The sequence below is a fragment of the Asterias amurensis genome, chromosome 10 (genome assembly GCF_032118995.1).
Source record: "Asterias amurensis chromosome 10, ASM3211899v1".
NCBI lineage: Eukaryota > Metazoa > Echinodermata > Asteroidea > Forcipulatida > Asteriidae > Asterias > Asterias amurensis.
The window spans coordinates 20,202,135-20,274,223 of NC_092657.1; the positions used below are offsets into that span (position 1 = coordinate 20,202,135).

Below are 72,089 nucleotides of genomic sequence, written 5' to 3' on the forward strand. Positions count from 1 at the left end.
ATGGTTTACCAAACTGGTTATTTAAAACATGGTTACCAAACTGGCTATTTAGCACAGTTTACTAAAATGTTATGATTTTTCATGGTTTATTACCAAACTGGTTATTTATCATGGTTTACCAAACTGGTTATTTACCAACAAGGTTTACCATGGTTATCTTCCAATATGGTTTAATAAACCGGTTATTTACCAATATTATGGTTTACCAAACTAGTTATTTAACATGGTTTACCATGGTTATCTACAAACATGGTTTAATTAACTGGTTAATTAACAACATGGTTTACCAAGCCGGTTTTTATTTAAAATATGGTTTACCAAATTGGTTGTTTAACATTGATTTGTGAAACTGGTTTTTCTGTTCAAAGTTTTACAAGGAAGACAACAAGATGTTATTGTTAAGTTACAACTTATAAAGTTCTATTTTACTCTGTGTTTTAGTATATAAAATATGGATAGTATCTACAGTGAATGTGCCTACTTATTATCAAAGCTAATTTATTAAAGTAAAAAGGAAAGAATTCCGTAACATTGCTTCTGATCTTGCAGTTTGTTATTCTTATTAAGGGATTTGGTTACTTTTTGTAACACAACACAATGTCCACAGATTTACATTAAACTTACACCGTTTGAAGATAATGATAGTAGAAAGCATACCTATTGGTAATTGTCAAAGACTAGCCTTTACAGTTGGTGTATCTCAATAATATAACAAACCTGTGAAAATTTGAGCTCAATCGGTCATCAAAGTTGCAATATAATAATGAAAGAAGAAAACACCCTTGTCACACAAAGTTGTGTGCGTTTAGATGGTTGATTTCGAGACCTCAATTGTTCTAAACTTGAGGTCTCGAAATCAAATTCGTGGAAAGTTACTTCTTTCTCCAAAACTATGGCACTTCAGAGGGAGCTGTTTCTCACAATGTTTTATACCACCAACCTATCCCAATTACTTGTCACCAAAAAGGTTTTATGCTAATAATTATTTTGAGTTATTACCAATAGTGTCCACTGCCTTTCAAATAATAGTTGCTGAGCTACTGTAATTTTTGAGAAATGAGTAAAACAATGTCATGAAAATACGTGTTTAGATGCTAAAATAGTTTTCGTCTCATGATCACTGAGACAAAAATTATTTTAATGACATTGTTTTACTCATTTCTCAAAAACTACAGCACCTCGGCATCTACCATCATTATCCTCAAACTGTGTAAGTTTAATGTAAATCTGTGGACATTTGTGTTGTTTTTGTCCTACAAAAAGTACATATAGACCAAAGGGACATGTTGCCTTGGATCGGACGAGTTGGTCTATAAAAAGCGTTTTTTATCATAAAATGCATATGGTTGGAAAGATGTTTTAAAAGTAGAATACAATGATCTACACAAATTTGCCTCGAAATTGCGTGGTTTTCCTTTTACTTTGCGAACTAACACGGTCGGCCAATGGGAGTCACAATATTGACTCCCATAAATGGCCGACCGTGTTAAACGACGAGGTAAAAGGAAAACCGTGCAATTTGGAGACATGTTTGTGTGGATCATTTTATTCTACTTTCTACCCATATGCATTTTATAACAAACGGTTACAACTTTTCAAAGACCAACTTGACCGATCCAAGGCAACGTGTTCCTTTAAAATTTGCATGGTGGAATTCATAATACAGTAAAGTTTGAAGTAACGCAGTACTACAACTATTGGAGAATGAAGTGCATAAGTGTCATTTTAGCAAGCATTATTTTAGCAATGAGCATGGTCGTTATCCTGCAATGGACCTATACCAGCAAAAGACTTGCTAAGCACACACAAATACTGCTTAACAGAAACTGGTAACCAGCCAATCTATATTGGAACTAGTGCCCCACTCATTTTACGAAGCAGTTTTTTTTGGGTTAAATAGCTTTTATATGAAATTGCTTGCCGTCGTTTCTTGCTGAAACTTCATTCTGTGCTAGACTTGATTGCGGGTAGCCTTGATTTTTGTATTAGTCACCGGTAGAGGGCGCTACATTGACAGTTTTGGAGGCTGTTACTCTGAAAGACTGGGTAAGTTCAAATCTCCAGATGTGGTTGCGATACAAATGTCTCTACTCCAGTAATTCGTGTTGCGGACAGTAACTAGTTACTATTGACCCCTTGCACGCGCGTCACACGCGCCGACTGATGCCACGCTTACCATGTTGGTGGTCAATAGGTTTACGTATAAACGCTGCGTCGCTTAAAATGTGCACTTCTCTGAATAACACATGTTGGCATTGAGCACCAAAATGGCGCATCCAAGATTATTCTGATGATGATGTCAAGTGAACTGGGTCAATGTAGCCCTTCCACTATCCTGTGGCAGCCACATGCCTAGAACCGCAGGATGTGTTCGATAAGCTTCGCTGGGTCGACCCCGTACTGCTCACTTGGGTGAGCCCCTTACAAGAGCTAATCAAACGAGCACACTCGCCAAGTTGTGGTGACGGCATGCATCTTAGGTCACCCCAAGTGACCCACTCCACAAGCAGGACACTGGGTGCTGATCCGGGTGAGCCCCGTCAATGCTATTCGAACGACCGGGATAGACTGGGTCCGACCCAGGGAAGCTAAACGAACGCACTCTATACAGACAACATTGAGGCATGGAAAGGTGAAGCAATGCCTTTGAGTGAAGCGATGCTTTTATACCCTAACCTATCATGGACAGACAAACAAGTTCTACCTCCATGGTTTAGTCTGTCAAAAACTTGCCATTCGAGGCCTAGTTACTTTTTTAACCAGTCGTGATACTCACTTAAAAATTCAAAAATTAGTTCTGCCCCAATTTGAGCACCCCCTCCCGCGGCCAAAAGTAGCACGCGGCGTGGACAAGTTTGCGACAAAGAATGTCGTCTGCTCAATTTTTGTCTCAGGATTTCGACTGGGATCCGGCTACACAAAGTCGTAATTACAAACGGCTCATTGGAACCTGTGAACGGATGTTGAACACAGCGGTGGAACTTTGGACATTGGGTGTATCGTTTAGCTTCCCCGGGTCGACCCCGGTGTGTGGCGTTTTTTTTTTCCAGGACGAACGTGGGTAATTATCTGCACACGTTCGTCCTGGAAAAGAAAACGCCACACACCGGGGTTGACCCGGGGAAGCTAATCGAACGCACCCATTATTTTCTAGAGGGAGTGCTGGAGAAAAACAGGTAATTTGTAGTCCTATAATTCTTTATTTTCTGTATTTATTGTTTGTAACGTGTGCTGGGGGTGCGTAGCGGCTTTGGGAAACAATTACGTGACAAAACGGCTGGCGTGGTAGTGTTTTTAAAACGTGTTTTTTTTTTTGGCAGTCAACCTCAGCGAACACGTGTTTTTTGTTTAAAGGCATTGGACACTATTGGTTATTACTCAAAATAATTCTTATCATAAAACCTTACTTGGTAATGAGTAACGGGGAGAGGGTGATAGTATAAAACATTAAGAGAAACGGCTCCCTCTGAAGTGACGTAGTTTTCGAGAAAGAAGTAATTTTCCGCGAGTTTGATTTCGAGACCTCAGATTTAGAATTTGAGGTCTCGAAATCAAGCATCTGAACTTCGTGTGACAAGGTGTTTTTTCTTTCATTATTATCCAAGGGCGTCGATCGTACCCATACCATTACCTTTACGTTTAGATTCTGTGTTACACGTCTTCCCTATTTTTTGTTTGACAAGGAGGCGAGTTTAACAGGGGGTGATAATTAACAATAACATCATCCGATGGAGTTTGGGAATGGGTTTCCCTCATGTAAAACCGAGATTCTATCAAATACAAACATCGTATGCACAGTCTTTTTTAATTGTAACAACATGGCGAAAAATTACTGGGTAAAATTTCGAGAATTCTTTATGTTTTTGTTTCCTTTCTTTTTCTTTTATTTTAAGATATTTTACCTTCAAACTTACTACATTTTTTTTACCGCGTGTGTATCAGCTGACCTGAGCCGAAATTCCCATCCAGCGCAATGGCTCAACGCAACCCTTCTCTTTCACACCATTTTAAAACATTTAGATTTATAGGGCCTATGTATTTGCTAAACTGTTTTTGTGAACGTTATTGTCTTTGAGTCTTGGCCGAATAATAGTATTAATAATAATAATAAAAATGATCTTTAGAAGAGCTGACCGTGCAGTATGTTGTTCTTCTCGAAGTTTGGAGTAGCCTTGCTCAAGGCAGTCGAATTATTCACTCCGAAAAAAGACCGCCGCTGTATAAAAACCCACCCGTATTCACTGTGCGTAAAACCCACCCGTATTCACTGTGCGTAACATCGCACGTACACTATCCGCATGCGGAGGCCGTCAGGCCGACAGCCTTGTAGGGTCTGTGTTGAAGCCACTGACCCTATTACTATAATAAGCGAAGAGTTCCCACGGTCAGCTCATTACCATAATGCCCGCGAAAGACGAGACATGTCTACATCATCACACACCACCACCACGGACGCTCAGCGAGCATGATAGGCGTGTGTGATTGGACGTCAAAATGAATAATTCATTTGCCTCACATTCTGTGTTGTCTGATAGGTCTGACGAACGATATACATATTCATGAGCTGCATACTAGCATATCCTAGAGCCCCCCCAATTTCGTCCACTATTGGAATTTTTTCAATACAACACATTAAAACGGGAAGATACAGACCCGACAAGGCTGTCGGCCTGACGGCCTCCGCATGCGGTTAGTGGTGTACGAGTGCGATGACTTGTGTGAACAGTAATCGTGCGATGTGACAGTGTGTATACGGGTGGGTCATTCGGTGTGATCGCACACACCATGCACAGGGTATACGGCGGGTGGGTTTACAGCTGCGTCTTTTCGGAGCGAATAATGCGACTGCCTTGAGCAAGGCTAAGTTTGGAGTCGAGTTTTGAACATTGATATCAGGTTGGCTTCTTCAATATTTAAGATTTTCAGAAGCAAGGTTGTGATTGGACACTCATGTTGTCTAAAAATCCGTGCTCTTTTTCTTGCGTAATCCCTTTGACACAAAAGCTTCATCTGAACAGTGGGCAAGCCGAGTAAGACTTTGCGGAGTAGTACTAGCGGTTGGTTGATATCCATTTTGCTTCTTTGACAACTGAGCCCTAATTGCTCGGAGCTGCTCCTAATGATTTTACTGAATAATGTGCCTTGTGTGATTGTAAAATAAAGGTAAAACATTCTGCACGCGCGTGCACACACAAACTTCCGGATGCATCGTGTACCGAAACTATATTGTCTTTGACAATTACCAATAGTGTCCACTGCCTTTAAAGAAACGGAAATAGGCCCTAAATACCATTCTGAGCGTGGCCCATCAGAACCATGATGATCAGAATAAAGATGAAACTGAAGAAGACATTTCACCGTTTGTCCGCAACTCTTTTATTTGAACAAACGTTGTAATAATATCAAGAAAATTATGTAGACATTTTATACTTTGTTGCATATTTTCTAATGACAGTTAATCAAAAAGTGTGTTTGTGTGTGGGGGGGGGGGGGGGGGGGGGAGGGGGCATCTTATATGCTGTCCCCCCAGTCTGAAAAGGGGGGGGGAGGGGGCATGTCCCCCCGTCCCCCACCCATCAACGCCCTTGTTATTATCTCGCAACTTTGACGACCGATTCAGCTTAAACTTTCACTGGTTTGTTATTTTATGCATATGTTGAGATACACCAAGTGATGAGTTGACAATTATTACCAATAGTGTCCAGAGCCTTTAAACATGTAAACAAGCATGACAGTATGCATTCAGTCAAAAACAGTTCAGTTCAGTCTAAGTCGTTGAGGTATTCAGTTATGTTTAATTCCTTAATATTTTTTTCCCCCTGAAACACTTTGCAAATTTGACAACATTCATTCACCTTTTAAAGGAAAGTTTTTCGAAATTAGTTGCGATAATCGTAACTAGCAGTGCCGACTACACGATTGAGGCGTTTTCGGTCATCTGCCGTTGTGTTGCCATACCAGACAGTGATGGAGAGTGTCAAGATTCTCTCAACAACTGCCCGTTAGGTAAGCATTTAAGAGTCAGTTCAGGTAAATAATTGACTTAGTTGCTCACGGTAAAAAAAATGATTTGTTTTTATACTTTGTGGGTGGAAGGGCCTTGGGGAGCAAGTAAACAAAATTGCATTTTTAATTCCATATATAGCCAGTTGCCATGGTTACGGCTCATTTTTGTGCCATTTTAGGCCGATTTTAGGGTTTAAAAAAAATGGTTTTTATCTCATATTTACAACTCCACCCCACCAAAATGCAACATTATTTAAAGAAAACCTTTTATATCACTACAAAGTATCATCCTTGGCCTTCCTTAAGAAATAAAATTATTGTTTTAAATATCACCCTTGCGCTATTTTTGCATCATGCATTACAGTATGTTTTTAGAACTTGCAAAATCGAAATTTTTACCCTATTTTTGGACCTCAAAATGTAAACTTGCCAGGGGTCTCAGAAAATTGTCCTAAAAATCAGTGTTTCAAACCCTAAAACCGGCCTAAAATGGCAAAAAAAACATTTAAAAAAATGAGCCGTTACCATGGCAACGGGCTATATATAGAATTGAAAAAGCAATTCTTTTACTTGCACCCCAAGGCCCTTCCACCCACAAAGTATAAAAAAAAAATCATTTTTTGACCGTGAGCAACTATGTAAACTATTTACCTGAACTGACTTTTAAATATTTCATGCCTGAGTGATGTCACTGCTCATCGTCTTCATTTTGCAAACGTCACAGCAGCCAGTCGACAATAGTATAGCTCTAAGCGGATAAAATCCGACGCTCAATTTAAATGGCCCTGCACTTTAAAAGATTTCAAACCCTAACCCTAACCCTAACCCTAACCCTAACCCTAACCCCAACCCTAACCCTAACACTAACTCTTACCCTAACCCTAACCCTAACCCTTACCGTAACCCTTACCCTAACCCTTACCCTAACCCTAACCCTAACCCTAACCCTAACCCTAACCCTAACCCTAACCCTAACCCTAACCCTAACCCTAACCTTAACCCTAACCTTAACCCTAACCCTAACCCTAACCCTAACCCTAACCCCAACCCCAACCCCAACCCCAACCCCAACCCCAACCCCAACCCCAACCCCAACCCCAACCCCAAACCTAACCCCAACCCCAACCCCAACCCCAACCCTAACCCTAACCCTAACCCTAACCCCAACCCCAACCCCAACCCCAACCCCAACCCTAACCCTAACCCTAACCCTAACCCTAACCCTAACCCTAACCCTAACCCTAACCCTAACCCTAACCCTAACCCTAACCCTAACTCTAACCGTAACCCTAACCCTAACCCTAACCCCAACCCTAACCCTAACCCTAACCCTAACCCTAACCCTTACCCTAACCCTAACACTAATCCTAACCCTAACCCTTACCCTAAACGTTACCCTCACCCTAACCCTAACCCTCACCCTAACCCTAACCCTTACCCTAACGCTAGCCCTAACTCTTTACGGTGATCCTTTAGGTAAGAAGTTAAATAATTTCATGCCTGAGTGATGTCACTGCTCATCATCTTCATTTCGCAAACGTCACAGCAGCCAGCCGATAAAGCAGATAAAGTCCGACGCTCAGTGGCTGAAGATCATTTGCACATTTGAGAAGAGAACTGAATTGTAATCGAAATATTTGTGTTCATATCCCGAGTGAAAAATAAATAAAAGAAAAAAAAAACTTATAATTGTTGATCCCAAAATATCACATACAATGAGTAGTTGGTTTCTTTTAACCGTGGCTTTAGTATCAGCACTTTTTGGTTTGAGCCAATCCTTATGCTCACCATGCCCGTTCCAATGGATGGAGAATGGGAACTATTGCTACCGATATTTCCCTCAGAACCTCTCCTACGATGAAGCTGAGATGTTCTGTAAGCAGTTCAGCCACACTGGACATGTTGCCGAACTGGCCACAGTATCGACCCTTGAGGAACTCACATTCATCGTGGAGTACATGGACAAGGTCATCACTAGTCTGCCCTCGACCGATATACCGAGACGGGTCTGGTTGAAGAATACTACCACCGAGGAAGTTATTGGTAAGTGGAAATTGTTTGCCCATAACCGAAATTGTATCTGAATATTAGGTTTGCTAACAAACCAGTTGCTGGCATTGTAAGCACTTCATGTAATCCACCGTCTTCATAAAAATGTCAACTCTGTAAAATTTTGAGGTCGATCGGCAATCTGGGTCAAAATAGCGAAAAACAGACTACATTATTGGGTAGTGGAAATTGTTTGCCAATAATCGAAATTGTGTCTTAAAGGCCCTGGATACTATTGGTAATTGCTCAACATAGTTGTTAGCATAACAACTTATTTATTAAAGGGACACACCGGCCGAATTTGGCTATTTTGGCTACAAAATAGACTAAGATATGACTTCAACGGTCTTCCAGGAATGAAGAAGAACAGTCCTTTTAGCCGTTTTTGAGCATTTTAGGACAAAAACGCAGGTCGCGTGATTGTTCTAACCAAAAAGTGGTACAAACAATCACGTGACCTTCCGTGCTAGTTTTACTTCCAGCCGTCTAAAAGTAACTTACCAAACCAAATTTAAATCTTTTTTTTACAAAATTATTAACGAATAATTGGCGAAAAAGATCATGTATTCAAATTATCGCTACAAAATGTAAATAATGGTAAAAAATCTAACGTAAGATTCGCATTCAAAGAGTCCGTGTAACGGAAGCTTGTTATATGGCCCCACGGCGTGGAGCAATCAGAACGTAAGCCTTGGGGCATTGTACCATACCGCACATGCCGTGTCTCGTGGGGGGCTGGAGGTGTATAATCCAGGCGCTATGAACTCCAAGCGTGCGGGTCTCGCCGTTAGCTTGGTAGGGGTTGGGAGCCAGACATCAAACTACATGTTTGTCATCGTGGGTTTGTCAGTCGGTACACCTCCGTTATTTCTTATGATCGCACCATGCTCTGTTCTTATGATCGTATAATGCTCTGTTTGTTTCATGGCTCCTAGTTTCTTTTTGTTAGGAGTTTTCAGGTAATTAAAAAAGATTGATTATGTCAAAACGTAGGAATACCGCGTTTTGTTATATTGACAGTGTTATTGCGTGAGTAGCTTAAAAATGTTTTACAAAGAAGAAAAAAGGATAACAAAAAACGGAGCCCCGATCGTAAAAAAGGACAGGTGAATAAGAATTTTGTAAAAGGTTGAAACAAAAATTATGACAAAACAAAATTTCATCAAAGCATTATTTTGTCAATTTTTTTATAATTTTTTAATTCTGTGAATGAAGTGTTATTTTTGAGATTGTTGAGGTATTATTTGTTTCTGTTCCAAGCTACGCAGATACTCAGCTACGCTTACATTCCTTCAAGTTACGCTATAATATCAACATGTACGTTTTTTAAGCCTGAGTCAAGCTACGCTTGTGTTCCAAGATATGCTTATGTTCCAAAAGATAAGGTTACGTTCTAAGCTACACAGCTACTCAGCTACGCTTACATTCCAAGTTTTGCTTACGTTCCTTCAAGTTACGCTATAATAACAAAAGGTACGCTCTCAATCCTAAGTCAAGTTACGCTTACGTTCCATACGCAGCTACATTTACGTTCCAAAATACCCAGCTACGATCACGTTCCAAGATATGCTTACGTTCAAAAAAATATGGTTACGTTCCCAAAAATATGGTTACGTTCCAAGCTACACAGCTTCTCAGCTACGCTTAATCCAAGATATGTTTAGGTTCCAGTTACGCTATAATCAAAAGCTACGCTTTCAATCCCGAGTCAAGCTAGGCTTACGTTTCAAGATTTGCAGCTACGATAACGTTTCAAAATACATTCTCACAAGGACGCTTTTGAATCCCTCACGATGAACCCCCCCCAACGACCCTGCAAGGTTTTAAACGGACGTTTAAGGACTTTTTTAAGCGATAAGCAAACTATTGTGTCATCACCTTCTTCCTTTTTGCTGAAGCAAAGTGTGAGAAACGGCTCCTTCTGAAGTGGAGTACTATTCGAGAAAGAAGTAATTTTCCACAAACGCTATTTCGATACCTCAGGTTTAGAATTTGAGGTCTAGAAATCTAGCATCTAAAAGCACACACAAGTTTTGTTTCTTCTTTTTTCATTATTATCTCGCAACTTCGATGACTGATTTCGCTCAAATGTCCACAGGTTTGTTATTTTGTACATATATTTATTGAGACGCACCAAGTGAGAAGATTGGTCTTTGACAATTACCAATTGTGTCCAGTGTCTTTAATTCTGATAATGGAGCCAGCAAAGTGAAGACAATTACCACAACACTGCTGCAGATAATCTTTTAATGCGTTTACATGAAGGACGATAACTTTGAAATGAAGTCTTCCGTGACCAATATGAGCTTAAATATAAACTCCATTTTTAATTATTGATATCAAGTTGACTCAACCTGTTTAACCTTTTGTGATTAGTTAAAATAAATGCAGAAGCTGCACGCAAGGGTGCTTGAGATAAATTATTTAATATGCTGTTTTAAAGCCATTGGACCCTTTCGGTACAGAAAAAAAAAGGTTCACAGAATTACAAATAACTTACAGGGTTTACAGAAGGTAATGGTGAAAGACTTCTCTTGAAATAGACTTTACTTTTTGAGAAAACATTAAAACAATATCAATTCTCGATATCGATAATTACGGATTGAATTTAAACACAATCACGGCGAAACGTGCGGAAACAAGGGTGGGTTTTCCCGTTATTTTCTCTCCACTCCGATGACTGATTGAGCCTAACGTTTCACAGGTTTGTTATTTACATATCAGTTGTGATTCACGAAGTGTGGGCCTTGGAAATAATGTTTACCGAAAGTGTCCAATGGCTTTAATACTAAGCCAAGTATGACTGTCGGCCGTTACAAAATGGATTATGTGTTTTGCTCAAATGAGTCTATAACTTAAAAAAAGTGTGAAAAATGTTGTGTAGCTATTGATATATGGTACCTCTTCCGGTTGACCCGGAAGTTAAGGTTAAGAATGGGTCACGGTATCTTTAGGCTGATCTCCAATGCCAAGGTGTCTATAACTGAAAAAAAGTGTCAAAATCGGTTGTGTAGTTCCTGAGATATTGTAGTCCCACTTTCGGTTGACCCGGAAGTAGAGGTCATGGTGGCATGGTTAGTTTGTAACTATAAGCGCTCGTGTCTCATCGGTTCGATTCCCGGCCGGGGTCATGAGTTCAGTTGTGCGTTGATTCTCTGCTGTGCCACGAGGGTTTTCCAGACCATCCGGTTTTCCTCCCTCGGAAAAAAAAATCAACTTAAATCAACGAAATAAAATAAAAAATTGGTTGTACACTTCTTTATAAATGGTCCCTATTCCGGTTGACTTGGAAGTATAGGTCAACATGGGGTCACGGTATTTCAAAATTAATCTCCAATACCCAAGTAGCCTATAACTTAAACACAAATGAAAATTGGTTCTGTGGTTCTTGAGTACAGGTCAACATGGGGTAACGATTTTTCATAGGAGTCTATAACTGAAAACAAGTTTAAAAATCGGTTTTATGGTTCTTGAAATATTTTCAAACTTCCGGTTGACCCGGAAGTACAGGTCAACATGGGGTAACGATTTTTCATAGGAGTCTATAACTGAAAACAAGTTTGAAAATCGGTCGTATGGTTTTTGAGATATCGTTGATTCTCTGCTGTGCCACGAGGGTTTTCCAGACCATCCGGTTTTCCTCCCTCGGGGAAAAAAATCTAATACTTTCGATCTCTGGCTGACTGTGCTCCGTGGTCATAACTGGTTGATGTGCCTGGCAGCCAAGGGCGCCCTTGAATGCCAGCTTCTCAAAGAAGTGTAGCCGCGTCCTTCGCATTTCAGCTCTTAGCTGCGAGTATTGGATTATTCCCCCCCCCAATTATTTTTTTTAAATGGCGTCACAGTTTTCAAACTTAACATCTAATGCAAAGGAATCAATAACTGAACAAAGTTTTACAATCGATTGAATAGCTCTTGAGATATGGTCCCACTTCAGTTAACCCGGAAGTAGAGGTCAACGGGGTCACGGTTTTTCAAAGTTAATACTTTAATGCCTAAGGAGATTATAACTTGTAACAAGTTTGAAAAACAGTTGTGTAATTCTTGAGACATGATCCCACTACCGGTTAAATAAGGGAACCTTACCCATGTGTTTTTTCATTGCCTGATAATCAACCAAACGGTCGTTGCACTGAAAGACCATGTGGTGACTTTTATTGAACTCCAATCCAGCGAACTTTTCAAGACCACTTCTTAATTTCGATCGCCATTGTTTTGTTTCCCACTCAGTAGTTCAAATCCAGCCAACCAATAATTGGTAGATAATTGTGAATGTCCTGTAGTTATTATTAACTCAGTTTCAGACGTATGTATGTACTTTAATTAGACTCTCTTGGTTTGCTCCTTCGTTAACGGGGGAATGAACAAGCACCAAATGAGATCCGCTATCTTTGGTTGACATGATGCAACCATTCTTTCTCCATAAGATGATCAGAGCAAACAAATTGAAACGTCGAGTTGAAAACAACGGTTCTTTTCAGATCCACCCCAACTCATTAGAGATAGTCATTACATGGTGCTAATACCGCAAACCTTTCTATTTAGTTATTTGTGCATTATAACTGAGTAAATTATTTAATTAATTTAAGCTAATAACATTTCGCCAGTATTGCAAGACCTAAGCTTTAATAATGTAGGATTTTACTCTTAACAATACTTAGCCAAGTTTGACTTATGGTCGTTTACAAAATGCCCTGGTTAAAGGCAGACGACACTATTGGTAATTACTCAAAACAATTATTATCATAAAACCTTACTTGGTGACGAGTTATGGTGAGAGGTTGATAGTACAAAACAGTGTGAAAACGCCTCCCTCTGAAGTGAGATAGTTTTCGAGAAAGAAGTCATTTTCCACACATTTGATATCGAGACCTTAGATTTAGAATTTGAGGTCTCGAAATCAATATTATCTCGCAACTTCGACGACCAACTGAGCTTGAAATTTTCACAGGTTTGTATTTGTATGCATATGTTGAGATACACTAAGTGAGAAAACTGGTCTTTGACAATTACCTATAGTGTCCAGTGTCTTTAAACTCATGGGCTTTTGACGGTTGGAATAAATGCTAACAACTAGACATAAGGTGTTCGTGAACAAACACAAAGCAGTTTGTGTTATTTTGCTTGGATTATGTGTTTCAATGTCCAATGAGTCTATAACTGAAAACAAGTTTGAAAAATGTTGGGTAGTTCTTGGTATAATTATGGTACCTCTTCCGGTTGACCCGGAAATAAAGGTTAACATTGGGTCACGGTAACTTAAGGCTGATCTCCAATGCCAAAGGTGTCTATAACTGAAAAAAAGTGTCAAAATCGGAAGTGTAGTTCTTGAGTTAAAGTCCCACTTTCGGTTGACCCGGAAGTACAGGTGAACATGGCGTCACAGTTTTCAAACTTAATATCTAATGCCAAGGAGTCTATAACTAAAAAAGGTTTTACAATCGGTTGTGTAACTCTTTAGAATTGGTCCCACTTCGGTTCACCCGGAAGTAGAGGTCAACATTGGGTCACGTTTTTTTCTAAGTTAATACTTAAAGGCAGTGGACACTATTGGCAATATTACTCAAAATAATTATTACCCTAAAATCTTACTTGATAACGAGTAATGGGGAGAGGTTGACAGTACAAAACATTGTGAGAAACGGCTCCCTCTGAAGTGACGTAGTTTTTGAGAAAGAAGTAATTTTGACTTCGAGACCTCAAGTTTAGAATTTGAGGTCTCGAAATCCAGCATCTGAAAGCACACAACTTCGTGTGACAAGGGTGTTTTTTCTTTCATCGTTATTACGCAACTCAGACGACCAACCAAGCTCAAATTTTCACAGGTTTGTTATTTTATGCGTATGTTGAGATACCACGTGAGAAGACTGGTCTTTGACAATTACCAATAGTGTCCAGTGTCTTTAAGGCCTAAGGAGTCCATAACTGTTACAAAGTTTGAAAAACAGTTGTGTAATTCTTGAGACATGGTCCCTACCGGTTGAGTTGGCAATATCAAACCCGTGTGTTTTTTATTGCCTGATAATCAACTAAACCAAACGGTCGTTGCACTGAAAAACCATGTGGTGACTCTTATTGAACTCCAATCCAGCGAACTTTTCAAGGCCACTTCTTAATTTCGGTCGCCATTGTTTTGTTTCCCACTCAGTAGTTCAAATCCAGCCAACCAATAATTGGTAGATAATTGTGAATGTCCTGTAGTTATTATTAACTCAGTCTCAGACGTATGTATGGACTTTAATTAGACGCTTTTGATTTTCTCCTTCGTAACGGGGGAATGAACAAGCACCAAATGAGATCCGCTATCTTTGGTTGACATGATGCAACCGTTCTTCTCCAGAAGACGATCAGAGCATACTGATCGAAACGTCGAGTTGAAACCAACGGTTCTTTTCAGAACCACCCTAACTCATTAGAGATAGCCATTATACATGGTCTTACCGCAAACCTTTCTATATCATTCTTTGTGCATTATAACTTAGTATTTTTTTAATTAATTAAAGCTAATAACATTTCGCCAGTATTGCAAAACCTAAGCTTTCAAGACAATGGACACTATTAGTAATGTCAAAGACCAGTCTTCTCACTTGGTGTATCTCAACATATGCACAAACCTGTGAAAATTTGAGCTCGATTGGTCGTCGGGGTTGCGAGATAACTATGAAAGACAAATTACCCTTGTCACACGAAGTTGTGTGCTTTCAGATGCTTGAGTTTGAGACCTCAAATTCTAAACTTGAGGTCTCGAAATCAAATTCGTGGAAAAGTACTTTATTCTCGAAAACTACTTCATTTCAGAGGGAGCCGTTTCTCACAATGTTTTATACTATCAACCTCTCCCCATTACTTGTTACCAAGTAAAGGTTTTGTGCTAATAATTATTTTGAGTAATTACCAAGAGTGTCCACTGCCTTTAATAGCGGTTACGAGCACCAATGCACACTCTGGTGTTTCTGATCATCAGAGTGTAGGTTCGAATCCCCCAGCCGTGACACTTGTGTCCTTAAGCAAGACACGTAACCTTTACTTCGTCCTTCGGATGGGACGTAAAGTCGTTGGTCTCATGTGTTGTGTAACGCATGCAAAACAACCCAGTGCACTTATCGAAAAGAGAAGGGGTTCGCCCCGGTGTTCCTGGTTGTGGCTGCTGTATGCGTCGTAGCATCTTGTAAGGTATCTTTCTGACAGTTTGTTTTATACGCAACGCCTTGAGTACCTTGCTAGGTAGACACGTGCGCTATATAAGACTTTGATGTTATTATTATTATTATTATTATTATTATTATTATTATTATTATTGTTATTATTATTATTATTATTATTATTATTATTATTATTATTAGTATTAGTATTAGTATTAGTATTAGTATTAGTATTAGTATTAGTATTGTTATTGTTATTGTTATTGTTATTGTTATTGTTATTGTTATTGTTATTGTTATTGTTATTGTTATTGTTATTGTTATTGTTATTGTTATTGTTATTGTTATTGTTATTGTTATTGTTATTGTTATTGTTATTGTTATTGTTATTGTTATTGTTATTGTTATTGTTATTGTTATTGTTATTGTTATTGTTATTGTTATTGTTATTGTTATTGTTATTGTTATTGTTATTGTTATTGTTATTGTTATTGTTATTGTTATTGTTATTGTTATTGTTATTATACTGGAGATCAATGGTGCATGCTCAGAATTAAGTAAATAATGGAAATTTACCTTGTAAGTCTGCTGCCACCTAGCGTTCCAAAGTCATCCATTAAAGTGAAATTGGAAACAAGATGGTCTTCAGTTGCAATTCAAATGACGTTTAAAATTTAAATAAAAATTAGATAAAACGCTCATGAGTTATATTTTTATTTTGTTATGCAGATATTATTCCGATTCTTGACCGAACCCTGGGTCCTACGAAGAGCCACGTCTCGTCATGTGACTCCGTTCCAATAAGTGGTGACGGGTTCCAACTCGGCGGAAACACCAGTTTGATTAAAATAGTTCCTGCTCCTGACGTCCTTGATCACGCAAGCACTGTCTATGCTAAAACAGGTTCATTCTTAAACATTGGTGACTTTAAATACACCTGTATCTCTGACCCGGGTCTCTGTGAATCTATGACGTGGTCTTTATGGCTCAAGATAGATACGTCATCGGGCTTTACTGGCATCCGTTACTACATCACCTCAGGGGGACAATCATCAAAGTCCAGGGGTATTGCTTTCTATATCTCAAGCAACATGTTTAAGTATCTTATCCATACATCGACACGTAGTTACCGTAAGGCATACGACAAATCAAAGATACCCCTAAACAAATGGTTTCACCTGGCTTTAACTATTGACATCGGCAATGTGACGGTTGATGGCGCTCTTCAGTTATTCGTTGACGGTGTACTAATCGCGAGTACTTCATCTTCCAGTTCTGATATAAGCGTTTCTGATAGTTTAACGAAGCTCTACTTAGGCACATCCAACGCAGCCATACGAGCTATCGATTATACTAGATATGGTGGCTCTGCTTCTTACAGTCATCTGACGGTTTTTGACAGTCTTCTCACCCAACAGCAGATACATAACCTTTACTCTTGTGGAACACGCGGTGAGTAAATAAATAGCTAGCATGTGTGTATTGGCCCTTTTAAGATGTTTATAGGTGTTTTTCTTGTGTTTGCTTTCATTTTATTAGGTACATTTTTTGTGGCTGTTTTATATAATTATTAGTTAACCTTCGTTTACAGTCATCTGACGGTCTTTGACGGTCTTCTTACCTAACAACAGATACATAACGTTTACTCTTGTGGGTCGTGCAGTGAGTAAAAACAACTAGCAAATAACCTTCAACTAACAAGCAGAACCTTCTTGAATCTTCATGAATCTTCTTGAACCTTCTTGAACCTTATTAAACCTTTTTGAATTTTCTTGAACCTTCTTGAAATTTCAGAACCTTCTTGAAACTTCTTGAACTTTATTGAACCTTCATGGACCTAGATTGAACCTTCCTGAATCTTTGTGAACCTTCTTGATCCTTCTTGAACCTTATTGAACCTTCTTGAACGTTCTTGGACCTTCTTAAACCTTCTTGGACCTTCTTGAACCTTCTTGAATCTTCTTGAATCTTCCTGAACCTTGAAAGAAAAAAGGGACTATCATGATATCGGACATGGGACAGGAAAATATTATACTGAATGGGGGAGGGGGAATCAATCCAATGCAGCGGTAAAGAACCCCAAAGGGGACCCGCGCGAAACTGGAAATTATATGAGTCATGGGCAATCAGTGGCTAGCAAGGAACAATGCCAATGAATGGGATCGCGGGGACGGGAGGCAAGGAGGCATGGGTTAACCATGGGCCGGGGCAGGGAAGGAGCACACAGTGGGACAGGGAATTGGAGGGAAGTGAACGGGGCTGGTGGGGGGGGGGAGGGACTTGTAAACGATACAGGACAGGTAGATAATACACTGAACGGGAACAAAATCAACGAAACGGGATATAAACGGGACTGGAAAAGAAACACTATCGGGACCCGGTGGAAACTGGAAAATATGGATGGGATCGACAACTGATGCCGAAACGGAAAAAAGACGAACAAGTATATACTATTTCACAAAGCACTAAGATTCGTCTTAACTTGGGATTGGTGGTTTGCCACAGTGATTTGTATTATGACCCTACCCAGTCACTTTTAACTCCCCCGTACACAACGCTACACTTGCAGCATTGTAAACGTAGAGCTTCCTAGCGGGGTTGCCGCACGAAGCGCGGTATACCGCTAGTGTTCAACAAAGGCGTGGGGAGAGCAAACCACGCTCATGGAGACAATCCAACGTTTGGTCCACGATTGGTCCACGATTGGTCAAGACGCTCTTGGCCACTTTTCCATCGAAGTAGAAGTGGGGTCTATGTCTGAACGGGGTCGTAGTGCTGTGTGAACGGGATATTAGGAAGTTAACTCCGGGGTAAAACTTTTTTTTTTTTTTTTTTTGTAAGACGACTGTGTTACCGAACTTGGATAGTGAGAACGTTTGCTGATGGGAAGGCGTTGAGATTTTCAAACAACTTGAAGTTAAATTTTGTTTTCTCACAAGTTGATGATTTGTTTACAGATTGGGAGTTACAAGTGCGTCATCTAAATATGAAAAGCAGCCTGGAGTACGAGTGCATGGTTAGCGACCCATCTGGGCCCGTCATTACGTGGAGTCTGTATCACAAACAAACCGATAGTTGGGAGAATCTAGACACTTCAGGAGATGACTACTCGATCCAACCAGTGAATGTATCTACGTGTGTAGTTCGCTCTACATTGGTGATGAGTTCAAGTCAAGTCAATCCGACGGCCGTTGCATGTACAGCTCAGGCTGGGTCAAACAGTGCCACTGCCTTGATCTATAATGGTAAGTATCAACTTTGAAAGCAATTGCTCGACACGCCCGCACTCCAATGGACAATTTCCGGACATTATATTTAATATAATCTAATCTACTCCGAAATACATTGATGTCATATGACCAGATAGACAAGAGCAGAAGCAAAACTAAACACATTATAGTGTTAATTTACCTGGACGTTACGTTTTATCAATACAGGAGATGGGATGTTCAGCTTGAGCGACCAATTACATGGGCCTACTGGTAAGTGCTTGTAATCAACATTGAGCATACTTAAAGGGACAAACGAATACTGAATTGGTAAGAAACAAAAATCGTGAAGAACGCAAATTTACATAAAACTTATACGGTCTAATGATGATGATAGTCGAAAACACCCCTAGAAATATATCTGTCTAATACATATTTGAGTAATTACCAATAGTGTACACTGCCTTTAAAAGGACAATACAAACTTGAATTTTGCAAACAAGGCAGTTTCTGGCAGTGTTAGATAGAAATAAAAGACTTCTGGCTAGACTTGTTTGCATTATTTTAGTGAGAATTTACCTCTTTCAAAATCTGTGCCACTTAAAAGGGAGCCGTTTCTTCAAATGTTTTAAAACTATCAACAGCTCTACAATGCTCGGTATAAATTTAATATTTGTTTTTAGTAATTATAAACATGTACCTTCCCTTTAAAATTCCAATATTTCTGTCCACTATCTGTTCTTTCGTTTAATTCTGCAGGGATATCTCTTTTGGCAGAGGGCAGTTTAGTCAACTACACCCTTAATGGTTGTCAGCAAGATGGCGTCAGCGGCATGGATAACTCGACCTCTCCCTTTATCTGTGAGATACCTGATAAGTTACATTAAACAATATACCAGTGACGTAAGCTTTCAAAAGACACTGGACACCTTTGGTAATTGTCAAAGACCAATCTTCGCACTTGGTATATCTTAATATATGCACAAAATTACAAAAAAGTGAACAATTGAACTCGAAGTTGCGATATAATAATGGGAGAAAAAACGCCCGTGTCACACGAAGTTGTTTAGTTTCAGATGCTTGATTTCGGGACATCGCCATCTCATTCTGAGGTCCCGAAATCAAATGCAATTTTTTTTTCTCGAAAACCACATTACTTCGGAGGGAGCCGTTTCTCAAAATGTTGTATACTTTCAACAGCTCTCCATTGCTAGTTACAAACTAAGTTTTTATGATAACATTGAGTAATTACCAACGAGTGTACAGTGCCTTTAAATCCATCACTCACTGACTGTTCATGTGACATTGAACTTGGCTGGTAACCTTATTCTAGTAAATCAGTTGTGTTAGTGCTTTAAGTTTTTTGTTTTAGGATTTGGGTACTATTTGTAACACAAAACACGATGTCCACAGTTCTTTTAGAAATATGTAAAACAAGTCACGAAAATAATTTTTGTCGCAGTAGACTAACATTATTAGCAAGTGAAACGTATTTTCGTGACTTTGTTTTGCCAGACTTTTCACGAGAACTCGCACTCGGGAATTCATCACACCCATTCTTAAGGATCTACATTGGCTACCAATACGGGCTAGATTTGATTTGAAAGGTTTGGGTCTGAATAAATCAAATAAACCCTTTCTGACCCCCCCCCCCCAAAAAAAAAAACTCTCTTCAAACCGTTCAAAGGCAGAGTGGACACTATATATACCAGTCTTCTCACTTGGTTTATCTCAACATACATACAATTACTAACCTAAGAAAATTTGAGCTCAATCGGTCATCAAAGTTGCGAGATAATAATAAAAGACGAAAATACCCTTGTCACACGAACTTGTGTGCGTTTAGATGGTTGATTTCGAGACCTCAAGTGCTAAATCTGTGGTCTCGAAATCAAATTCGTGGAAAATTACTTCACTCTTGAAAACTATGGCACTTCAGAGGGAGCCGTTTCTCACAATATTTTATACTATCAACCTCTCCCCATTACTCGTCACCAAGGAAGGTTTTATGCTAATAATTATTTTGAATAATTACCAATAGTGTCCACTGCCTTTAATATAAAGGGATATTGTGCTTTGTAGTAGAAAAATTACCCAAATCCTTTATGTTGTGTTAATGATTAGCTTATTTTATAAGCAGATTTTCATGTATTTATGTATAGGTAGTTAATGGGAACTTTAATAATAACTTATTTAAAGACACTGGGCACTATTGGTAATTGTAAGCTAAATACCAGTCTCCTCACCTGGTGTATCTAAAGATATGCATCAAACCTGTAAAAATTTGAGCTTGATTGGTCGTCGGAGTTGCGAGATAACTATGACAGAAAACACAATGTGCTTTTAGATGCGACCTTATTCTAAACTTGAGGTATTTAAATCAAATTTGTGGAAATAACTTCTTTCTCGAAAACAACGTCACTTCAGAGTAAGCCGTTTCTCACATTTTTTATAATATCAACAGCAGCTCCCCATTGCTCGTTACCAAGTAAAGTTTTATGTTAATAACTATTTTGTCTAATTACCAATAGCGTGCACTGCCTTTAAAGCCATTAAACACTTTTGGCATAGAAAAACAAAAAAAGTTCACACATTTACAAATAACTTAATACAGGGTTTACAGAAGGTAATGGTGAAAGACTTTTCTTAAAATAGTTATTTCATGAAGCTTTTTCGAGAAAACCTTAAAACAATTAACAATTCTCGTTGTCGAGAATTACGGATTTATTTTAAACACATGTCATGACACGGCAAAACGTGCGGAAACAAGGGTGGGTCTTCCCCGTTATGTTCTCCTGACTCCGATGACTGATTGAGCCGCAATTTGCATAGGTTTGTTATTTTATATTTTAAGTTGTGATACACCAAGTGTGGGCTTTTGTACAATACTGTTACCGAAAGTGTCCAATGGCTATAATGTAAGGAACTTTGTGTTTTATGGTAAAAAAGTAACCAAATTCTTGAATATGCTGTGTTAATGATTAGCTTCTTTTATAAGCAGATTTTCATGTATTAATGTAAGGTAGATAAATGAGAAATATATTGATAAGTGAATCAATGTGTGGTGAACAGGTTTTCAACTAGTGGTTTAAACCCAACGAGGCCTGGTTTTTGATAATTTACCTCGACGGAATTTTACCGAGACGAAGTCGAGTTAAGTTATCAAGAACCTTGCCTCGGCGGGTTCAGACCTCTAGTTGAACACGATTCAACACACTTTGATTCCCGTTAGTATTTATGAATTATTATTTATTATCAGTGGACATAATAATAATCAACATTTATTTCTAGCGCTCTGATATTTGATTATAACCCTGGTCAAGTACTTTAAGCAGAACAAATATTTAACTGCTTAGCAGCAACGACCAGAGTACCACTCACAGATTGTTCAATTGACGTTAGCTTAGCCGATAACCTTATTTTGGTAAGCGTGTTCCGTAGAGATTGGCTTAATTATTGTGTTTTAGCAAGCTGTGAGTTGGCATATATGCAAATGCATGCAGACATTGAAGGTAATTAACTAATAAATTAAACAATAAATAATCTTAAAACTTCAAAAGAATAAGACAACTTTGTGAAACAAAGAAATCAGTTTCCCTTTCTGCTAAAGTAGTACAGCGTCTGTTTACTTTTGTTTATGTTTTTAAAAACAATTTCCCTTTTTATATTACTGTAAAGTTGACTTCAACATTTTGTAGATTTAGAAAACAAAGCAAAATATTTAATATATTATATTAAATAGATGTTAAATAGACTTGCATCGGTAATAAAGAATATCAATTTTATTTTTTCCCCGTATATTGATGTGTAAGCACCTAATAAGCATCTTGATCTTGTTTAGTGTAAAATTTATTCTCTGAAATTTGACTTCAACATTTTGTAGATTTAGAAAAAAAAATATAAAAAAATAAAATTAAGTTATACTGTTAAATAAATTTACATCAAGAATAACGAAGTTCACTTGTGGTTTTATCCATATGCATCGTTGAGTGTTAATCATTTGGGTTTGGGGGCTAATCATCCTTACTTAGAGCTGAATTGCGAAGGACGCGGCTACAATGTGTCCGAGAAGCAGGCATGAAAACCACGCATTTTGAAATTCTAGAGCAGTGTCTTACCAGCTAGATGGCCTAGATTGCCCGGTAGCTAAGGCAAGTCGCATCCTATGTTTACAGCCATTGGACCCTTTCAGTTCAGAAAAAAAAAATTCACAAATTTACAAATAACTTACACGGTTTACAGAAGGCAATGGTGAAATACTTCTCTTGAAATATTATTCCATGAAATGCTTTACTTTTTGAGAAAACAGCAAAACAATATAAATTCTCGTTAACGAGAATTACGGATTTATTTTAAACACATCTCACGACACGGCGAAATGCGTGGAAACAAGGGTGGGTTCTCCCGTTGTTTTCTCCCGACTCCGATGACCGATTGAGCCTAAATTTTCACATTTGATATAGAAGTTGTGGTACACAAAGTGTGGGCCTTGGACAACACTGTTTACCGATATGGTCCAATGGCTTTAACCGGTAAGCAAATATGCGTGCTTACTGTAGCAGAGAAATGTGTTTAAAGGCAGTGGACACTATTGGTAATTACTCAAAATAATTATTAGCATACTTGGTATAGAGTAATGGGGAGAGGTTGGTGGTATAAAACATTGTGAGAATCGGCTCCCTATAAAGTGACATAGTTTTCGAGAAAGAAGTAATTTTCCACGAATTCGATTTCGAGACCTCAGGTTTAGAACTTGAGGTCTCGAAATCAACCATCTAAACGCACACGACTTCATGTGACAAGGTCACTTTCTTCTTTCATTATTATCTCCCAAATTTGACTCCCATTAAAATGGCCGACCGTGTTAGTCGACGATGTAAAAGGAAAACCGTGCAATTTCGAAGCATGTTTTGTGTGGATCATTGTATTCTACTTTTACAACATCTTTTTTCCCCATGTGCATTTTATAAAACTGGTTACAAACGCTTTTCAAAGACTAACTTGGCCGATCCAAGGCAACGTGTTCCTTTAACAGTTTTTTTGTAATTTTTTTTTACCTTTAATTAGCTAGGCCCTTACACAATGAACATTATTATGCAATCCTCTAAAAGTTATTAAGGGGGGTCCATTAGGTAAACAGTTAAATATTAATATGTCATGCATGAGTGATGTCGATGCATGCCGATCACCCCCATTTTGCAAACGTCAGGACAGCCAGCCTTTAAAACAGCTAGCAGATAATGTCTAGCACTCTGTGGCTGCAGACCATTTGCACAAGAAGGGAACTGAATTGCAATCGAAACAGTTTTGTTAATAAACCGAGTGCAACAAAACTATATCACCAACTTCATCGTTGATTACCAATACCACGTACAATGGGTAGTTGGTTTCTTTTAATCATAGCTTTAGTATCAGCACTTTTTGGTTTGAGCCAATCCTTATGCTCACCATGCCTATTTCAATGGATGGAGAATGGGAACTATTGCTACCGATATTTCCCTCAGAACCTCTCCTACGATGAAGCTGAGATGTTTTGTAAGCAGGTCAGCCACACTGGACATGTTGCCGAACTGGCCACAGTATCGACCATTGGGGAACTCACCTTCATCGTGGAGTACATGGACAAGATCATCGCCAGTCTGCCCTCGACCGATATACCGAGACGGGTCTGGTTAAAGAATACCACCAAGGCAGTTATTGGTAAGTGAAAACTGTTTGCCCATAATCAAAATTGTATCTTAAAGGCAGTGGGCACTATTGGTAATTGTCAAAGGCTAGCCTTCACAGTTGGTATATCTCAACATATGCATAAAATAACAAACCTGTGAAATGTTGAGCTCAATCAGTCATAGAAGTTGCGAGATAATTAAGAAATAAAAATAACCCTTGTAACACGAAGTTGTGTGCGTTTAGATGATTGATTTCGAGACCTCAAGTCCTAAACTTGAGGTCTTGAAATCAAATTCGTGGAAAATAACTTCTTTCTCGAAAACTACTTCACTTTAGAGGGAGCCGTTTCTCACAATGTTCTATACCATCAACCTCTCCCCATTACTCGTTACCAAGTAAGGTTTTATACTATCATTATCATTATTTTGAGTAATTACCAATAGTGTCCACTGCCTTTAAATGAATAATACATAGTTGTTAGTAACAAAACAGTTGTTGATGTTCATAAACTGACATCTGGGTCACGAGAAATTGATGGGAAAACAAACCGATTACTTTCGCATGAAATTGATCAACAAAAATCAGTAAACACGCTCATTGGCCGATAAACTCCAAACGGGGAATTAGTTTTGTATATCTCTCACCAAACATGACATTTCAAACAGAAATGTTGAAAAGGATTATTTATAGTGTCGTCATCATACGACCGTGTAAGTTTATGTAAATCTGTGATCTAAGACGAGTTTTTGTTTCTTGTCATTTTTGTGTTCCTTCATCTAGATACACTTTGTGTTATACTGTAATTAATTTTGCAGCGACGTATCTTGGGCCTGCGCTTAACGTGTCGAACCTTTGCCGTGTCGAACTGAATAATATCAGTAAATGGTGAAAACATTCGACAGAAAAGCGGAGTTTAGCCCAAACTTGTGATAGTTTGACACCGTGTATAGCGGGGCACGATCTGCCGTGCTACACGGCAGTAGAACGGCGTGCAGTGGGTGGGGAGACCGGTCGCGGTATCTGACTGACTGTCAAGGTCTTCAATGCAGAACTAGAGAATAACCTTCCCTAAAAAAAATATTAAAAAGAAATCATGCTGTTTTTCTGAGCATTTTTACAAAAACGAAGGTCACGTGATTTTTTTCAACCAAAAAGTAGTTTTAAAAGATCACGTGAGCTTCCTAGTAAGTTTTACTTCCAGGCGTTCAAAAGTAAATTTTCGCAACCAAATTTAAATATTTTGGTTTACAATTTTTCGTGAGTATAATATGAAAACAAATATATATATTAAAGATGCAAATTGTTAGTAGTGGTAACAAATCGAAAGTACGATATTTTACTGGTACAGAGTAGACTCTTTGTGAACTTTTGGTGTATCTCAATATAATTATTCATAAAATAACAAACCTGTGAAATTTTAAACTCATTTGGTCATCGAAGTTGCGAGAGAATAACGGAATAAAAAACACAATTGTCACACGAAATTGTGTGCTTTCAGATGTTTGAGTTAGAGACTTCAGCTGAGGTCTCGAAACCAATTCAATTAGAATGCTATTTTTTTCAAAAACTATGCTACTTCAAAAGGGAGCCATTTCTCACAATGTTTTATATAATTACCAACATTGCTCGTGCCCAAGTCAGCTTTTAAGCTATTACATATTTTAAGAATAGTGTCCAGTTCCTTTAAAGGGAGTGGACACTATTGGTAATTACTCAGAATAATTATTAGCATAACACCTTACTTGGTAACGAGTAATGGGGAGAGGTTGGTGGTATAAAACATGGTAGAAACGGCTCCCTCTGAAGTGACGTTGTTTTCAAAGTAGAAGTAATTTTCCACAAATTTGATTTCGAGACCTCAAGTTTAGAATTTGAAGTCTCGAAATCAAGCATCTAAAAGCACACAACCTCGTGTGACAAGGGTGTTTTTTTATTTCATGGTTATCTCGCAACTCCGACGACCAATCGAGCTCAACATTTCACAGGGTTGTTATTTTAGGCGTATGTTGAGATACACCAAGTGAGGAGACTGGTCTTTACCAATTTGGCTTCTGTCTAAAAGGCTTCCGAAAAGACGAACACACCCATCAGACCGGAGTGAGGATGTCTACAAAGTCCATTTAATAAATTGATATTTTAGGATAATTGTGCATCTAAAACTTTACTTTGCTTCATAATTTTTGCCAAATGGCAGATATATAAACGCCCTAGCCTTGAGTGGATAACAGCTATTTATCTTCAAGTACGCGCTAATCCTCCAATCAGATTCGCTGAATGGAGTGGTGATAAAAACCTATATTGCACGGCTAATATCACTACCATACGTATAGACGATGTGACCTCTGACGTCACACGAAAACCACAACATGATTCGCGCGCATATCGCCGGGCAAAACCTTTGTGTTTTGGCAGCCAGCTAGAAAGTGAACGCAATCTTACTGTGACTGCGCAACTCAGTGCCCGGCGAAACATGACGTATAGAGTGTTTGTCAACAGAGGGCGGTTTGAATGTAAACATAGGTCACATCGTCTGTTGTGTGTTATATGTCACGCGCCAAGTTTGCTTGAAGATAAATGCGCTATCGTGGAAATACGAAAAAAAAAATATAGCGCGTCTGCGGTGTATCCAACTCGGCCTTCGGGCTCATTAGATATGGGACGCAGAAGCGCTATATTTTTCCGTACTCCACTCGCGCTTGTGTGATAACTTATAATAATTACAATCAATAATTTTATAATTACTTTGTCTGTATTGTTTTCACTTATTTAGTGTACATGTAAAGCTTGGCCTGTACTTGATTATGTGTCTTGCTATTAATATCTCTTGATTAACGGCTCATAATGTTAATAATGAGACGAGACTTAAAGCCATTGGACCCTTTCGGTACAGAAAAAAGGAGAACAAGTTCACAGATTTGCAAACAACTAACAGTTTACTGAAGGTAATTGTGAAAAACTTCTCTTGAAATATTATTCCATGAGATGCTTTACTTTTTGAGAAAACAGTAAAACAATATCAATTCTCGATATTTAATTTATTTATTTACTTATTTATTCTAAATGTCATGACCCGGCGAAAAGTGCGGAAGCAAGGCTGGGTTTTCCCGTTATTTTCTCCCGACTCCGGTGGCCGATTAAGCTTTAATGTTCACATTTTTTTTTTTTATATAGAAGTTGTGATCCACGATTGTGGGCCTTGGACAATACAGTACTGTTTACCGAAAGTGTTCAATGGCTTTAATAGCGCGCATAATCCGTCACTTACGTTCAATGTATTCTAACTTTAATTCCTGCAATGTGTGGAGACTACGGTGCAATAAGCTGCCAATAAAACTAGAAACACCGGGGCTAGCTCTTGTCTTTTCGATAAGTGCAACGAGTTCTTTTACGTACGTTTTACACAATGATATACAAACACATGCCTTGAAATTGCGCGGTTTTCTTTTAACTCGTCGATAAACACGGTCGGCCATTTATGGGAGTCACATTTTGTGACTCCCATAAATGGTCGACCGTGTTAGTTCGCGACGTAGAAGGAAAACCGTGGAATTTTGAGTGATACTTGTGTGCATCATTATATTCTACTTTTAAAACATCTTTCTAACCATATGCATTTCATAACAAACGGTTTCAAACGCTGTTTATAGACCAACTCGTCCGATCCAAGGCAACATGTTCCTTTAATGTCAAAGTCATACCAAAATAACCATTGACCAATACCAAGATTTGAGGTCACTATGGAATATTGGTGTTTTGTATTGTAGTTTTAACTTTACACATGTTGGGTCAAAAAGAAGTTGACCGGGATTATTAAGGGATTCAATGTGTGGTGAAGAGGTTTTCAACTAGTGGTTCAAACCCGAGCCGAGGCCTGGACTTGATAATTTTACCGAGACGAAGTCGAGGTAAATTACAAAGAACCAGGCCTCGGCGGGTTTGAAACACTAGTTGAAAACCGATTCAACACACTTTCATGTGGCACAACTGTTTCAGCCGTTGCTCTCGACCAATAGGAATGAAGAAACTGTCTTAAAAGAACAGGTGCAAGGTCGCATGTCACGCCCATGAATTAACACTTTTTACCGGTCATAAACAAAGGTCTATACACACCCACGTGACGCGCTCTCCAACAATAGGAATAGTGAAACTGTCTGAGGTATTTATGAATGTTTAAAAAAGGAAAAAATGCAATGATAAATTAAACTAAAATAAAATAAAAAGCTAACGAGTTACATTTTTATTTTGTTATGCAGATATTATTCCGATTCTTGACCGAACCCTTGGTCCTACGAAGAGCCACGTCTCGTCATGTGACTCCGTTCCAGTAAGTGGTGACGGGTTCCAACTCGGCGGAAATACCAGTTTGATTAAAATAGTTCCTGCTCCTGACGTCATTGATCACGCATGCGCCGTGTATGCTAAAACAGGTTCATTCTTAAACATTGGTGACTTTAAAGACACCTGTATCTCTGACCCGGGTCTCTGTGAATCTATGACGTGGTCTTTATGGCTCAAGATAGATACGTCATCGGGCTTTACTGGCACCCGTTACTACATCACCTCAGGGGGACAATCATCAACGGCCAGGGGTATTGCTTTCTTTATAGCAAACAAGATGTTTAAGTGTTTTATCAAAACATCGACACGTAGTTACATTAAGGCATACGACAAATCAAAGATACCCCTAAACAAATGGTTTCACCTGGCTTTAACTATTGACATCGGCAATGTGACGGTTGATGACGCTCTTCAGTTATTCGTTGACGGTGTACCAATCGCGAGTACCGCATCTTCAGGAGCTACAACAAGCTTTCGTGATAGTTTAACGAAGCTCTTCCTTGGCACATCCAACGGAGCTTCCGATTATACTAAATATGGTGGCTCTGCTTCTTACAGTCATCTGACGGTCTTTGACGGTCTTCTCACCCAACAACAGATACATAACATTTACTCTTGTCGAACACGCGGTGAGTAAAAACAATTGTCAACAAGCTAGCATTGTCCAAGGCTCCTTACGCAAGCACCCCCGCTCCGAATTCACAAACTGCATAGATACACTGCACGGAACATACTTGATACCGTGGGGTCGAAGCCTGGCTTTTCGAGGGTTTGAGGTACAACAAACAACCTCGAAAAAACATGCTTCGACCCCCATGATATCAAGTACTGTTATGTATCGTGTAGTTTAGTACCAAAAGCTGTTCGTGAATTCAGAGCGGGCCGGTGCTTGCGTAAAAAAAAGCCTTTGACAATGACATCAACAAGCTTTCAAGTTTAACTTACTCTATGGCAGAATAATGAAGTCACCTATCTTTCGAATGTCTGCTATTCAATTCAATTCAATTCGAATTCCTCATATTTATCAATCCTCTTATATAATGGGCAATGCCACCCCACCCCCACCTCCCCCATCCAGTATTCGAGCGCTAATCTCACTTGTAACTCTCCTATTAATGGCAGCTGTGAAACCAAGTTGTGTGCTTTCAGATGCTTGATTTCGGGACCTCAAAATCAAAATCTGAGGTCTCAAAATCACGTGGAAAATTACTCTTTTCTCGAAAACTACGTTACTTCAGATGGAGCCGTTTCTCACAATGTTTTTTACTATAAACAAGCTCCCAATTGCTTGTTACCAAAAACAAATTATGCTCAAAGGTTTTTAAATTAATTACCTTCAGTGTCCACTGCCTATACAATGTTTTCTCGGTCAAATTCAGAAAATGAGCTGCCAATTTCATTTCCATGTGTTCGAGTTAAAAAGCTGTTTTTCCTCTCCGCTTGCTGCTGCGTTTCAAGTTCAGAATTCGGCAATTCAATTTCGTTTTGAGTCGAGACGAATTCCTTTAGCACTCAGTTTAATTCCACATACGCCCCACGAAGCGTCTGTGAACTTGCGAATGCTGCTTTGATGAATTGTTAAATTGAGTGTTTGCTTTGTTAAATCCAATGACGCAATATTACATTCGACTAATCACAAAAACAAAATCGAATGACCCTTGTCAGTAGCAGTCGATTTCTCGCGATGGTTAAATTGGCTGCTCATTTGCCGAAATTGACCGAGAAAACATATGGTTTGCATCGGTAAAAGGAAAAATCATTTCATGAACTGCATAGATGCTATACCGCACGGCACATAACAGTACTTGATACCGTGGGGTCGAAACATGGCTTTTCGAGGTATCAACGAGCTAGGTTACAAAACGAGCCAAGGCTCTTACGCAAGCACCGGCCTGCTCTGAATTCATGAAATGCATAGATACTATACTGCACGGCACACAACAGTACTTGATACCGTGGGGTCGAAGTAAGTTTTTCGAGGTTTCAACCACGAGGCCGGTTCAGATAACAACAACCTCGAAAAACCAGGCTTCGACCGCGGTATCAAGTACTGTTGTTTACTGCGCAGTATAGTATGCTCATGAAATCAATAGCGGGTCGTGCCGGTGTGGCGGTTGCAACTTTCTGCCGTGTTCAGTTTTCCGAATGACCAAATATGGTACCATTACGTCATGCGACACCTGCGCACAGCAAGCGAAAGTAGTCAATTGTTAGTGCCGTACTGAGCCCCGGAAAACTGAACACGGCCGAAGACTGAAACCGCCACACCTGAGCTTGATGTTTTCTCACAACTTGGTGGTTTTGTTTACAGATTGGGAGTTACAAGTGCGTCAACTGATTATGAAAAACAGTCTGGAGTACGAGTGCGTGGCTAGTAGCTACCCATCTGAGCACATCATTACGTGGAGTCTGTATCACAAACAAACCGACAGTTGGGAGAATCTTGACACTTCAGGAGATGACCACACGATTCAATCAGCGAATGTTTCTACGTATGTAGTTCGCTCTACATTGGTGATGAGTTCAAGTCAAGTCAGTCCGACGGCCGTTGCATGTACAGCTCAGGCTGGGTCAAACATTGCCACTGCCTTGATCTATAATGGTAAGTATCAACTTTCGCTAAAACCATTAACGGTCGACTGATATGGGAGTGTCCAATATTATCCAATACAGATGTACATGATAGACATTCAATCTACAAACCTACATGAATGTACAACACTAGATGTACAATGAAGGCATTTAGTACATGTACATACATATTCGAAACCCATATACGACCAAACGCTCCGGCATGCGAGCAGGCGGCCATTTTCTAAGTTGACAAAAACAGCTATCTCACAGCGTGTGTTTGTAAGGCCATTTTGTAAGTTGAACAAACAGCATCGCGTGTATTTCACATTAGACGCGCATGCAGAATGACGCGCTTGTCATCTTGCGGTCCCGTGGCGTTTGTGCACGAAGCATCACTCGTGCGCCCTCTAGTTCTTATATATAACTCTATGTATACGACGTAGACATTCACCGTACAAACCTATGTGGATGTCCATTGTCCAATATCGATGTGCAAGGTAATCAGACAAAACTACAAGAGTGTCCAATATCTAATGTCCAAAGTCACTCAGTGACGCTCGAGGCCAGTGGTTTCTATGAAGATGAAGAAAAACAAACGCTTTTTAAAAGTATAACAGTAACGCACGGCATACATGTTTAGTGTTCATAGATACCTCAGACAGTTTCGCTATTCCTATTGGTGTGACACATCACGCGATACGCGCGACTCGCGCAGCATTCCCCTATACAAAGTTGTTTACCCGAGGGCTTTACCATTTTATAGCTGGAGGGGTATTGTGTTGAAGGAAATCATTGAACAATATTATAATGTTTGCATTTGTTTTACTTTTTGACCCAAAGGTGTTGATTTTACCGAAAAGGGTATTCATGAATGGGAATCAAAGTGTGTTGAATCGGTTTTCAACTAGTAGTTTAAACCCGCCGAGGCCTGGTTCTTGATAATTTACCTCGACTTCTTCTCGGTAAAATTATCAAGAACCAGGCCTCGTTGGGATTAAACCACTAGTTGAAAACCTCTTCACCATTTATTCATTTTATTATTTTATTTGTGTGTGTGTTTTTTTTTCTTTTTTTTTAATAAGCAGAAGCTACAAACAGCCAGACAGACAAAGAAACACAACAAACAGACATATATGCAAAAACAAGGACAGACGAACTTAAGACAAAACAACTACTCTCTGGCACAGTATAGATCAGAGGAAATACAATGAGTTCATAATTAGCGACAAGATGGCAGAACAGTTAAAGTAGAAGCAATTTACAAATTACACACAGTGTGCATTTACCTTGGCATGTTTTATCAATGCAGATAATGGGAAGATGTTCAGCTTGAGTGATCAGCTAAAAGGACCTAATGGTAAGTGCTTCAATAAAGCCGAAAATACTTTCATGTAAGCAGACAATATCTAATGTAGGCTGGCGGACCATAAAAAACATGTACAGACATACACCCAACATACGGGGGAATTTATTGCTGTCATTGGGGCACTGATGGGGGGTGGGGGGGGGCGGTGGAATGAGGATGGCAAGAAAAAAACCATTATGTTACTAATGGCATCCCCATTGTTTACTAAATACAATGTTAAGCTAAAACAAGGATAAACATGAGACCTTGGCTTGGCGGTCGGGGCACCATACCCACGAAAAACAGCAAGCTGTTACATCAATGGATGATGTCATCGTCAGCCAATCACCGTGCAGGAAAACCATACTGTTTAATGGTTGGGTTTTTTTTGTAACGGGAGTTTTGGACTATCGGTGGAAATCGTTGTATCCTGACTGGACTAGCTACGATCCGGACTCGCTTTTAAAATTTCCGGGAAGAATATGAAATAATGTATCCGTATATACTAATTTGGACTGTTGGCATCATTCATAACGGAAAAATTTGCCGTGTTTGTGTGACTTGGTTTCTTTCTTTTTGAAGCAATTTTTTACGTACACATTTTTTATTTATTTTTTATTTGAATTGCACCGATTTGTTTAATACAAAACGATGATTATGCTCTTCATTTCAAAGTACTGCTACATAATTTATGTCTACATTTCAGATAAGGCCGAAAAAAAAATGAAATTCAGAAGCCCTTTGGACTAACTATATATTCAAACCGAGGTCACGCATGAAAAAACACACTCAATGCTGCAGATAAAACCCGGCAGTTACAATGAATTATGATTATTAACTCATGGGCTGCGGGTAGACTGTATGGTTTAGATGTAAACGCCGCCTTGCCTGTAAAATGTCCACTTCACTGAATAACGTACACTAAGTTGCCCACCCCCCCCCCATGGTGACGTCAAGTGAATTGGGTCAACAAGCACCTTATGTTATGCCACCATAATATGTAATGTTTTTTTTAACAGTCCAACACTTCTTGCCACTCTCTATTAATTCGTTTAATTCTGCAGGGATATCTCTATTGGCAGAGGGCAGTTTAGTCAACTACACCCTTAATGGTTCTCAGCAAGATGGCGATAGCATGATGGATAACTCGACCTCTCCCTTTATCTGTGAGATACCTGATAAGTTACATTAAACAATAGACCAGTGACGTAAGCTTTTAAAAGACACTGGATACCATCGATAACTGCCAAAGACCAATCTTCTCACTTGGTATATCTCAACATAATATGCATAAAATATCAAACTTGTGAAAATTTGAACTCATTTGGTCGTCGAAGTTGCGACATAATAACGGAAGAAACAAAACACCCTTGTCACACGAAAGTGTGTGATTTCAGATGCTTGATTTCGAGACCTCAAAATCAAATTCTGAGGTTTCGACATCCATTTCAAATACTTTTATGGAAAGTTACTTTTAATTCGAAAACTACTTTACTTCAGAGGGAGCCGTTTTTCACAATGTTGTATTCTCTCGAGAGCTCTTCAATGCTTGTTACCAAGTAAGCTTTTATGATATCAAGTGAAATTTAAACTTGGCTGGTATACCTTATTCAGGTTAATCATGCTGTGTTTAACACAGCTAATAGCACTAATAGTGCTTAGCTTAATTTTATTTTGGTACTTTGTAACTCAAAACATGATGTCCACAGGTTAGCATTAAATGCAGTGGACACTATTGGTAATTACTCAAAATAATTTCTAGCATAAAACCTTTCTTGGTGACGAGTAATGGGGAGAGGTTGATGGTAAAAAACATTGTGAGAAACGGCTCCCTCTGAAGTGCCATTGTTTTCGAGAAAGAAGTATTTTTCCACGAGTTTGATTTCGATACCTCAGATTTAGAACTTGAGGTCTCGAAATCAACCATCTAAACGCAGACAACTTCGTGTGACAAAGGGTGTTTTTTTCTTTCATTATTATTTTGCAAGTTCGATGACCGATTGAGCTCAACATTTCACAGGTTTGTTAATTTATGCATACTTTGAGATACACCAAGTGAGAAGACTGGTCTTTGACATTTACCAATAGTGTCCACTGCCTTTAAACAAGTCACGAAAATACTTTCGTTGCAGGATACTAACATTATTTTAGCACTTGAAACGTATTTTCAAGACATTGTTTTACTAATTTTTCAAAAACTACAGCACCTCAGCAGATACAATTTTCAGGGAAGCTTTCTACTATTATTATCTGTGTAAGTTTTATGTAAATTCGTGTAAATTGTATGTTTATTATATTTCTGTAAGTTGACTTCAACATTTTGTAGATTTAGAAAACAAAACAAAATATTCACTATAGATGTTAAATAGATGTTAAATCAACTTGCATCGGCGATAAAGAATACGTATTTTTGGCTTTACCAATACATTGATGTATACGCACAGTTACTCAGTAAACAAATCACAGGTATACTGCTCGGGTGGGATTCGAACCCACGACCTGTGAAAGTCTAGAGCAGTGTCATACCAACCAGACTCCAAAGATTACCCAGTAGCTAGAGTCAGTTCGAATACAATGTTTTAGCAGAGGGGAACGATTATGTTAAACTTGCATCGGACATAATTTTTGGGGTGGATAAAACCAATTTGTCCCCACCCCCTCCCTTTAAAACAAAAATAAGTTAAATAAAGAAAATTATTAAAGAGACGGATCTCTATAAGTTTACGACATATTTGCTCATACAAAAAAAAAACAAAAAATTATTTGTTTTATGACCTTATTGCACAAATGAAAAATGACATTGGTGTAGGTTTTCTCGGTCAATTTCGGAAAATGAGCAGCCAATTTAACCACCAAGCTATTCTATTTCGCACAAAATCGAATGCTACTCAAAAAGGTCATTCGATTTCGTTTTGGGATTAGTCAAATGTAATGTTGCGTCATTCGAATTAACAAAATAATCATTCAATTTAACAATCCATCAAAGCAGCATTCAAATTCGTAGACGCTTCTTGAGGCGTGTGTGTGTCACGAAAAAGAATGACACTACGCTAAATTGAACAAAGTGCTAAAGGAATTTGACTCGATTCAAAACGAAATTGAATGGCCGAATTCGGAATTTGAAACACAGTAACAACTGGAGAGGCAAAACATCTTTAGTTCGAACGCATGAAAATGAAATTGACTGCTCATTTGCCGAATTTGACCGAGAAAACCTATATTAAAGGGAAGCCCCGAACAGGCACACACGCCCACTAAATGGGGACCCTTGTTTACATTAAAAACCGAAAGACAAGGGACAAGCACAACTACAGGCAAACAACCGAAGAAATACCGTAACGAAGTTAACAAAATCACAAAGAAGATGGAATAAAACTACAATTTAAAAATGGCAACAAATTATTGCACACGCATGATGAAAATATACAGGAGAACCGTACTATCCAAATTACTCATCACTGGCTGGTGACTAGTGGCAAGGGAGGCCACATTTAGAAACCGTTTAAAGCAGAAACCCTAAAACCATTTATATAATCATAATAATGTTTGTCTCAACATTAACATTATTAATTTATCAAAAGGTGTTAATTTAACACAACCAGTCGTAACACCTGTGTCCTTAAGCAATACACACAAAGCAATGCACATATAAGCTTTGTTGTTCGGATGTGACGTAAAACCATTGGTCCCGTGGGTTGTGTGACGCACGTATCGAAAAGAGAAGGGGTTTGCCCCCTTGTTCCTGGCTGGATTGGCGGCATATTACGCCACAGCACCTTTTAAACCATTACATGGTGCTATGTATTAAAAGGGGTATAGGTATCAGAACTTAAAGATGGTCACACATACCGTTGGTTGTGTAACTTACGTAAAATAACCCAGCGAACGTATCGGGAAAAAAAGAAGGGGTTCACCCCGGTGTTCCTGGCTTGAATGGCAGTATATTGCACATTGTAAACCATAACATGGTGCTATGTAAAAATAGTAAGTCTCAGAACTCAAACATGGTCACACATACCGTTGGTTGTGTAACTCACGTAAAAGAACCCAGTGAACTTATAGCCTTGCTCAAGGCAGTCGAATTATTCACTCCGAAAAAAGACCGCCGCTGTATAAAAACCCACCCGTATTCACTGTGCGTAAAACCCACCCGTATTCACTGTGCGTAACATCGCACGACACGATGCCCCCGTACACTATCCGCATGCGGAGGCCGTCAGGCCGACAGCCTTGTAGGATCTGTGTTGAAGCCACTGACCTCATTACTATAATAAGCGAAGAGTTCCCACGGTCAGCTCATTACCATAATGCCCGCGAAAGACGAGACATGTTTACCTCACACACCACCACCACGGACGCATGATAGGGTCCAAAGGTCGTGATAAGGGAAGTGCGTGATTGGACGTCAAAATGAATAATTCATTTGCCTCACATCCTGTGTTGTCTGATAGGTCTGACGAACGATATACATATTCATGAACTGCATACTAGCATATCCTCGAGCCCCCCCAATTTCGTCCACTATTGGAATTTTTTCAATACAACACATTAAAACGGGAAGATACAGATCCGACAAGGCTGTCGGCCTAACGGCCTCCGCATGCGGTTAGTGGTGTACGAGTGCGATGACTTGTGTGAACAGTATTCGTGCGATGTGACAGTGTGTATACGGGTTGGTCATTCGGTGTGATCGCACACACCATGCACAGGGTATACGGCGGGTGGGTTTACAGCTGCGTCTTTTCGGAGCGAATAATGCGACTGCCTTGAGCAAGGCTAGTGAACTTATCGATAGAAAAAAGGGGTTCTTCCCCGGTGTTCCTGGTTTGATTGGCAGTATATTGAAAAGGAGAAAAGTCTCAAAACTCAAACATGGTCACATACCTTGCAGGAAAATACTGTGTGTTATAGTACATAATTGAGCGTCACTGACGAGTAGACGCGCCATTAAGTCTTGTCTTTTAACATTAACATTATTTATTATTTGTTAAGATCAACTTAACACGCCAAAATAGAGAGCCATAAACTTAGTACAGGTCAAGCTTTCCATGTGCATTAAAATAAGTGGAAACAATGATGAAAGATATATAACCAAAAAAAAACGTATTTGTAAAATATTAGTATCTACTCAAGGGCATAGGCCAATTAGTAATTTCACAATAATTACGAAGCAGATTAAAGTAATGCACGTTTATCTCAAAACACCAATGTAATGAGTAGCCATATCACATTACGTACTCGCCTTTTAGGCCCTCGTACCATTAGTGGTAATACCACTAATGGTACGAGGGCCTTCTCAATTACCCCCCCACACCCCCCCCCACACACACAGCTGTGTTAATGGTGTAAACCGAGGACTTCTCTTTGTTCTCCCATTGTTTGGACATAGTTTATTTTTCAGACATCCCCATTGGTTTTGTACATGAAATCGAATTGAGGACGTCCTCGGTGTGACTTTTCCCGGATCCCCTTTTGTTAAAGTCCCTGCACCCACACACGCACACCCCTTGAACTCTCTTAGTCAAAGGTCTTAGAGATGTACATGACATTTCGCACTTCCAAAACTCTCTTAAAACACATCTTTTCAGATTGACATTTTAAACATTCTGTGATTGCCCTCGACCGGTGGTGCCTTTGAATGTTTTACAGAGAAATTGCGCCTTACAAATGTTTTGTTATTATAAATACAAATTAATAAAAAAAAATTAAAAAAAATCAATGATTTGATCCTCTCTCTTTATCATAAAGTTAATTGTGATTTTGATTGGTTTAATAATTTAATAATCTTCATACGCCTTTGATGCTTTATCTGTATTTGGAGGATTATAAATAAGTTATTATTGTTATTAAGGAAATTAGCACTGCTTTTAAAATGTACTTTTGAACTTCAGTCACCGTTTCAAGGGCGTTTAGGCTAACATCAGTTTTAGCTTGCACAATGATTTTTTGCTCAGCTTTAATCGCATTGTTGATATTTATACGTAGTTTTTAATGATTCCTGTAAGTGGCGGCTATCCGCTGTTAGATATCAATAATAAATAAATAAAATAAACAAAAGTAGTTGTTAGTCCTTCTTTCAGACGGAAATTTAACTCTGACCTTAAGTCTGTAACTATGTCAACCATGATATTTGTGGTAGTGTCAAAACAGTTATGTTTCGTAACCAGTTTTCTTGAATTTGATGATCTTGACACTCTCGGTCAGCTACTGAGATTGTTCTGACAATCATATAATTATAGTTTGTAAATAATTATGATCTTGGGTGTCCGAGGGAGTTTTGTTTGCCCCCAATGGGAAACTAAGGTTAAGAAAAAAAAAAAAAAAAAACATGTTCAGCGTCCCCGCCCGCTTCCTTTTTACAGGCCGCCCCTTTTTTTTTTTTTTTTTTTTTTAATAGGTTTATTTTAAATGAGCTCAGCAAAAAAAATCTGAATGTCTTGTCTGAATGCCTCGACTAAATTGCTTCATTTATGTTTTGTGTATTTCAGCAGTAGAAAAAACAATGGATATTTGACATTTTGACATTTTAACAAAGAATTGCGGTCATCTTGAAATAAAAAATAAAAAAATAAAAAGCCCCTCTTCCTCCTTTTTTTTTTGAAAAACCCGGACGTTAAAAAATGTTTTTTTTTTTTACTCAGCCTAACATGGGCTGAGGAGGAGGGTTCAAAAAAGGGCGCTATAGGTTTTCTCGGGCAATTTCGGCAAATGAGCAGTCAATTAAACCACCAAGCTATATTCTATTTCGCGCAAAATCGAATGCTTCTGAAAGGGGTCATTCAATTTCGTTTTATCATTAGTCAAATGTAATGTTGCGCCACTCGATTTAACAAAATAATCATTCAATTTAAAGGAACACGTTGCCTTCGGGCTGCGCTTTGTTGGGCGTTTTTGGGCTATGACAAGCGTTTGATGTAAAATGATTACGGTTGGAAAGATGTTAAAAAAGTAGAATATAATGATCTACACAAACATGCCTTAGAATTGCTTCACTTTTGCTAACTTTCTCGAAACAAAACGCTCCGCCATTTATGGGGGTCAAGATTTTGACTCCCATAAATGGCCGCCAAATTCACTAGTCTTATTTCCAGTCGCAGCCGTTGAACTATACGACTGAGCAATTATTAACAATTTTACGAACCCATTTGTATCTATCTCTTCCTCCATGGTTACTCCAACAACAAAAAACAGTTCATGAACAAAAATAAAAGGGCCTACGTTGAATTAACTTTTTATTAATCTATCTAAGCAGCAAGTTCAGCCCACGTCCCGGGGCCGAGCGGCTGCCGTCCAGCGGGCCATCATCCCCCGCGGCCAGACCTCCCCAGACGCAGTGAACTCCCCGTTCTTGCTCGTACGATGTAGGATTTTAGCGGGGCCAGTCTAGTAATGCGAACACTTTGTACACGAAAGAATGTCTAGTACCCGTATACTAACTAGCGAGTGGAGTTGAAAATGGACGTGTCATGACCTCCCACACCAAAACTACAGCTAGAGAATTCATCCTCTCAATAAAACATCTGCTCAGACATGTCAGAGGCGTTTACCGTGTTTACCGCGTAAGTATAGTATGCAATTGCGAGTCACATAGGCCTATACCCCACAGTTCGTTTTGAGATACAAAATTACAGGGACTTTACTTCTCTGTCCTTTCTCTATGCTCTATGCTGTTTGCATGTACGTATGTAGAGTCACAGGGCAACAGGACAGTGGTGTATATTAATAATACTAGTCCATCGCCATATGCGCCGTACGTATGATGTCACTTGTCTTATTTGCCAACATGATCCTTTCTTCGGGGTATACATTCATTAAAAATAATGTTTATGTCTATTATGGGGATGTAATTCCTTGACCTTGGTCTTGGACAGTACTATTTGACTTTGAGGTAGCTCCTGTTTACATTGCTCAGAATCATTTGACAGCAAAATTTACGGTGCGATGCATCTGAACAGGGAGCACATACTGCAAATGGTAGTTGGCAAGGAAAGCTAAAATAAATTAATACTCTTGTCCACAAAAATGAAGCTTCCATAGGTCCTTTTCAAAACCACGGCATCGGCTATGGATTCGGCTTCAAACTCCGTCCCCTTGTCTGAGTCCCTACGCAAAGCACGCTCAGTATTGTCCAAACATCTGCGGGGCCAAGCTAGCTCTAGCTGAATCCAAAGCCAAAGCCATGGTTTCGAAAAGGGCCATAGTCTAGAACTCTTTTCAAAAATTACAAAACAAAATCAGAAACGGGGAACAATTTTATTATTTTGTAACATTTTTGTATTGATACTTGATTCCCAGGTCACAGTGAAAGTTGGGTGGTGATGTGATTATTGAAGCCGTTATGGACAAGAAAGAGTAAACGTACATCAAAGAAGTTTTCCAAGCACGGTTAGATGACAACCAGCTTCTTCGCAGGACAGGAAAACTCTGCTAATTAGGCCTGGGTGACCAGTGAAAATTACTAATCGACTAGTCGCACCTCCATCCAATAGTTGCGACTACGACACTAGTCGCAACAAAATTTTAATTATCACGATGCACTGTGGCAATGTGTGCCGCAAGCACAATATAGTCTAATTCAAGCGGAAAAGATTGAAGATTTGTGTCACTGACGTCTGACTGTGTTCTGTAAGTAAATTATGTTGTCATGAATAGTCATGAGCGACTAAATTGGTTCACCAAACAGGTAGACGCAATTTTTTTAAAACTATTTTTGTAGCACGTTTAACCGAATAGTTGAAAACAATAGTCGCGACTCGACTCAGGATTCAATAGTTGGAGTGCGACACTAGTCGCCCAAGCTTACTGCTAATGGTGCAAGAATGGCCTCTACCCGCAGCCGCCATCCCCCCCCCCCCCCCAATACCACCACCACCACTACTACCAACAGAAGAATTTGTACAAAACACAAATCCAGATTTTTCACTTCTTAAATTTAATTTCCATGTAACTTTCCACAATTTGCCTACAAAATTGTCTGTACAGGTGTGCATAAGATATAAGGTCAGTGCATTATTAGCATTATTGGCAAGTTCTAGAGTTTGTATGTAATCAAAGAGAATCTTTGTCACAAATTAATAGGAACTTTATAAAAAAATATGGACAATTTATTGAATGTTTTTACAATTCACAGCAGTACACGATGTATTTGCAAACATTAATTAAATTTGTCCTTTGCCAAAGAACACTATAGTCCCATGCAGTATCCTTAGTAATAGTTGGTGTATCTCCTCAATATTTATGCATACAATAATAAACCTGTGACAATTTGGGCTAAATTTGGCAATATAAGCTGCAAGAAACAGTGAAAGAAAAACACCATTGCAGTACAGAAACAAGTCCTTTGACATGCCTCTCATCAAGTGAGTTTTATGATCACAAATTAGTAATTACCAACATCTAAGGTATAAAGTCCCTTTAGAGAGACCAATGCCTTAGATCGAGTGATTTGGTTGTAAAATGCATATGGTTAGAAAGGATGTTTTAAAAGTAGAATAGAATGATCAACACAAGTATGACTTGAAATTCGGTGGTTTTCCTTTAAAACTTTTACTTATTCGAACTAACATGGTCTGCTAGTCAACACTGACTAGTTCTAAAACATCAGTCTGACCATGCATTTCATAACAGGCATGTGGTTGAAATCAAAATATACTTGCAAGGGTTAAGGTTAAAAATTTGAAATGGCACTGTGTCTATCAAACTTGTTGCATCTATGATCCATGTCTCTTTATGAATACAGAATAAAGATATTTCAGATAAATTTATTTGAATACAGATTGTTTATGTTTTTGTATTTGTTGTTCTAGTGTGTTTTTTGTTACAAAATATCGAAATCTCAAATAAATAATACAATAAATATGATGATTGTATAAACAATTGGCCATGTACTTCAAATTAAACTTAATCATATTATGTCGTTGTGATGAAAACAAACTGCTCACATCACATTCAATGATTTGTTGACATAAGTAATGTGCAAAAGAAAATAATACAAAAGTTGAAATATTGACATTGTGTGTTAATTTAGGAATAAGAATCTACTTGTTGAAAACAGGAAATATTGCCATTTGTAAAACCTGTTTTGCATAAATCATGTGTACATGAAAGTTGAAACTATCTGGAAATATATCCCTGATTTTACAAACACAGTAACTAGGTAGTGTTACTCTATTTCCAGTACCATTCTGACACAACACATGTTGTCTGTGAAGGCTGGCTGGGTGGCAAAGTCATTTGTTGTGTACATCATGCTCCCCTGGTGTACATGTCATTCCTGTGATGTCGTGCCAACTCTAATGGTGGTCCAGAACAAGGTGCCTCAAGATCTTTTCAAATATAAACACAAACATTTTTGAAACAATTAACAAAATAAAAATTGGTTATTTGTACATGTATATGGAATATAAAACCCATGCACTTGATGTTGATTCATTAAAGTGACATTTTTGCAAATATTACCTACCTGCAGCCGATTTCACGAAACTTTACGCAACTGCGTGAGTCCACTTGCGCAATTTTAATGGCGCAAGTTGCTCCATAAACGTTGCACAAGTGGACTTACGCAGTTGCGTAAAGTTTTGTGAAATCGGCTGCTGGTCAAAGACATGATGTTATTAAAATTTGGGATGTGGCTGTTCAGTGTAAATGTTTTTGGTAATGCAACGTTGGCGAAGGAGGCTGTTTACAAGTAACTACAATGAATGAAAGCTTAAATTTGTGTTTCCTTATTAAATGTTTGTTTACACATTTACTTTGTTTTTCCTTTTTTTTTGGGGGGGGGGGGTGGACAGATCAAAATATATAACAAAACTGGACTGCTTTGACAGTACATGTGTATATTGTTATAAATGCACATGCCATTGACAGTATGAAATAATCAGTCTCTTACTGCCAAGTTTGAGAAGCATTCATCCGGCCTTTGTTTGCAGCATGACCTCTCCTGTTGTTGTGTTGGCATCTTCCTACAGTTGGTACAAACACACCAGCTTGGTTGGGTTTGATGAGGTCTCCAAGATGTTTACGCCAAGTCCTGGCATCTGCTCACATAGTACCTTCAACAAGAAATTCATAACCATTGATATAACTTATTAGTTCTCGACAATTTTATTTTTTATTGTTTGAAAGGTCACACTTCTTTGAAAGAATTCGGGTTGACTTGGGTACGAGTTGACTTGGGTACAATATTTTGGGTAAACTGTTAAAAATATACAAAAAACATTTAATAAATCTGTACTACGGTATTTAGTATTTTTAAAATGTATTTCTACAATTTTTACAAAAGTCCTCCCCTTCCCAGCCAGATAAACGACTCTTTTAATTGTAGCATCAAAGTAAATTAGGGTAAATTATGCCAAGTCATTAGGACGCTGGACGCTCGATTCAAATCCCCACCCCCATCTATGCACCGAGTGAATAGATCTAAAAAATTACATGTAAACTAGTCATAGTACATGTACATTTATGTACTCTCACAACTCAGTGCTGCGGCTGTCATGGCTGTGAATTTACGTGTCATGTCCACAATAATAACTAACAATAACATTGCATTGGGTATAAACAATCACGGTCCGTTCTCTCTCTCTCGTCGGCTAGTCCATGTCCCACTACATTATTCTTACCCTGATTGGCGAGGTGTCCGTTCCTTCTTTTTGGACGTGTCTTCAATCATCTCTTTGCGTAGAGCAATGAGCTGAATCTGTGTTTTTCGGCGATCCATTTTGACAGCAAAATGGTGTGTTTACATTTCACACAACGTCGTATGGTAGAGAACGGTATGTTACCTCGTGTTCATCTGGTAGGTTTACCAGGCCACTGGCTACGGCGCCAGCCTAACTGCTGTGCATCGCGCATAAACGGACGATCGTTTTGACGGCTTGAAAAACGTATATATTTCGCGGGCCATGTTTCGGGGTCAGAGGTCAGTGTTTGTTTTTTTTAATTACCATTCACTAATTACAACACATTAAATGTGTTTTATTGCAAGAACAACTCTTAATAAGTATAAGGAACACCCTCAAACGTGAAATTTTGTGAAATCTGAAGGCAACGTGTTCCTTTAACAATTCATCAAAGCAGCATTCAAATTCGCAGACGCTTCTTGAGGCGTGTGTGCCACGAAAACGAATGACGATACGCTAAATTGAACAGAGTGCTAAAGGAATTTGACTCGATTCAAAACGAAGTTTGAACGGCCGAATTCTGAATTTGAAACGCAGTAACAACTGGAAAAGCAAAACAGCTTTAATTCGAACGAATGAAAATGAAATTAGCTGCTCATTTATTGAATTTGACCGAGAAAACCTATATAAGAAGTAGTTTTTACACAGTTTGCCATATGGGGGGGGGGGGGGGGGGGATCACATAATCTCAGGGGGCACAAGATTCTCCTCCAACAGGGTTCTTCCGGGAGTGTCAGGGTTATCCCGTTTCTTCTATTTCGTGTTTATAGCAATCGCACAACATCGGTAAACAATATTGTCCAAAGGCCCACACTTCGTGTATCACAACTTATATAAAGAACAACAAACATGTGAACATTTAGACTCAACCGGTCATTTGAGTCGGGAGAAAATAACGGGAAAACCCACTCTTGTTACTGCACGTTTCGCCGGTCATGACATGTGTTTGAAATAAATCTGATATCAAGAATTGATAATTGTTGCTTTAATGTTTTCTCAAAAAGTTAAGCATTTCATGGAATAATATTTCAAGTGAAGTATTTCACCATTACCTTCTAGTTTTCTGTAAACCATGTAAGTTATTTGTAAATTTATTTGATTTTTATTCTGTTCTGAAAGTGTCCTAGTGTTTTAAGTAGCCCAATCTCTTGCTGTACGTTTAATGCACTGTTATCATGCATCTTCTCCGTTTTTGGAGGTTTTAAGGAAATAAATAAACAAATAAATTTCATAATGATTTGACATTTCCCATCAGGGTTCCTTAGTTTCTGTTGGAGTATTCATAACCGAGCAAAAGAGGGCGCTATTACTTTGCTCAGTAAGCAAGATTCGCCATAATATCAACAGCTCTCTATGTAGTGCTCTTTATCAAGCAGTTTGTTCTTGGATATTAACTTGTCAAGTAATAACAAAAAGTACACCCTCTTTTAAAACAAATTTGTGATATAATGTCAAATGCAGTCATGAGTTTCTCATTTCTTTATTGGGTGCGTTCGTTTTGATTTCCTGGGTCGATGCGACCCCGGTGTGTGTTTTTTTTTTTTTTTTTTTTTTTTTTTCAGGACGGACTAGGGTCATTATCTGCACACATTCGTCCTGGGAAAAAAAAACGCCACACACCGGGGTCGACCCGGGGAAGTTAATCGAACGCATCCATAGAGAGAGTACTTATTAAAGACACTGTGACACAATTGGTAATTGTCAAAGACCAGTCTTCTCACTTGGTGTATCTAAACAAAATTTTGTTGCACAAAATAAAATAAAAACTGTGAAAGTTTGAGCTCAATGGTCCTCGAAGTTGCGAAATAAAAATGGAAGAAAAAATCACCCTTATCGCACGAATTTGAGTGCTTTCAGATGCTTGATTTCGAGACCTCAAAATTTCAAACCTAAGGTCTCGAAATCAAATTCGTGGAAAATTACTTCTTTCTCGAAAACTACATTACTTTAGAGGGAGCTGTTTCTCACACACAATGTGTTATACTATCAACCTCTCCCCATTACTCGTCATGCTAATAATTATTTTGAGTAATTACGAAAAGTGTCCATGCTTCAAAAGTGGAAACTTACAATCGTTGCCGAGAGAACTCCTTCATTCGTCCTTATTACACGTGGGGGTCAATCTCCGAGTTGCTGCGGCGAAGGCCACTGGCAGGGATGCTGTATTAGACATAAACCAACAACTAACATGTAAAGCAACGAGAAATAAATTAAGACTCTAACAAACATTCCCAAGCAGTTCAACCCTGGATGCCCTTGTCACACGAAGTTGTGTGCTTCAGATGCTTGATTTTGAGACCTCAAATCTAATTATGAGGTCTCGAAATCAAACTCTCGGAAAATTACTTCTTTCTCGAAAACTACATTACTTCAGAGGGATCCATTTTTTTGACAATGTTTTATACTATCAACCTCTCCCCATTACTCGTTACCATGTCAGGTTTTATGCTGATAATTGTTTTGGAATGAGTAGTTACCGATAGTGTCCACTGCCTTTAACTCCGGAAGCTTTGGCCGTAAAGGTACCGCCCGAGGGAGTTGGCTCAAATAAACGATTGAAGAAAGTGGACACCGTTGGTAATTGTCAAAGAATAGTCTTCACAGTTGGTGTATCTCAACATATACATAAAATAACAAACCTGTGAAAATTTGAGCTCAGTCGGGAGTTGAATTTGCGTGATAAATAATGAAAGAAAAAAATTCCTTGTTCCCAAATTCTAAACTTGAGGTCAAATTCGTGGAAAGTTACTTCTTTCTCGAACACTACATCACTTGAGAGGAATCCGTTTCTCGCAATGTTTCTTACTATCAAGCTATCCCCATTACTCATCACATAGAAAGTTTTTAGGATGAAAATTTGTTTTAGAAATTACTATCGTTAATTACTCATTCCAAAACAATTATCAGCATAACAGGTATCTAGCTAATGATCTTATATTGTTTCTTAGACTTTGGTAATTTGTTTACCCTAAAAACACACATTTTCTGTCGTCGTCTCTTCACTTGCCCATTGCTTTACACGTGCTATGCCCACGGTTTGGGGTATAGTCTGGTGCCGTCACAATTACGGTTTCTGGACGTTGATTTCCATAGGTGCTGTCCGTCTATAGGTTCTTTATGTCTGTGGTTATCAACCACGTACCTTACACAAACAATGGGCGACCTGGCGTGTGTGGGTTTGGGCGTTCGCACCTGGTTCTTCACGCAACTATGGCGTGGTATGTCGTATGGATATAATACAGAAAACAACAATTTGTTGAGACCTGATAAACATTGTGTACACTAGCCTTGCTCAAGGCAGTCGCATTATTCGCTCCGAAAAGACGCAGCTGTAAACCCACCCGCCGTATACCCTGTGCATGGTGTGTGCGATCACACCGAATGACCAACCCGTATACACACTGTCACATCGCACGAATACTGTTCACACAAGTCATCGCACTCGTACACCACTAACCGCATGCGGAGGCCGTCAGGCCGACAGCCTTGTCGGATCTGTATCTTCCCGTTTTAATGTGTTGTATTGAAAAAATTCCAATAGTGGACGAAATTGGGGGGGGGGGGGGGCTCGAGGATATGCTAGTATGCAGTTCATGAATATGTAAATCGTTCGTCAGACCTATCAGACAACACAGGATGTGAGGCAAATGAATTATTCATTTTGACGTCCAATCACGCACTTCCCTTATCACGACCTTTGGACCCTATCATGCGTCCGTGGTGGTGGTGTGTGAGGTAAACATGTCTCGTCTTTCGCGGGCATTATGGTAATGACCTGACCGTGGGAACTCTTCGTTTATTATAGTAATGAGGTCAGTGGCTTCAACACAGATCCTACAAGGCTGTCGGCCTAACGGCCTCCGCATGCGGATAGTGTACGGGGGCATCGTGTCGTGCGATGTTACGCACAGTGAATACGGGTGGGTTTTACGCACAGTGAATACGGGTGGGTTTTTATACAGCGGCGGTCTTTTTTCGGAGTGAATAATTCGACTGCCTTGAGCAAGGCTATGTGTACACTAGTGCTCACCAAATCGAAAAACACAATTGAATACCAACCACCTACGTGTGCTAATACCCAAAATTTGAACCACCGCTAATGACTGAATGTCGCAAAAAATGTAAGAATGTGCTATGATATTTCCATGGAAACACCACAAACGGTAAACTATAAAGTCAATCACAACACTCACCTTCTACAATTCCGATTTTCATGTGGAGAAAAAAAACACTGCGCACGAGCAAAAGCTGTGTATTTTTTGCAATTCTTGTCTCCAATGATTTATCTTTGCACGCTGGCAACGTTGCAGAGAGGCGGTTAAACACCTTCTTAGTATCCCTATATTAGGATTCATCTGGGAAAAAAAGCAAGCAGCCAAGAGAAAAATAGATCCTCATCGCCTACCACCAACATTAACAACACTCCCTTCGTGTGTTCACCTCCAAGTTAGGGTAAGTATCTCAAATCCTCCATACTTGGGCCCCTTGAAGAAGGGGCGATGTGGAGTGTGCTGTGGACATTGCTCCAATTGAGCAGATATTACAAACACCGAAAAATGAGCAATGAAGAGGAACTTTGCTATTCAAGCCATGGTGGCCCATTAATGTGTTTAGAGTCTTTAATGAGCTTTCTGTCACGTTTGGCTTGTCAGTACCAGTAGTATCCACTTAAAATGTCTTCAACCAAGTTAATTTGAACCCCCAAACAGGTTGGTACACTATGATAAGTACCAAGTAATGTAAAATAATAGTTTTAAGGTTTTTAGATTAGACTGTGTGTATTGACCTTGTTGATCCTGTGTGAGCAAGCGCCACATCTTAAATCAAGTGTAACTTTTTACAGAATGATAACATGACAAAATGAACATCACTTACTTGGTTTAAAATTAAATTTCCTTTCATTTGATACCAAACACAACATACTTTGGATAAATTTAGGGTAATTAACCCCCGGGTTTTAATTACCCCCCGGGGAAACGATTTCCCCAACCCCAATTGGTCCTTACTTTTTTTTGGTGGTAACTGACACCCATACCTACCATTATCAGTTGAAATCAGCTTCTTTCAAATTTTTTCCCAGATGAATCCTAATATAGGGATACTAAGAAGGTGTTTTACCGCCTCTCTGCAACGTTGCCAGCGTGCAAAGATAAATCATTGGAGACAAGAATTGCAAAAAATACACAGCTTTTGCTCGTGCGCAGTGTTTTTTTTCTCCACATGAAAATCGGAATTGTAGAAGGTGAGTGTTGTGATTGACTTTATAGTTTACCGTTTGTGGTGTTTCCATGGAAATATCATAGCACATTCTTTCATTTTTTGCGACATTCAGTCATTAGCGGTGGTTCAAATTTTGGGTATTAGCACACGTAGGTGGTTGGTATTCAATTGTGTTTTTCTATTTGGTGAGCACTAGTGTACACAATGTTTATCAGGTCTCAACAAACTGTTGTTTTCTGTATTATATCCATACGACATACCACGCCATAGTTGCGTGAAGAACCAGGTGCGAACGCCCAAACCCACACACGCCAGGTCGCCCATTGTTTGTGTAAGGTACGTTGTTGATAAACACAGACATAAAGAACCTATAGACGGACAGCACCTATGGAAATCAACGTCCAGAAACCGTAATTGTGACGGCACTAGACTATACCCCAAACCGTGGGCATAGCACGTGTAAAGTAATGGGCGAGTGAAGAGACGACGACAGAAAATGTGTGTTTTTAGGGTAAACAAATTACCAAAGTCTAAGAAACAATATAAGATCATTAGCTAGATACCTGTTATGCTGATAATTGTTTTGGAATGAGTAATTAGCGATAGTAATTTCTCAAAATAATTGTCATCCTAAAAACTTTCTATGTGACGAGTAATGGGGATAGCTTGATGGTAAGAAACATTGCGAGAAACGGATTCCTCTCAAGTGATGTAGTGTTCGAGAAAGAAGTAACTTTCCACGAATTTGACCTCAAGTTTAGAATTTGGGAACAAGGATTTTTTTCTTTCATTATTTATCACGCAAATTCAACTCCCGACTGAGCTCAAATTTTCACAGGTTTGTTATTTTATGTATATGTTGAGATACACCAACTGTGAAGACTATTCTTTGACAATTACCAACGGTGTCCACTGTCTTCAATCGTTTATTCGAGCCAACTCCCTCGGGCGGTACCTTTACGGCTAAAGCTTCCGGCGTTAAAGGCAGTGGACACTATCGGTAACTACTCATTCCAAAACAATTATCAGCATAAAACCTGACATGGTAACGAGTAATGGGGAGAGGTTGATAGTATAAAACTTTGTAAAAAAAAAATGGATCCCTCTGAAGTAATGTAGTTTTCGAGAAAGAAGTAATTTTCCGAGAGTTTGATTTCGAGACCTCATAATTAGATTTGAGGTCTTAAAATCAAGAATCTGAAGCACACAACTTCGTGTGACAAAAGGGCATCCAGGGTTGAATCGCTTGGGAATGTTTGTTAGAGTCTTAATTTATTTCTCGTTGCTTTACATGTTAGTTGTTGGTTTAAGTCTAATACAGCATCCCTGCCAGTGGCCTTCGCCGCAGCAACTCAGAGATTGACCCCCACGTGTAATAAGGACGAATGAAGGAGTTCTCTCGGCAAAGATTGTATGTTTCCACTTTTGAAGCATGGACACTTTTCGTAATTACTCAAAATAATTATTAGCATGACGAGTAATGGGGAGAGGTTGATAGTATAACACATTGTGTGTGAGAAACAGCTCCCTCTAAAGTAATGTAGTTTTCGAGAAAGAAGTAATTTTCCACGAATTTGATTTCGAGACTTTAGGTTTGAAATTTTGAGGTCTCGAAATCAAGCATCTGAAAGCACTCAAATTCGTGCGACAAGGGTGATTTTTTTCTTCTATTTTTATTTCGCAACTTCGACGACCATTGAGCTCAAACTTTCACAGTTTTTATTTTATTTTGTGCAGCAAAATTTTGTTTAAATACACGAAGTGAGAAGACTGGTCTTTGACAATTACCAATTGTGTCACAGTGTCTCTAATAAGTACTCTCTCTATGGGTGCGTTCGATTAACTTCGCCGGGTCGACCCCGGTGTGTGGCGGTTTTTTTTTTCCAGGACAAATGTGTGCAGATAATGACCCTAGTCCGTCCTGAAAAAAAAAAAAAAAAAAAAAAGAAAAAAAAAAACGCCACACACCGGGGTCGACGTCGACCCAGGGAATCAAAACGAACGCACCCAATAAAGAAATGAGAAACTCATGACTGCATTTGACATTAGATCTCAAATTTGTTTTAAAAGAGGGTGTACTTTTTGTTATTACTTGACAAGTTAATATCCAAGAACAAACGGCTTGATAAAGAGCACTGCAGTAGAGAGCTGTTGATATTATGGCGAATCTTGGTTTATACTGAGCAAAGTAATTGCGCCCTCTTTTGCTCGGTTATGAATACTCCAACAGAAACTAAGGAACCCTGATGGGAAATGTCAAATCATTATGAAATTTATTTATTTATTGATTTCCTAAAATCCTCAAAAAACGGAGAAGATGCAATGATAACAGTTCATTAAACGTACACTAAGAGATTGGGCTACTTAAAACACTAGGACACTTTCAGAACCGAATAAAAATCAAAAGTTCACAGATTTACAAATAACTTACAGGCTTTACAGGAATCTAGAAGGTAATGCTGAACTACTTCACTTGAAATATTATTCCATGAAATGCTGAACTTTTTGAGAAAACATTAAAGCAATATTATCAATTCTCGATATCAGATTTATTTCAAACACATGTCATGACCGGCGAAACGTGCGGTAACAAGGGTGGGTTTTCCCGCAACTTCCTCCAGACTCAAATGACCGGTTGGGTCTAAATGTTCACAGGTTTGTTGTTTTATATATTATACGTTGTGATACACGAAGTGTGGGCCTTTGGACAATATTGTTTACCGATGTTGTGCGATTGCTATAAACACGAAAGAGAAGAAACGGGATAACCCTGACACTCCCGGACGAATCCTGTGGCAGGAGAATCTTGTGCCCCCGCTAAGATTATGTGTTCCCCACTCGCATATGGCAAATTGTGTAAAAAATACTTATATACTAATATAGGTTTTCTCGGTCATATTCAATAAATGAGCAGCCAATTTTATTTTCATGCGTTCGAATGAAAGCTGTTTTGCCCCTCCAGTTTCTGCGTTTCAAATTCAGAATTCGGCCATTCAATTTCGTTTAGAGTCGAGTCAAATTCCTTTAGCACTTCGTTCAACCTAGCGTATCGTCATTCGTTTCCGTGACACACACGCCTCAAGAAGCGTCTGTGAATTTGATTGTTGCTTTGATGACTTGTTAAATTAAATGATTATTTTGTTAAATCGAATGGCGCAACATTATACATTTGACTAATGATAAAACGAAATCGAATGACCCCTTTCAGAAGCATTCGATTTCGCGCGAAATAGAATATAGCCTGGTGGTTTAATTGACTGCTCATTTGCCGAAATTGCCCGAGAAAACCTATAGCGCCCTCTTTTGAACCCTCCTCCTCAGCCCATGTTAGGCCGAGTAAAAAAAAAACATTTTTAACGTCCGGGTTTTTCAAAAAAAAAGGAGGAAGAGGGGCTTTTTATTTTTTTATTTTTTATTTCAAGATGACCGCCATTCTTTGTTAAAATGTCAAAATGTCAAATATCCATTGTTTTTTGTACTGCTGAAATACACAAAACATAAATGAAACAATTTAGTCGAGGCATTCAGACAAGACATTCAGTTTTTTTTTTTGAGCTCATTTAAAATAAACCTATTAAAAAAAAACACAAAAAAAAGGGGGCGGCCTGTACAAAGGAAGCGGGCGGGGACGCTGAACATGTTTTTTTTTACTTAACCTTAGTTTCCCATTGGGGGCAAACAAAATTCCCTCGGACACCCAAGACCATAATTATTTACAAACTATAATTATATGATTGTCAGAACGATCTCAGTTGCTGACCGAGAGTGTCAAGATCATCAAATTCAAGAAACTGGTTACGAAACATAACTGTTTTGACACTATCACAAATATCATGGTTGACATAGTTACGAACTTAAGGTCAGAGTTAAATTTCCGTCTGAAAGAAGGACTAACAACTACTTTTGTTTATTTTATTTATTTATTATTGATATCCAACAGCGGATAGCCGCCACTTACAGGAATCATTAAAAACTACGTATAAATATCAACAATGCAATTAAAGCTGAGCAAAAAATCATTGTGCAAGCTAAAACTGATGTTAGCCTAAACGCCCTTGAAACGTGACTTAAGTTCAAATGTACATTTTAAAAGCATTGCTAATGTCCTTAATAACAATAATAACTTATTTATAATCCGCCAAATACAAAGCATCAAAGGCGTATGAAGATTATTTAATTATTAAACCAATTAAAATCACAATTAACTTTATGACAAAGAGAGAGGATCAAATTATGGATTTATTATTTTTATTTTTTATTAATTTGTATTTATAATAACAAAACATTTGTAAGGCGCAATTTCTCTGTAAAACATTCAAAGGAACCACCGGTCGAGGGCAATCACAGAATGTTCAAAATGTCAATCTGAAAAGATGTGTTTTAAGAGAGTTTTGAAAGTGCGAAATGTCATGTGCATCTCTAACACCTTTGAGAGGAGAGTTTCAGAGGTGTGTGTGTGTGGGTGCGAGGACCTTAACAAAAGGGGATCCGGGAAAAGTCACACCGAGGACGTCCTCAATTTGATTTCATGTACAAAACCAATAGGGACGTCTGAAAAGGGAGAACGAAGAGAAGTCATCGGTTTACACCATAAACACAGCTGTGCGTGTGTGTGTGTGTGTGTGTGTGTGTGTGTGTGTGTGTGTGTGTGGGGGGGGGGTGTTTGTGTGTGGGGTGTCTGGGGACGTCGAGGGGTCGTGGGTCGAGGGGGTCGAGGGGGTCGAGGGGGTCGAGGGGATCGAGGGGGTCGAGGGGGTCGAGGGGGTCGAGGGGGTCGAGGGGGTCGAGGGGTCCAGGGGGTCCAGGGGGTCCAGGGGGTCCAGGGGGTGGAGGGGGTCGAGGTGGTCGAGGAGGTTTTAGAACAACCCAATTAATTCAGTTGCGAATGCAATAACTTCAAATCTAGACTAATAACGCTGTTCTCTATTGGCAGTAACGATTCTACAATTATTGTTATTATCATTTTGTTTTCTCCATCTCCATGCCTAGGCAGAGTATTCACCAACATAATTGCCAGACCTTCAATTTGGGATTGCTGTGTGGATCGCACAATCAACACTTAGACTATACAATGTAATTCTACCACAGTTCGGCGCTGCCCAACCGACAATCGCAAGAATCGTATGTTGCGGGTTTTGATTTGCTCAGCTGTTCTGGGTCAAGACAATTCAGTTGCGAATGCAATAACAACGAACGTAGACATAAAACCTTGTTTGGTAACGAGCAACGGGAAGCTGTTGATAGTATGAAGTATGGTGAGAAACGACTCCTCCAAAGTAACGTAGTTCTTTAGAAAGAGGTAATTTCCCACCAAAATATGAGACGAGTTCTGGCCGGAAGTCTTTCATTCTTATATCTGAAAGCACATACCAAAAACTTTTTTTTTTCATCATTCTCTTGAAACTCCAATGACCAATTGAGTCCAAAAGTTCACACGCTTGTTATTTGATGCATTTGTTCGGTTAAATTAAGCGAAAATACTGATCTTTGACGATCATCAACTGTGTCCAGTACCTTTATTAGTTGTAAGGCGAGTACGTAATATGATGGTTACTCGTTAAATTTATGCTTTGAGGTAAACGTGCATTACTTTAATCTGTTTCGTAATTATTGTGAAATTACTAATTGGCCTATGCCCTTGAGCAGATACTAATATTTTACAAACACGTTTTTTTGTTATATTTTTGTTTCCACTTATTTTAATGCACATGGAAAGCTTGACCTGTACTAAGTTTATGGCTCTCTACTCGGGCGTGTTAAAGGCAGTGGACACTATTGGTAATTACACAAAATAATTATTAGCTTAAAACCTCACTTGGTAACGAGTAATGGGGAGAGGTTAATAGTATAAAACATTGTGAGAAAAGGCTCCCTCTGAAGTGACGCAGTTTTCGAGAAAGAAGTAATTTTTCACGAATTTGATTTCAAGACCTCAAGTTTAAAATTTGAGGTCTCGAAATCAACCATATGGAAGCACACTTCGTGTGACAAGGGTGTTTTTTTCTTTCATTATTATCTCGCAACTTTGACGACCGATTGAGCTCAATTTTTCACAGGTTGGTTACTTTATGTATATGTTGAGGTACACCAAGTGAGAAGACTGGTCTTTGACAATTACCAATAACGTCCACTGTCTTATCAGTTGATCTTAATAAATAATGAATAATGTTTATGTTAAGAGACAAGACTTAATGGCGCGTTTACTCGTCAGTGACGCTCAATTATGTACTATAACACACAGTATTTTCCTGCAAGGTATGTGGCCATGTTTGAGTTTTGAGACTTTTCTCCTTAACCATACTGCCAATCAAACCAGGAACACCGGGGGAAGAACCCCTTTTTCTATCGATAAGTTCACTGGGTTCTTTAACGTGAGTTACACAACCAACGGTGTGTGTGACTATGTTTGAGCTGAGACTTACTATTTTTACATAGCACCATGTTATGGTTTACAATGTGCAATATACTGCCATTCAAGCCAGGAACACCGGGGTGAACCCCTTCTTTTTTTCCCGATACGTTCGCTGGTACGTTCCCGATATTTTTCGTACGTTACACAATCAACGGTATGTGTGACCATCTTTGAGTTCTGATACCTATACCCCTTTTAATACATAGCACCATGTAATGGTTTAAAAGGTGATGTGGCGTAATATGCCGCCAATCCAGCCAGGAACAAGGGGCAAACCCCTTCTCTGTTCGATACGTGCGTCACACAACCCACGGGACCAATGGTTTTACGTCCCATCCGAACAACAAAGTTCAATGTGTATTGCTTTGTGTGTATGGCTTAAGGCAGAGGTGTTACGACTGGTTGTGTTAAAGGCAGTGGACACTATTGGTACTTGTCAAAGACTAGCCTTCATAGTTGTTGTATCTCAACATACGCATAAAATAACAAATCTGTGAAGATTTGAGCTCAATCAGTCATCGAACTTGCGAGATAATAATGAAAGAAAAAACACCCTTGTCACACAAAGTTGTGTGCGTGTAGATGCTTGATTTCGAGACCTCAAGTTCTAAATCTGAGGTCTCGAAATCAAATTTGTGGAAATTTACTTCTTTCTTGAAAAAAATAGCACTTCAGAGGGAGCCGTTTCTCACAATGCTTTATACCATCAACCTCTCCGCATTACTCGTCACCAAGAAAGGTTTTATGCTAATAATTATTTTTAGTAATTACCAATAGTGTCCACTGCCTTTAAATTATTTTTTTTTTTATAAATTAATATTGATAATGTTGAGACAAACATTATTATGATTATATAAATGGTTTAGGGTTTATGTTTTAAATGGTTTCTAAATGTGACCTCCCTTGCCACTAGTCATCAGCCAGTGATGAGTAATTTGGATAGTACGGTTCTCCTGTATATTTTCATCATGCGTGTGCAATAACTTGTTGCTATTTTTAAATTGTAGTTTTATTCCATCTTCTTTGTGATTTTGTTAACTTCGTTACGGTAATTCTTCGGTTGTTTGCCTGTGGTTGTACGTGCTTGTCCCTTGTCTTCCGGTTTTTAATGTAAACAAGGGTGCCCATTTAGTGGGCTTGTGTGCCTGTTCGGGGCTTCCCTTTAATATAGGTTTTCTCGGTCAAATTCGGCAAATGAGCAGTCAATTTCGTTTTCATGCGTTCGAATTAAAGATGTTTTGCCTCTCCAGTTGTTACTGTGTTTCAAATTCCGAATTCGGCCATTCAATTTCGTTTTGAATTGAGTCAAATTCCTTTAGCACTTTGTTCATTTTAGCGTAGCGTCATTCTTTTTTCGTGACACACACGCCTCAAGAAGCGTCTACGAATTTGAATGCTGCTTTGATGAATTGTTAAGTTGAATGATTATTTTGTTAATTCGAATGACGCAACATTACATTTGACTATCCCAAAACGAAATCGAATGACCCTTTTGAGTAGCATTCGATTTTGTGCGAAATAGAATAGCTTGGTGGTTAAATTGGCTGCTCATTTTCCGAAATTGACCGAGAAAAACCTACACCAATGTCATTTTTCATTTGTGCAATAAGGTCATAAAACAAATAATTTTTTTTTATTTTTTTGTATGAGCAAATATGTCGTAAACTTATAGAGATCCGTCTCTTTAATAGTTTTCTTTATTTAACTTATTTTTGTTTTAAAGGGAGGGGTGGGGACAATTTGGTTTTATCCACCCCAAAAATTATGTCCGATGCAAGTTTAACATAATCGTTCCCCTCTTCTAAAACAAAGTATTCGAACTGACTCTAGCTACCGGGTAATCTTTGGAGTCTGGTTGGTATGACACTGCTCTAGACTTTCACAGGTCGTGGGTTCGAATCCCACCCGAGCAGTATACCTGTGATTTGTTTACTGAGTAACTGTGCATATACATCAATGTATTGGTAAAGCCAAAAATACGTATTCTTTATCGCCGATGCAAGTTGATTTAACATCTATTTAACATCTATAGTGAATATTTTGTTTTGTTTTCTAAATCTACAAAATGTTGAAGTCAACTTACAGAAATATAATAAACATAAAATATACACAAATTTACATAAAACTTACACAGATAATAATAGTAGAAAGCTTCCATGAAAATTGTATCTGCTGAGGTGCTGTAGTTTTTGAAAAATTAGTAAAACAATGTCTTGAAAATACGTTTCAAGTGCTAAAATAATGTTAGTATCCTGCAACGAAAGTATTTTCGTGACTTGTTTAAAGGCAGTGGACACTATTGGTAAATGTCAATGACCAGTCTTCTCACTTGGTGTATCTCAAAGTATGCATAAATTAACAAACCTGTGAAATGTTGAGCTCAATCGGTCATCGAACTTGCAAAATAATAATGAAAGAAAAAAACACCCTTTGTCACACGAAGTTGTCTGCGTTTAGATGGTTGATTTCGAGACCTCAAGTTCTAAATCTGAGGTATCGAAATCAAACACGTGGAAAAATACTTCTTTCTCGAAAACAATGGCACTTCAGAGGGAGCCGTTTCTCACAATGTTTTTTACCATCAACCTCTCCCCATTACTCGTCACCAAGAAAGGTTTTATGCTAGAAATTATTTTGAGTAATTACCAATAGTGTCCACTGCATTTAATGCTAACCTGTGGACATCATGTTTTGTGTTACAAAGTACACAAATAAAATTAAGCTAAGTACTATTAATGCTATTAGCTGTGTTAAACACAGCATGATTAACCTGAATAAGGTATACCAGCCAAGTTTAAATTTCACTTGATATCATAAAAGCTTACTTGGTAACAAGCAATGAAGAGCTCTCGAGAGTATACAACATTGTGAGAAACGGCTCACTCTGAAGTAAAGTAGTTTTCGAATTAGAAGTAGTTTTCCATAAAAGTATTTGAAATGGATGTCGAAACCTCAGAATTCGATTTTGAGGTCTCGAAATCAAGCATCTGAAATCACACACTTTCGTGTGATAAGGGTGTTTTGTTTCTTCCGTTATTATCAAGCAACTTCGACGACCAAATGAGTTCAAATTTTCACAAGTTTGATATTTTGTGCATTTTATGTTGAGATACACCAAGTGAGAAGATTGGTCTTTGGCAGTTATCGATGGTATCCAGTGTCTTTTAAAAGTTTACGTCACTGGTCTATTGTTCAATGTATTTTATCAGGTATCTCGCAGATAAAAGGAGAGGTCGAGTTATCCATCATGCTGGCGCCATCTTGCTGAGAACCATTAAGGGTGTAGTTGACTAAACTGCCCTCTGCCAATAGAGATATCCCTGCAGAATTAAACGAATTAATAGAGAGTGGCAAGAAGTGTTGGACTGTTAAAAAAAACATTACATATTATGGTGGCATATCATAAGGTGCTTGTTGACCCAATTCACTTGACGTCACCATGGGGGGGGGGGGGGTGGGCAACTTAGTGTACGTTATTCAGTGAAGTGGACATTTTACAGGCAAGGCGGCGTTTACATCTAAACCATACAGTCTACCCGCAGCCCATGTGTTAATAATCATAATTCATTGTAACTGCCGGGTTTTATCTGCAGCATTGAGTGTGTTTTTTCATGCGTGACCCCGGTTTGAATATTTAACCATTTAGCAACTGGACCGCCCATCCACCTAAAGCGATACACTGTATTATGCGGTAGGAGGAAACCTCGCAATAGCTTTTGTTTGTTGAAAATAAGAAACATCAAAACAAAACTAGGTAGTCAATAGTATGTCTACGCATTGGTGAATCCATCTAGTTATTTATAGATCATTATTAAATTGTCTCTTCACAGTTGACTTGACGGCGCTAATGATGATGACATAATTTAGCACTTACCCCAACAAACGCTTATTAGTAAACACAAAGGAAACTGTATTTATCATTCATGATGATATTGTCGAAAACTTATGCCTTCGCAAATAATCAGCATTGCGCCAGATAAAAGCCTTGAAAAGCTGCTATTGTATCCATTTTATCATTATACAAAAATAATCGCCATAAATATTACCGTCGGTTTTTTTATTGTTCCCCTATAAGGACTTGTACAAATATTACCGAAAGGGTCAAAAATTGTGCGTTTAATTATAAATAATAAGCTTTGGATATCTTGAAACATTTTGAACTACGATTTCAGTAAAGTTACTGCAAGAATCTTGAAAAGAAAAGCAGCTTTTTTTCGGCAAACTCGGGCGGTGCAGGGACTAGAGGGATAATTAGTCCAAAGGGCTTCTGAATTTCAGTCTTTTTCGGCCTTATCTGAAAAGTAGACATAAATTATGTAGCAGTACTTTGAAATGAAGAGCATAATTGTCGGTGCAATTCAAATAAAAAATGAGTAAAAAATGTATACGTAAAAAATTGCTTCAAAAAGAAAGAAACCAAGTCACACAAACACGGCAAATTTTTCCGTTATGAATGATGCTAACAGTCCCAATTAGTATATACGGATACGTTATTTCATATTCTTTCCGAAAATTTTAAAAGCGAGTCCGGATCGTAGCTAGTCCAGTCCGGATACAACGATTTCCACCGATAGTCCAAAACTCCCGTTACAAAAAACCCAACTATTAAACAGTATGGTTTTCCTGCACGGTGATTGGCTGACGATGACATCATCCATTAGTGTAACAGCTTGCTGTTTTTCGTGGGTATGGTGCCCCGACCGCAAAGCCGGCGTCAGTCAATAACGTTGTATTTAGTAACAATGGGGATGCCTTTAGTAGCATAATGTTTTTTTCTTGCCATCCTCATTCCACCCCCCCCATCAGTGCCCCAATGACAGCAATGAATTCCCCCGTGTGTTGGGTTTATGTTTGTAAATGTTTTTTATGGTCCGCCATCTGCAGATGTGTTTTTGTCTGCTTACGTGAAAGTATTTTCGGTTTTAATGAAGCACTTACCATTAGGTCCATTTAGCTGATCACTCAAGCTGAACATCTTCCCTTTACCTGCATTGATAAAACATGCCAAGGTAAATGCACACTTTGTGCAATTTGTAAATTGCTTCTACTTTAACTGTTCTGCCATCTTGTCGCTAATTATGAACTCATTGTATTTCCTCTGATCTATACTGTGCCAGAGAGAAGTTGTTTTGTCTTAAGTTCGTCTGTCCTTGTTTTTGCATGTCTGTCTGCTGTTTTGTTTCTTTGTCTGTCTGGCTGTTTGTAGCTTCTGCTTATTAAAAAAAAAGCACAAATAAAAGAATCAATGTGTGGTGAAGAGGTTTTCAACTAGTGGTTTAATCCCAACGAGGCCTGGTTCTTGATAATTTTACCGAGAAGAAGTCGAGGTAAATTATCAAGAACCAGGCCTCGGCGGGTTTAAACCACTAGTTGAAAACCGATTCAACACACTTTGATTCCCATTCATAAATACCCTTTTCGGTCAAAAAACATCAACACTTTTGGGTCAAAAAGTAAAATAAATGCAAACATTATAATATTGTTCAATGATTTCTTTCAACACAATACCCCTCCAGCTATGAAATGGTAAAGCCCTCGGGTAAACAGCTTTTTATAGGGGAATGCTGTGCGAGTCGCGCGTATCGCGTGATGTGGCACAACTGTTTCAACCGTTGCTCTCGACCAATAGGAATAAAGAAACTGTCTTATAAGGTGCAAGCTCGCGTGTCACGCCTATGTTTCAACACTTTTTACTGGTCATAAACAAAGGTTTATACACACCCACGTTTATGAATTCTCTATTAAAACATGTATGCCATGCGTTAACACTTAAAGCGTTTTTTTTTTTATCTTCATAGAAACCACTGGCCTCGAGCGTCACTGAGTGACTTTGGACATTAGATATTGGACACTCTTGTAGCTTTGTCTGGTTACCTTGCACATCGATATTGGACAATGGACATCCACATAGGTTTGTACGGTGAATGTCTACGTCGTAAACATAGTATACAAATATTGACTGCTTCGAGTGCTATGGTTAAAACTATGACTCCCGAGGTGATCCCCGGAGCGTTCTATTTTCCCCGAGGCGAAGCCGAGGGAAAATAGAACGCTCCGGGGATCACCGAGGGAGTCATAGTTTTTAACCATTGCACGAGTAAAAGCAGTCAATATTTGTTTTATAACACCCCAAACATTTCTACATACTGTACTATTATTATTAAGTTACAGACCTGAATGCTACAATCCACGGACGACGCGAATACAGATTGCAAACACTTTTACTTACTGTGTTGCATGTAGTGTCGTGCAATCCGAAATGGTTACAGACTATTAATTTATCATCCTCGTACACGCAACGGACGTCTGGGTACTGCACGCCGTGTGCTAGTCTGTCGGACTAGCGCACGGCGCCGTGTGCTAGTCTTCGGACTAGCGCATGGCAAACCGACGCACTATCACACGGCCGTCGTCTAGCAAAACTAAGACATATCATGTGACGCGCTCTAAACCAATGAGCAGGCAGAATACTTGCAAGGGGTGTTATAAAGTTATATATAAGAACTAGAGGGCGCACGAGTGATGCTTCGTGCACAAACGTCACGGGACCGCAAGATGACAAGCGCGTCATTCTGCACGCGCGTTGAATATGAAATACACGTTTGAGGTTTTTTTATTGAACGCTCACGCGATGCTGTTTGTTCAACTTACAAAATGGCCGCACAAACACACGCTGTGAGATAGCTGTTTTGTCAACTTAGAAAATGGCCGCCTGCGCGCATAGACCTTATCGCAAATACCAATGCGCAAGCGCAGACTGTTGAATGAGGTGCACTGTGGGATAGATATGAATCAAATTTTGCTACCACCTAGACCACAATGCACCTAATTCGCAAATACTGGGGCGCGCGCGTAAAGCTTGGAATTAGGTGCATTGTGGTCTAGCTGGTTACAAATTTGATTCATATCTATCCCACAATGCACCTCATTCAACAGTCTGCGCTTGCGCATTGGTATTTGCGAAAAGGTCTATGCCGGAGCGCGTGTATAGGCCAGTGCGCCCTCTAGTTCTTATAACTCTATGGTCGTATATGGGTTTTGAATAGGTATGTACATGAACTAAATGCCTTCATTGTACATCTAGTGTTGTACATTCATGTAGGTTTGTAGATTGAATGTCTACCATGTACATCTGTATTGGATAATATTGGACACTCCCATATCAGTCGACCGTTAATGGTTTTAGCGAAAGTTGATACTTACCATTATAGATCAAGGCAGTGGCAATGTTTGACCCAGCCTGAGCTGTACATGCAACGGCCGTCGGACTGACTTGACTTGAACTCATCACCAAAGTAGAGCGAACTACATACGTAGAAACATTCGCTGATTGAATCGTGTGGTCATCTCCTGAAGTGTAAAGATTCTCCCAACTATCGGTTTGTTTGTGATACAGACTCCACGTAATGATGGGCTGAGATGGGTAGCTACTAGCCACGCACTCGTACTCCAGACTGTTTTTCATAATCAGTTGACGCACTTGTAACTCCCAATCTGTAAACAAAACCACCAAGTTGTGAGAAAACAAAACCTAACTTCAAATTATTTGATTATTGAGTGATTTCTGCTCTACCAGCCAGGCTGCTAATGGATAATCCTGAGCCTGCATCCGTGTAGCCTCGTGTACAAGGCTCTTTACGCATCAAGCTCAGGTGTGGCGGTTTCAGTCTTCGGCCGTGTTCAGTTTTCCGGGGCTCAGTACGGCACTAACAATTGACTACTTTCGCTTGCTATGCGCAGGTGTCGCATGACGTAATGGTACCATATTTGGTCATTCGGAAAACTGAACACGGCGGAAAGTTGCAACCGCCACACCGGCACGACCCGCTATTGATTTCATGATCATACTATACTGCGCGGTAAATAACAGTACTTGATACCGCGGTCGAAGCCTGGTTTTTCGAGGTTGTTGTTATCTGAACCGGCCTCGTGGTTGAAACCTCGAAAAACTTACTTCGACCCCACGGTATCAAGTACTGTTGTGTGCCGTGCAGTATAGTATCTATGCATTTCATGAATTCAGAGCAGGCCGGTGCTTGCGTAAGAGCCTTGGCTCGTTTTGTAACCTAGCTCGTTGATACCTCGAAAAGCCATGCTTCGACCCCACGGTATCAAGTACTGTTATGTGCCGTGCGGTATAGCATCTATGCAGTTCATGAAATGATTTTTCCTTTTACCGATGCAAACTTTATGTTTCTCGGTCAATTTCTGCAAATGAGCAGCCAATTTAACCATCGCGAGAAATCGAATGCTACTGAAAAGGGTCATTCGATTTCGTTTTGTGATTAGTCGAATGTAATGTTGCGTCATTGGATTTAACAAAGCAATCATTCAATTTAACAATTCATCAAAGCAGCATTCAAGTTCGCAGACGCTTCTTGGGGCGTATGTGGAATTAAACTGAGTGCTAAAGGAATTCGTCTCGACTCAAAAGTTGAATTGCCGAATTCTGAATTTGAAACGCAGCAGCAACTGGAGAGGCAAAACAGCTTTTAACTCGAACACATGAAAATGAAATTGGCAGCTCATTTTCTGAATTTGACCAAGAAAACATTATATAGGCACTGGACACTGATGGTAATTAATTTAAAAACCTTTTAGCATAATTTGTTTTGGGTAACAAACAATTGGGACCTGTTGATAGTATAAAACATTGTGAGAAACGGCTCCATCTGAAGTAACGTAGTTTTCGAGAAAAGAGTAATTTTCCACGAATGTGATTTTGAGACCTCAGATTTGGATTTTGAGGTCCCGAAATCAAGCATCTGAAAGCACACAAATTCGTTTCACAGCTGCCTTTAATAGGAGAGTTCCAAGTGAGATTAGCGCTTAAATACTGGATGGGGGAGGTGGGGGTGGGGGTCGTGGGGTGGCATTGCCCATTATATAAGAGGATTGATAAATAGGAAGAATTCGAATTGAATTGAATTGAATAGCAGACATTCGAAAGATAGGTGACTTCATTATTCTGCCATAGAGTAAGTTAAACTTGAAAGCTTGTTGATGTCATTGTCAAAGGCTTTTTTTACGCAAGCACCGGCCCGCTCTGAATTCACGAACTGCTTTTGATACTAAACTACACGATACATAACAGCACTTGATATGATGGGGGTCGAAGCATGGTTCTTCGAGGTTGTTTGTTGTACCTCAAAATCTCGAAAAGCCAGGCTTCGACCCCACGGTATCAAGTATGTTCCGTGCAGTGTATCTATGCAGTTTGTGAATTCGGAGCGGGGGTGCTTGCGTAAGGAGCCTTGGACAATGCTAGCTTGTTGATAATTGTTTTTACTCACCGCGTGTTCGACAAGAGTAAATGTTATGTATCTGTTGTTGGGTGAGAAGACCGTCAAAGACCGTCAGATGACTGTAAGAAGCAGAGCCACCACTTTTAGTATAATCGATAGCTCGTGTGGCTCCGTTAGGTGTGCCTAAGTAGAGCTTCGTTAAACGATCAGAGACGCTTATAGCTCTTGAAGATGCGGTACTCGCGATTGGTACACCGTCAACGAATAACTGAAGAGCGTCATCAACCGTCACATTGCCGATGTCAATAGTTAAAGCCAGGTGAAACCATTTGTTTAGAGGTATCTTTGATTTGTGGTATGCCTTATTGTAAGTACGTGTCGATGTATGGATAAGATACTTAAACATGTTGCTTGAGATATAGAAAGCAATACCCCTGGCCGTTGATGATTGTCCCCCTGAGCTGATGTAGTAACGGGTGCCAGTAAAGCCCGATGACGTATCTATCTTGAGCCATAGAGACCACGTCATAGATTCACAGAGACCCGGGTCAGAGATACAGGTGTCTTTAAAGTCACCAATGTTTAAGAATGAACCTGTTTTAGCATACACGGCGCATGCGTGATCAATGACGTCAGGAGCAGGAACTATTTTAATCAAACTGGTATTTCCGCCGAGTTGGAACCCGTCACCACTTACTGGAACGGAGTCACATGACGAGACGTGGCTCTTCGTAGGACCAAGGGTTCGGTCAAGAATCGGAACAATGTCTGCATAACAAAATAAAAATTTAACTCATTAGCTTTTTATTTTATTTTACGTTTATTTTAATATTGCATGTTTTCCCTTTTTTAAACATTCATAAATACCTCAGACAGTTTCGCTATTCTTATTGGTGGAGAGCGCGTCACGTGGGTGTGTATAAACCTTTGTTTATGACCGGTAAAAAGTGTAAATTCATGGGCGTGACACGCGACCTTGCACCTGTTCTTTTAAGACAGTTTCTTCATTCCTATTGGTCGAGAGCAACGTCTGAAACAGTTGTGCCACATCAAAGTGTGTTGAATCGGTTTTAAACTAGTGGTTCAAACCCGCCAAGGCCTGGTTCTTTATAATTTACCTCGACTTCGTCTCGGTAAACATATCAAGTCCAGGCCTCGGCGCGGATTTAAACCACTAGTTGAAAACCTCTTCACAACATATTGAATCCCTTAATAATCCCGGTCAACTTCTTTTTGACTCAACATGTGTAAAGTTAAAACTAAAATACAAAACACCAATATTCTATAGCGACCTCAAATCTTGGTATTGGTCAATGGTTATTTTGGTCTGACTATGACATTAAAGGAACACGTTGCCCTGGATCGGACGAGTTGGTCTATAAAAAGCGTTTGAAACCGTTTGAAATGCATATGGTTAGAAAGATGTTTTAAAAGTAGAATATAATGATCCACACAAGTATCACTCAAAATTGCACGGTTTTCCTTCTACGTCGCGAACTAACACGGTCGGCCATTTATGGGAGTCAATATGTGACTCCCATAAATGGCCGACCGTGTTTGTCGACGAGTTAAAAGAAAACCGCGCAATTTCAAGGCATGTTTGTGTAGATCATTGTGTAAAACGTACGTAAAAGAACCCATTGCACTTATCGAAAAGAGAAGAGCTAGCCTCGGTATTTCTAGTTTTATTGGCAGCATATTGCACCGTAGTCTGCACACATTGCAGGAATTAAAGTTAGAATACATTGAACGTAAGTGACGGATTATGCGCGCTATTAAAGCCATTGGACCCTTTCGGTAAACACAGTATTGAATTGTCCAAGGCCCACACTTCGTGGATCACAACTTCTATATAAAATTAACAAAAACTGTGAACATTAAGGCTCAATCGGTCACCGAAGTCGGAAGAAAATAAAGGGAAAACCCAGCCTTGCTTCCGCACGTTTCGCCGGGTCATGACATGTGTTTAAAATAAATCCGTAAATAAATAAATTCGATTTCGAGAATTGATATTGTTTTACTGTTTTCTCAAAAAGTAAAGCATCTCATGGAATAATATTTCAAGAGAAGTCTTTCACTATTACCTTCTGTAAACTCTGTAAGTTATTCGTAAATCTGTGAGCTTTTTCTGTACCGAAAGGGCCCAATGGCTTTAAGTCTCGTCTCATTATTAACATTATGAGCCGTTAATCAAGAGATATTAATAGCAAGACACATAATCAAGTACAGGCCAAGCTTTACATGTACACTAAATAAGTGAAAACAATACAGACAAAGTAATTATTAAGTTATTGATTGTAATATTATACAAATATTGACTGCTTCGAGTGCTATTGTTAAAACTATGACTCCCGAGGTGATCCCCGGAGCGTTCTATTTTCCCTGGGCGAAGATAGAACGCTACGGGGATCACCGAGGGAGTCATAGTTTTTAACCATTGCACGAGTAAAAGCAGTCAATATTTGTTTTATAACACCCCAAACATTTCTAAATACTGTACTATTATTATTAAGTTACAGACCTGAATGCTACAAACCACGGACGACGCGAATACAGATTGCAAACATTTTTACTGTGCTGCATGTAGTGTCGTGCAATCCGAAATGGTTACAGGCTATTAAATTTATCATCCTCGTAAACGCAACGGACGTCTGGGTACTGCACGCCGTGTGCTAGTCTTCGGACTAGCGCATGGCAAACCGACGCACTATCACACGGCCGTCGTCTAGCAAAACTAAGACATGTCATGTGACGCGCTCTAAACCAATGAGCGGGCAGAATACTTGCAAGGGGTGTTATAATATGGAAATATTGACTGCTATGAGGGGCAGTTGAAATTATAGGCCCAAGGTGATGTTAAAACCATCGCTTCGGGCATAGTCATGGTTTTGACATCACCGAGGGCCTATAATTTCAACTGTTCCCTGAATATTAAGCAGTCAATATTACTTTTATATACCAAATAATATAGATTCTTCTAATCTGATTGGTTAAAAGATTTCATGAACTGGGGCTTGATTTTGAAATGTATAATAAAGTGTAATAACTGACCAAAATATTGCTTCGTGTTTTTCATTTCGCATTCACGGGTAAAATATACCAATCCAACACCACTGGATAACAATCCAAGTACGAGAGAATAGATGCCGCCGACAGCAAAAACACAAAGCAGCTGATAAAATACGCCGTAAAAATCTTTGAAGACTATCTAAAGCTCATTAACAACCACATGAAATCAACCTGATGTTTTTGTTGCCGTAGATGAAATCTTGCTTCAGCCATTAATTTACGTTGCGAGTTTGGCATGAACACAAACAATTAAATTTCCCACACAAACAACTACGTTGAAAGGTCGTCTGCGAATAAAGGTCACAGCTATAGTTCATGTAGTTCGCGCCGTGAAACGACGAACGTATTCAACGCATCAAACACTTGCGCGACCTACATGTAGGAATACAGTGTGTTGAGACGGATCCATTATTTACCAGGGCATAGTCGATAGTCAATATGACGTCATCTTGAAAGAAAAAGCTGGCATAGCTATTTCCATGACTCCCTTTTTAACCAATAAGATTCGAGGATTCTATATGTGAGGTATATAACATAAGTTATCACACAAGCGCGAGTGGAATACGGAGAAATATGGCGCTTCTGCGTCCCATATCCAACGAGGCCGAAGGCCGAGTTGGATATGGAACGCAGATGGCTATGTTTTTTCGTATTTTCACGAGCGCGCGTGTGATAACGTATTTATCTTCAAGCAAACTTGGCGCGTGACATAGAACACACAATACGCATGGTAGTGATATTAGCCGTGCAATATAGGTTTTTATCACCACTCCATTCAGCGAATCTGATTGGAGGATTAGTGCGCACTTGAAGATAAATAGCTGTTATCCACTCAAGGCTAGGGCGTTTATATATCAGCCATTTGGCAAAAATTATGAAGCAAAGTAAGGTTTTAGATGCAAATTTTATCCTAAAACATCAATTTATTAAATGGACTTTGTAGACATCCTCATTCCGGTCTGATGGGTGTGTTCGTCTTTTCGGAAGCCTTTTAGACACTGGACAATATTGGTAAATACCAGTCTCCTCACTTGGTGTATCTCAACATACGCCTAAAATAACAACCCTGTGAAATGTTGAGCTCGATTGGTCGTCGGAGTTGCGAGATAACTATGAAAGAAAAAAACACTCTTGTCACACGAAGTTGTGTGCTTTCAGATGCTTGATTTCGAGACCTCAAATTCTAAACTTGAGGTCTCGAAAACTACGTCACTTCAGAGGGAGCCGTTTCTCACTATGTTTTATACTATCAATCTCTCCCCATTACTCGTTACCAAGTAAGGTGTTATGCTAATAATTATTTTGAGTAATAACCAATAGTGTCCACTCCCTTTAAAGGAACTGGACACTATTCTCAAAATATGTGTTAGCTTAAAAACTTACTTGGTTACGAGCAATTTTGGTAATAATATAAAACATTGTGAGAAATGGCTCCCTTTTGAAGTAGCGTAGTTTTTGAGAAAGTAGCATTCTTATTGAATTGAATTGGTTTCGAAACCTCAGCTGATGTCTCTAACTCAAACATCTGAAAGCACACAATTTCGTGTGACAATGGTGTTTTTTATTCCATTATTCTCTCGCAACTTCGACGACCAACTGAGTTTAAAATTTCACAGGTTTGTTATTTTATGAATAATTATATTGAGATACACCAAAAGTTCACAAAGAGTCTACTCTGTACCAGAAAATATCGTACTTTCGATTTGTTACCACTACTAACAATTTGCATCTTTAACATATATATTTGTTTTCATATTATACTCACGAAAAATTGTAAACCAAAATATTTAAATTTGGTTGCGAAAATTTACTTTTGAACGCCTGGAAGTAAAACTTACTAGGAAGGTCAAGTGATCTTTTAGAACTACTTTTTGGTTTAAAAAGATCACGTGACCTTTGTTTTTGTAAAAATGCTCAGAAAAAAACCCAGCAACATTTTTTTTAAATATTTGTTTTAGGGAAGGTTATTCTCTAGTTCTGCATTGAAGACCTTGACAGTCAGTCAGTGGGAGATACCGCGACCGGTCTCCCCACCCACTGCACGCCGTTCTACTGCCGTGTAGCACGGCAGAACGTGCCCCGCTACACGGTGTCAAACTATCACAAGTTTGCGCTAAACTCCGCTTTTCTGTCGAATGTATTCACCATTTACTAATATTATTCAGTTCGACACGGCAAAGGTTCGACACGTTAAGCGCAGGCCCAAGATACGTCGCTGCAAAATTAATTACAGTAAAACACAAAGTGTATCTAGATGAAGGAAAACAAAAATGACAAGAAACAAAAAATTGTCTGAGATCACAGATTTACATAAACTTACACGGTCGTATGATGACGACACTATAAATAATCCTTTTCAACATTTCTGTTTGAAATGTCATGTTTGGTGAGAGATATATAAAAAATAATTCCCCGTTTGGAGTTTATCGGTCAGTGAGCGTTTTTACTGATTTTTGTTGATCAATTTCATGCGAAAGTAATCGGTTTGTTTTCCCATCAATTTCTCGTGACCCAGATGTCAGTTTATGAACATCAACAACTGTTTTGTTACTAACAACTATGTATTATTCATTTAAAGGCAGTGGACGCTATTGATAATTACTCAAAATAATGATTAGTATAAAACCTTACTTGGTAACGAGTAATGGAGAGAGATTGATGGTATAGAACATTGTGAGAAACAGTTCCCTCTGAAGTGAAGTAGTTTTCGAGAAAGAAGTTATTTTCCACGAATTTTTAGGACTTGAGGTCTCGAAATCAATCATCTAAACGCACACAACTTCGTGTTACAAGGGTTATTTTTATTTCTGAATTATCTCGCAACTTCTATGACTGATTGAGCTCAACTTTTCACAGGTTTGTTATTTTATGCATATGTTGAGATATACCAACTGTGAAGGCTAGTCTTTGACAATTACCAATAGTGCCCACTGCCTTTAAGATACAATTTTGATTATGGGCAAACAGTTTTCACTTACCAATAACTGCCTTGGTGGTATTCTTTAACCAGACCCGTCTCGGTATATCGGTCGAGGGCAGACTGGCGATGATCTTGTCCATGTACTCCACGATGAAGGTGAGTTCCTCAAGGGTCGATACTGTGGCCAGTTCAGCAACATGTCCAGTGTGGCTGAACTGCTTACAGAACATCTCAGCTTCATCGTAGGAGAGGTTCTGAGGGAAATATCGGTAGCAATAGTTCCCATTCTCCATCCATTGGAACGGGCATGGTGAGCAGGATTGGCTCAAACCAAAAACGGCTGATACTAAAGCTATGGTTAAAAGAAACCAACTACACATTGTACGTGGTATTGGTAATCAACGATGAAGTTGGTGGTTTAGTTTTGTTGCACTCCGTTTATTAACAAAACTGTTTCGATTGCAATTCAGTTCCCTTCTTGTGCAAATGGTCTGCAGCCACCGAGTGCTAGACATTATCTGCTAGCTTTTTTAAAGGCTGGCTGTTCTGACGTTTGCAAAGTGGGGGTGATCGGCATGCATCGACATCACTCATGCATGACATATTAATATTTAACTGTTTACCTAATGGACCCCCGTAATAACTTTTAGAGGATTGCATAATAATGTTCATTGTGTAAGGGCCTAGCTAATTAAAGTAAAAAAAAAAAAATCTACAAAAAAACTGTTAAAGGAACACGTTGCCTTGGATCGGCCAAGTTAGTCTTTGAAAAGCGTTTGTAACCAGTTTTATAAAATGCACATGGGGAAAAAAGATGTTGTAAAAGTAGAATACAATGATCCACACAAAACATGCTTCGAAATTGCACGGTTTTCCTTTTACATCGTCGACTAACACGGTCGGCCATTTTAATGGGAGTCGAATTTGCGAGATAATAATGAAAGAAGAAAGTGACCTTGTCACATGAAGTCGTGTGCGTTTAGATGGTTGATTTCGAGACCTCAAGTTCTAAACCTGAGGTCTCGAAATCGAATTCGAGGAAAATTACTTCTTTCTCGAAAACTATGTCACTTTATAGGGAGCCGATTCTCACAATGTTTTATACCACCAACCTCTCCCCATTACTCTATACCAAGTATGCTAATAGTTATTTTGAGTAATTACCAATACTGTCCACTGCCTTTAAACACATTTTTCTGCTACAGTAAGCAC

General features: G+C 39.0%; 3 protein-coding genes and 1 long non-coding RNA gene across 4 annotated transcripts; 2 read left to right on the top strand and 2 right to left on the bottom strand.

The window, feature by feature from the left end:
• Positions 1–7,721: 7,721 nt before the first annotated feature.
• On the top strand, positions 7,722–19,293 carry LOC139942507 (uncharacterized). The gene is made up of 5 exons (XM_071939321.1): positions 7,722–8,049; positions 15,927–16,649; positions 18,155–18,442; positions 18,635–18,679; positions 19,166–19,293. Exons 1-5 carry the CDS (start codon positions 7,722–7,724, stop codon positions 19,291–19,293), a joined length of 1,512 nt encoding a protein of 503 aa, XP_071795422.1.
• Positions 19,294–23,781: 4,488 nt separating this feature from the next.
• Positions 23,782–33,525, top strand: LOC139942555 (uncharacterized). The gene is made up of 4 exons (XM_071939396.1): positions 23,782–24,106; positions 28,330–29,043; positions 30,726–31,031; positions 33,371–33,525. Exons 1-4 carry the CDS (start codon positions 23,782–23,784, stop codon positions 33,523–33,525), a joined length of 1,500 nt encoding a protein of 499 aa, XP_071795497.1.
• Positions 33,526–42,336: 8,811 nt separating this feature from the next.
• LOC139943348 (uncharacterized) lies at positions 42,337–44,388 on the bottom strand. Its single transcript, XR_011786809.1, has 3 exons — positions 43,952–44,388; positions 43,222–43,384; positions 42,337–42,658 (listed from the first exon to the last, which is right to left on the bottom strand). It is a non-coding gene; the product is annotated as an uncharacterized lncRNA (long non-coding RNA).
• Positions 44,389–58,835: 14,447 nt separating this feature from the next.
• On the bottom strand, positions 58,836–71,257 carry LOC139942788 (uncharacterized). Its single transcript, XM_071939567.1, has 5 exons — positions 70,936–71,257; positions 64,937–65,656; positions 62,847–63,137; positions 60,582–60,629; positions 58,836–58,963 (listed from the first exon to the last, which is right to left on the bottom strand). The coding sequence occupies exons 1-5, from the start codon at positions 71,255–71,257 to the stop codon at positions 58,836–58,838; spliced, it is 1,509 nt and encodes a 502-aa protein (XP_071795668.1).
• Between the last annotated feature and the right edge of the window lie 832 nt (positions 71,258–72,089).

Bases quoted from the DNA above. Each gene is read 5' to 3' on its own strand.
- LOC139942507 (XM_071939321.1), top strand. From the start codon at position 7,722: ATGAGTAGTTGGTTTCTTTTAACCGTGGCTTTAGTATCAGCACTTTTT. The intron at 8,050-15,926 runs GTAAGTGGAAAT...TTTGTTATGCAG, and splicing joins TACCACCGAGGAAGTTATTG to ATATTATTCCGATTCTTGAC. The intron at 18,680-19,165 runs GTAAGTGCTTGT...TTAATTCTGCAG, and splicing joins CCAATTACATGGGCCTACTG to GGATATCTCTTTTGGCAGAG.
- LOC139942555 (XM_071939396.1), top strand. From the start codon at position 23,782: ATGGGTAGTTGGTTTCTTTTAATCATAGCTTTAGTATCAGCACTTTTT. The intron at 24,107-28,329 runs GTAAGTGAAAAC...TTTGTTATGCAG, and splicing joins TACCACCAAGGCAGTTATTG to ATATTATTCCGATTCTTGAC. The intron at 31,032-33,370 runs CGCTAAAACCAT...ACTTCTTGCCAC, and splicing joins TAATGGTAAGTATCAACTTT to TCTCTATTAATTCGTTTAAT.
- LOC139942788 (XM_071939567.1), bottom strand. From the start codon at position 71,257: ATGTGTAGTTGGTTTCTTTTAACCATAGCTTTAGTATCAGCCGTTTTT. The intron at 63,138-64,936 runs GTGAGTAAAAAC...TTTTGTTTACAG, and splicing joins TTACTCTTGTCGAACACGCG to ATTGGGAGTTACAAGTGCGT. The intron at 58,964-60,581 runs GTAAGTGCTTCA...TTAATTCTGCAG, and splicing joins TCAGCTAAATGGACCTAATG to GGATATCTCTATTGGCAGAG.